At 43.0% G+C, this 53,018-nt stretch overlaps 1 protein-coding gene across 4 annotated transcripts; it reads left to right on the top strand.

Annotated features, from left to right (window-relative positions):
- The first annotated feature begins 22,532 nt into the window (after positions 1-22,532).
- steap4 (STEAP family member 4) lies at positions 22,533-45,358 on the top strand. 4 transcript variants are annotated; one of them, XM_052144150.1, is made up of 5 exons: positions 22,533-22,656; positions 36,597-37,054; positions 38,683-39,210; positions 43,456-43,620; positions 43,878-45,358. In XM_052144150.1, exons 2-5 carry the CDS (start codon positions 36,599-36,601, stop codon positions 44,151-44,153), a joined length of 1,425 nt encoding a protein of 474 aa, XP_052000110.1. In that variant the 5' UTR covers positions 22,533-22,656; positions 36,597-36,598; the 3' UTR covers positions 44,154-45,358. The 4 variants fall into 4 exon arrangements, with proteins under 4 accessions (XP_052000110.1, XP_052000111.1, XP_052000112.1 ...); XM_052144151.1 differs by lacking the exon at positions 22,533-22,656 and adding an exon at positions 22,663-22,894; XM_052144152.1 differs by lacking the exon at positions 22,533-22,656 and adding an exon at positions 35,738-35,903.
- Positions 45,359-53,018: the final 7,660 nt, after the last annotated feature.

Consider the following 53,018-nt stretch of genomic DNA (forward strand, 5'->3'; position numbering starts at 1 on the left):
ACTTCATAAGTAAACGTAAAATAAGTTAGCAGTTTGTGCTGAATCTGACGCTCCAATTAAGCCATCAACTTTCTCCAAAGGTCGGTTCCTACTAGGTCAGAGGAAGGGATCACAGTGTTAAAAAAAAACTTGAAGTGTGCAATTCAACTTGTGTGAGGGGAGGAGGAAGAAAAGAGAGAGTGACATATACATACAAAACAGAATGTGTGTGTGTGTGTGTGTGTGTGTGTGTGTGTTGGGGGGTAGAAAAAAAGGGAAATAATTACACTAATGGAGAGGAATTAAATCAGTAGCATTTAGCAGTGGAAGCTTAATAATTTAATTAAATAATGAATAATTCCTCTTTCATTATACCTCTTTCATTGTGGTGCAGCACTTAGTTGAGAAAAAAGTAAAATCTTTCTCTTCTTATACCATATACATAACAGAAAACAGGAAAATAGAGGTGCGCCTCCTTTCTTTACCTTTTCATGGCTCACTCCTTTGGGTTTTGTTTGTGCCAAATTCCGCCCACAGCCCAGTTAAACATTTTTAAATCAGAATATGTTGCAAAGTTTGTAAATTAGTGCATATTTTATGGTGTGAGCTGGAATGGTATTTTTAGTAGCTTCACACTGTTGGTTTCTGTATTTTACAATGGCATTGTTTTGGCTAGATTCCACCTCCTTCGTACTTGTCTGCTATTGTCTGTGTCTTACATTGTTCTATTATTGCTCTCCTCAACCACACACTTGTGCGAACAGACTCACATTTAGTCCCAGCAGGAACAGTCCAATGTTACTTTTGCCCACATCTGTGATACCTTGTAGGCATGAACAATTTTAAACACCTGACCTGCCTTTCTTTTCCTTTCAATTCAATTTAAAATAATTTCAATTCAGCAGCAGCAGATCATACACTAGGCTTTTAACTTCAAGGTCATGTAGAGTGAGGCCAGGGATGCTCTCTCTCTCTCTCTCTCTCTCTCTCTCTCTCTCTCTCTCTCTCTCTCTCTCTCTCATTACAGACTCTCAAACAGTTACAGTATATTACAGTAAGTTTGTGTCATATTTAAACTGTGTAGAATGAAGCTGTGTTTACTAACTCACTGTTCCCTATCTGTCACTCACTCGACGTTGTGTCGATGAAGTGACACTAGGGGTCACACTTGGGAGCCCGAGACACCTCTGATCTTTGATAAAAGGCCAATGGGAATTGGCGAGTGGTATTTGAATGCCACTCTCCCGGACATACAGGTATAAAGGAGCTGGCATACTGCTCATTCAGATTTTCTCTTCGAAGCCGAGCGGTTGATGTTCACACAGCTGAATTCCCACGGCTTCCATTCCATTCACCTCTACTGGATCCTTACAGCACATTACAGTGGCTTTCTCCCATTTCTGCACTGGTGCACTGCAGAAATCACCCCTGGACTCTTCAGCAGAAACCAGAATATATTCTAATAGAGTATTTTTTTTTTAAACTAAAAGAGTATATTCTAAAAGAGTGGCACACAACGGAACGTCTTTTTAAAGATGCCCTTCCGTTTGGGTGTTATTCCTGGGTGCGGTCATTATCTCTCGCCTTCAGACGGCCACGATCACGAATGTGTTGAGCTTTTGAGCGCAGCATCGGAGAGCAGTCTCATCCAGTCAGATGCGGAAACCTCTGCTCGGCTTCCCCCTTCGGGCGCAGTCGCTCAGTCACAGGCGGACGTGGGGATGATGGAAATGTTTTCCTGGGCAGCCGCAAGTGTCTGGCTAGAGTGGAACCCTCCACTCTCCCCTGAGCCCTCGCGACTCGGTGATTGGTTTCTGGGCTTGTGGCACTGCTCACAGCCACACCCCGCCCCAGTTTCTTTCTTCCCGGAGGTGCATAAGGAGCTGATAAGGTCGTGGGAGGCACCTTTCACTGACCGGTACCAATCATTCAGCTCCCCTGCTTGTCTGTGTCTTACATTGTTCTATTATTGCTCTCCTCAACCACACACTTGTGTGAACAGACTCACATTTAGTCCCAGCAGGAACAGTCCAATGTTACTTTTGCCCACATCACAACTCATCACAACTTGCCTGCCATCTCCTCCTCTGGAGTCAGCAGCACCTCATGTCGCTGTGAGACACTCACATCCCAGGCGACCTCAACACTACAGCAGACGAGCTGTCACGACAGGTTACCCACAAGGGAGAGTGGAGACTCCACCCTCAGGTGGTCCAACTGATCTGAAGTCGATTCGGGCAGGCACAGGTAGACCTGTTTGCCTCCCCAAAATCCTCCCACTGCTGCTTTGGTATGCGCTGACCGAGGCACAACTGGCACATAGCTGGCCCCCTGGACTGTGCAAATATGCATTTCCTCCAGTGAGCCTACTTGCACAGACCCGGTGCAATGTCAGGGAGGACGAGGAGCAGGTCATCCTAGTAGCACCCTACTGTCCCAGCCAGACTTGGTTCTTGGACCTAACACTCCTCGTGTCAGCCCCTCCCTGTTGAATTCCCCTGAGGAAGGACCTTCTTTCTCAGGGGCGGGGCACCATTTGGCACCCGCGATCAGACCTCTGCAACCTCCACGTCTGGCCCCTGGATGGGACGTGAAAGACCTAAGTGGCCTACCACCCGCCGTGGTAGACATGATCACTCAGGCTAGGGCCCCATCTATGAGGCACCTTACCAATGCGAAGACCCCCAGAGATAAGCAGTCGGGTCGGTGCTTTCCTTCCTGCAGGAGAGGTTGTAGGGATGGCCTTGAAGATGTATGTAGCTGCTATAGCTGCACACCACGACACAGTGGCCGGTAAGTCCTTAGGAAAGCACAACCTGATCATCAGATTCCTGAGAGGCGCAAAGAGGTTGAATCTATTCAGACCGCGCCTCGTTCCCTCATGGGACCTCTCTGTAGACCTGAAAGGCCTACGAGGGGCCCCCTTTGAGCCTTAGAGTCAGGTGAGCTTAAGGAACACGCTCTGAAGACTGGCCTCCTGACGGCGCTCACCTACAACAAGAGGGTAGGTGACCTGCAAGCATTCCCTGTCAGTGAAACATGCCTGGAGTTCGGTCTGGGCTACACTCACATGATCCTGAGACCCCAACCGGGCTATGTGCCCAAGGTTCCCATGACCCAATTCAGGGATCAGGATCGCTGCCGGCTCAGTACACATGCTATCTAAGCCCTGTACTGGGGTAGGTGCTCCGCATGTCCTCCGTAGGTAACCCCTTGCAATGTATGTCTTCCGCTGAAATGTTTCCCTGTTGCTAAACTGCATCTTCCTTGGGCAGAGGCCACTCTTCCCCAGTCACCATGTTTGTATAGTCTCCTCCCCATTGAGTAGGACCTACCATGGGACTTCTCCACATGACATACTTCCGGCTATGCTCATCAAGACCATGTGATGTATCTCCACTCAAAATGCCCCCCTCTCTGGGCAGGGTCTGGTCTCCGCAGTTTCCTCCCCTTGGGAGTGACATCCTGATTTTAAGGGCTCTCTCCACAATCACTGTAATGAGAAAAAGGTGTTCGAATTCATGCCAACCAGTTGTGTAAATAGAATCTTGTGGAATATTTTAAGTGTTGTATTAGTTTTCATTAGAATTCAATGAACATATTTTTTCAGACCTATCTGCGGGACAACAGAGCTGGGCCAAAACTGGTTAAAGCTGAAATAGTCTTTTGTATTTTTGTTTTGGTGTAGTTTTTAAATAAATTTTAATCTGCACCTAGAACACTCCTTTCACTTCTCTGTGAGAGCACATTAATTAATATTAATTGAAGAAAATGGAACACACAATATGACAGATGTAGTAAATTACCTGGTAAAAGACTCAATTACACAATAACAAAAAACAGACAAAAAAAGTCTAAATAAACGTTGTCTGCTACATATTTACCTGACACCTTGGGCCAGTTGCACCAGCTATACATACAGTGAGGAAAATAAGTATTTGAACACCCTGCTATTTTGCAAGTTCTCCCACTTGGAAATCATGGAGGGGTCTGAAATTGTCATCGTAGGTGCATGTCCACTGTGAGAGACATAATCTAAAAAAAAAATCCAGAAATCACAATATATGATTTTTTAACTATTTATTTGTATGATACAGCTGCAAATAAGTATTTGAACACCTGTCTATCAGCTAGAATTCTGACCCTCAAAGACCTGTTAGTCTGCCTTTAAAATGTCCACCTCCACTCCATTTATTATCCTAAATTAGATGCACCTGTTTGAGGTTGTTAGCTGCATAAAGACACCTGTCCACCCCATACAATCAGTAAGAATCCAACTACTAACATGGCCAAGACCAAAGAGCTGTCCAAAGACACTAGAGACAAAATTGTACACCTCCACAAGGCTGGAAAGGGCTACGGGAAATTGCCAAGCAGCTTGGTGAAAAAAGGTCCACTGTTGGAGCAATCATTAGAAAATGGAAGAAGCTAAACATGACTGTCAATCTCCCTCGGACTGGGGCTCCATGCAAGATCTCACCTCGTGGGGTCTCAATGATCCTAAGAAAGGTGAAAAATCAGCCCAGAACTACACGGGAGGAGCTGGTCAATGACCTGAAAAGAGCTGGGACCACCGTTTCCAAGGTTACTGTTGGTAATACACTAAGGCGTCATGGTTTGAAATCATGCATGGCACGGAAGGTTCCCCTGCTTAAACCAGCACATGTCAAGGCCCGTCTTAAGTTAGCCAATGACCATTTGGATGATCCAGAGGAGTCATGGGAGAAAGTCATGTGGTCAGATGAGACCAAAATAGAACTTTTGGTCATAATTCCACTAACCGTGTTTGGAGGAAGAAGAATGATGAGTACCATCCCAAGAACACCATCCCTACTGTGAAGCATGGGGGTGGTAGCATCATGCTTTGGGGGTGTTTTTCTGCACATGGGACAGGGCTGACTGCACTGTATTAAGGAGAAGGATGACCGGGGCCATGTATTGTGAGATTTTGGGGAACAACCTCCTTCCCTCAGTTAGAGCATTGAAGATGGGTCGAGGCTGGGTCTTCCAACATGACAATGACCCAAAGCACACAGCCAGGATAACCAAGGAGTGGCTCTGTAAGAAGCATATCAAGGTTCTGGCGTGGCCTAGCCAGTCTCTAGACCTAAACCCAATAGAGAATCTTTGGAGGGAGCTCAAACTCCGTGTTTCTCAGCGACAGCCCAGAAACCTGACTGATCTAGAGAAGATCTGTGTGGAGGAGTGGGCCAAAATCCCTCCTGCAGTGTGTGCAAACCTGGTGAAAAACTACAGGAAACGTTTGACCTCTGTAATTGCAAACAAAGGCTACTGTACCAAATATTAACATTGATTTTCTCAGGTGTTCAAATACTTATTTGCAGCTGTATCATACAAATAAATAGTTAAAAAATCATACATTGTGATTTCTGGATTTTTTTTTTTAGATTATGTCTCTCACAGTGGACATGCACCTACGATGACAATTTCAGACCCCTCCATGATTTCTAAGTGGGAGAACTTGCAAAATAGCAGGGTGTTCAAATACTTATTTTCCTCACTGTAAGTTACAACTTAGCCTTGTTGTGGTGTATATGGGCACAAAGTCACAATTTACACACTGCTAAATATTTGAGCATTGCACCTTTAAACTTAGGTAGGACGTAACCATAAACAAAATATTTACGTAAGCCTCCGACCAGGAGTAACGGTTGGAATAAATAAGCAGACTGATATTTTATGACATCAGTGACCTCATGTTTTGCATGACAGGCATCAATCATTTCAACATACATTATGATGTTGACATTTACACTAATTTTAATTTACGAGAGAGAAAAAAACTTTTAAGTGGCTCTTTAGCATGAAACTGATCTAATGGTGTAGTGTAGGGTTTCTTGGTTCAGGTTTGGGGAATGTACAATTAATATTAATGATTGTAATCAATGATTAATCATACGGGTTGAACCAGATAACACTACATTCTAAATTGCCCCAAAACAGGGGTTATATAGCCCAAAAGTCTGCTTCAGATATATATAGATAATTAAACACAACGAATTATAATTAATTAGGAATATACATCATATGCAGACAGGCTGTATTAATTTTCAGAACACCTTAATGGAATTAACCCGTACACTAACCAATCAGTTAGATCCACCGAACCACTTTGCTCGATACTCTTGATCAATTCTCCAGAAGGTTTATTCTTAGTATAAGCCTACTTAATCAAAGCACGTTAACTTACTTTGATAATATCAGCTCGTAGCTTTAGATCGCACATTAAAGAGGCTTTGCTTTATGACCAACAAACACAGACAATCAAGCGTATAATTGGGTTTAATACAAGGAACTAGGATATATCACAAACTTAACAAATGTAGAACACATTTAACAACAAACATTTAACATAGAACAAACAAAGTAAAACAGTCAGGAAAATAAAGAGATTACAGGGATAGCACACTTGTTACAACAGTTAAACCTTAAGAGCCAGCAAGGGAATTACACACTTTAACGCATTTGAATTTAGATGGAATAATACTTGCAAAATGGACCTTTGTGTCGCTGAACAAGACTGCGTGTGTGCGTGAATGTCCTCATTGCATCCGTGAGATGGAGGATTTCTCTTGGTGCTTCTTGAGCGTGGATCACTCGCGGGAAGTTCAAAGCATCTTAGGAGTAATGGTTGAAACTGAGAGAGAGTCCTTTCACCCGGAGGATATCGGACTGCTCCAAAAACGTAGAGTGTTGAGCTTTGTCCGAAGACAAGAAAAAGACTGAGATAAACGCCAAATAAAACAAAAGACATGTCTGACGAGAGTTTGAAGAGAAGTTGAAGAAAACTTGAAGAGGTTCAGAAGAGAAAGTAAGAGAGAAGTGTAAGAGAGACAAGAGAGCAAGATGACAAGAGAGTTAAGAGAAGAGAGGAAGAGAGTGATTCCACTCCAGATCCTGACTTTTAAGGTAGGGAGGTCACGCCTCCTTTGGGAGGAATGACCCAATGAGGCTCCTCAGTTTTGGCGCGAGAAGGTTCCCTTTGTCTTGTCAAGGCTGGTCATTTGCCTAATTTACAACAGGGTCCTGGATGTGGTTTGAATCACTCAAAAGATGGTCAAACATAGCAGAATACATTTTAATGTAACCTTATATATATATTCAGCTAGGGTGAGTCATAAGGTTTAATATGATACCAAGAAACTTGTATTTGGTACACTTAAAAGTGAATATATACTCTTAGATTCTTTATATAAGCCCTCAGAGTTTAACTACACAACTAAACAATCTTAACTAGTTTGATATAACAGCAGAAATACCCAAGCATACGGGAATAAAACATATTTCCTTAAAAATAAGCCATTTCTGGGTTTTAAATGAAAGGAACGTGTGTGTCTAAGAAAATCTCACATTCCTTTCTCATCTAAGGGGGTTGGGGGGGGGGGGGGGTGGGGAGAGTAATAGTGTGTGGGGGTTTTAGGAACCTAGCAAGAATGTATGCATTGCATTGAGAATTAATGAGTTCATGATTTTCCATTCATACTCTACAGTAGTTTACAGGATGAGTAACCCGATGTCAAGTTTCAACACATTCAAAATATACATAGGATTTTAAATTCAATAAATATCTATTTTTCCAGCATGTTGTATTAGTATTTATTTATCATCCCTTATTTTAGATACAGTTCCTATATAGGCAATTGTTATTTACACAGGGCAAATACCCTATTTATCAAATCTACTTTTATTACGTTTCGTATTTTAATGAGGATATAATTTATTATAGCTAACAGTTACGAGAGTAAACAAGGTTTGAATATCAACAGTAACAAGATCAAACTGAAATTCACAGCTTTTAACACTTCTGTACACAAATTTGAAGGCTGTTTATTGGATCAGTACAGGTAAACGTCATATTATGCGACTATGAATCAAATGCACTTTGCATTTACGCAAAGCTTACAACCTACTAGCTAGGTCTTGCTTTAAGAACAGGTGGTGCAACCAAATTAAGCCCTGACTTAGTTACAAAGTAACTAGTAAATACTAAGCCCTTAGTGTGAATTTTACATCCCAACTTACGTGAGACCTTACACACAGCTGGTGCAACCCTACCCTGGTGCATCACAACATGGTTTTTTGATGCGCTGGCATTTCCCACAGGAATAATATCAGTGACGAATAAACTTAACCCACCTAAAACAGAAGTCCCAATGCAAATTTAGACAACTTTACAGGTCAAACAACACACAGGTTAAATGGGATTATTAATGTACGTGCTTTAACAAAAATGTTAGCTAAATATTTTCTGCCTTTAAATTTCTTCCTCTAAACTCTTGCCTTATGTGTAATGTCTTCCACTGTAAGTGTCTTTGACTCTAACCCTGATTTTTTTTTTATTTATTTTTTTTTTAAGAATAGGGTGGACGAATGGAAATTATTTTGTATGATAATAAACATTATTACATATATACTGTACATGTACATTTGGGGCAACCCAACCAGGGCCCGACGGGTTTCAGGCCGGGTTCGAGTCAGTTTTTCAAGTAGGACTTCGGGTTCTGGACAGGTTTGTAATTAATGAAAAAATAAACATGCTTACCGAAGTTGTTTCACGCTCTCACTCACAGATGTGCAAATGGAAGAGTTAGGGGACGTTCACACAGAATATGTTTTTGCACGAGTCTGATCTGTTTCCCTATTGTTTAAACACATGCTAGACGAGTGTCTTTTTGATTTTTCTTCAGTGTCTCTCACAGGACCGGCATATTTTAAACACCATGTCAAATTAAAAAGAACTTCAAATTGTAAAAAATGCATGTTGAGACACCTGCGCTCTGTTTCATTCTTTGTATTCCTCAATCTCTCTACTCTAAACAGTAATAACCAATTAAATAACAAAATATAACAAAATAACCAATTAAATGTTTTAGAATGGTTTAAGTGCTAAAAGTATATAGGGTCATTAGAGACCCTAGGTATGTAAAAGTGTCAGATTTTATTTATTTATTTTTTATTTTGTTTGCACTTCCAGAAAAAAAAAAAATAATAATGTATGATTATTTCATATCAATTTAAGTTTACTATCACATGATATCTATTTCTTTCATTAATACAAGATAAATTACTACTATATTCATACAATTAAATAATATATCAGGTGGATTCGAATTATTAACAATGGTGAATTATTATTATTCCATATGTGTACACGTACATATAATGCTTGTAATTTATTACTCAAAGTGGCACTGCTGTTTCAGTGATTGGCTTGATTTACGTTTGACGTTGCTATTTGATGACGAAACAACATGGAAGTAAATTATAGCAAGTATAACACATGAACAGTATGATACGACTATTGTAATTTGGGTGTACTATTGAAATTCTGTAAGTTGTGCAACTATTTAGACTCAATAGCTGCCTAAGAAAATACTTATGTATAGCTTATGTGTTATATGTTGTTCAATATGTTTTTGACAGCCAGTTGCATCTCATGAAATTTTAGTGTAAAAGTAATTAATCTTTTTCTAGATTAGTTGTATTTTCTCTTCGATAAATTAAGTGTATCAAAATTTATTTTATTCTATTATTTTCTAATTGTCTTAAAAATATTTGGGCATTTTGTAGATCCATTTGTGATAGATATAAGTGCCGGATCTCTAAAGACTCGAATATGTAAGAGTGTTTCGTGAAATTCACATGCATTTAAGGGTCAATAAGGAAACTCTGACTCTATTACCCAACCCTTTAAACACAGCTCGAAAAACATAATAAGTTTACTGAACAGAAAACAATCCAAGTATTCCATACACGCCTATCTGTTATAAGATGTACTTTAGGAGCATCTCCCAGCACAGTGGCAAAATAAATGCTGAAAATTTGTGTTTGGAATTTCCTTACAGAAGAATACTATACTCTTTTCCAAATACAACGAGTGTGCTTCAAATTATATTGGTTCACACCACACTAGAGTGAGGGCAAACATCCAATGTTCATACAAAACAAACTGAGGAATTTATGAGGTGGAATTTCTCAGCAATTGAAGCCAAGAAGAACATATTCTGACCAAAATCTGTTCTGTTCTGATGTTGTATCCATTGCTGATGTCAAAAACTGTATCAACACAGAGGAAGCAATTCCAGCTCTTCAGATTAATTATGTAAGAAGATTAGTGTCAGTAATCAGTTCACACAACAAACACTGTATTTTTCGTATAGCTCTTTCAAAAACATGACAATGTGTGTGTGACTATACACACCCAGCCCCCAATCAGGCTAATCAGCTGAACAGAGGGATAAGTACAGCCAGATGTGGCAGTTCGGGAGAGAGAGAGCCACACGCAGCTGCCGTGTGTGCATTTGTGTTTGTCTTTTTGTTTAAATTAAATATTACTTTGACTGTTCAGCCGGCTCTTGGCTCCGCCTTGCCTGACCTTTACTTGTTACATTGGTGCCAAAATCCGGGAAGGAGTAGTCCTCGCCAATGCCATCCACCCAAAGAAGCAGCCGCGGCCGTCTGCCAGGGGACAGAGGAGTTACTGCCGGTCACCTGGACGCAGAGGAATGGCCACCATCCACGAGGGGAGGAGGGGCTTGCTGTCGGCCACCAGAACCTGGAGGGGCATTCCATTCGCCAGGGGTCAGAGGACTTGCTGCTCTCCGCCCGGGGAGGAGCGGCTGTTGTTATCCAGAGGGTGGAGGAGTGGCCGAGGACCAGGCAACAGCATGTCTGAGAACCGGCGAGCAATTTTTACTGTCGCTCTGCCTCACCCTTTACCTAGTGTGGAAATGAAATCCATGTTTATCAAGCTGTCAAAGAGTAACACCACCACACTTAATTCTCATTCTTCTTATGTACTGTATATGTCCCATAATTTTTGTGCCAATCCCATTGCAAGTAATTCCCCTCAACATGTTTAATCCTTATATACATTACAGCTTTTATGCACTGTTTAGCAAGCGAGGATAAAGAGTGCAGAACAGATTGACATTTGGATGATGTTATGTTTTGTACATAATGAACCATACAAATCCCAGATTGCAAAACAGGAGAGAGAGTGGGAAAACCCCAAGGGCAGAGAGAGGCCAAAGAGGTTTGGGGTAAAGGGACATGACCTTAAAAAATCCAGTTTTGAATTCTACATGAATCTGTGTGTTTGTATTTGGGGGCTTGGTTTACATTGTGGGACCAAATGTCCTCACAATGATAGTAAAACCTGGCAGCATTTCATCATAATTGTTCTCTTTAGGGTCACGACAACATCTCTCATGCTCTGGATGCCCAAATCTTTGCTTTATTTTTGAAACTGTCCCTGCTTGTGCTCCGAGGAACAGCATATCCTTTATCACTTGATATTGAAATATTATTGATATTGTGATTGTTGTTGTGTGTTTTGTTGCAGTGTAAATCATATAAAAGTGCCTTTTCAGAAGCATCGCTTGATGAGACTGATTGTGTTAATTGTGAATGCATGAAAAACCCTAAAGAAAAACCTTCTCTCACAGCTCAAACTCTTTCTGAAGGACAATGCAGTTAACACTCTCTCCCACCATACTCCTGCAGATCCCGAGGGACTGCATGAGGGATGCGTGTGAGGAATGGAAGTCAAGCGCTGAGAGATTGCAAAAGAATTGGCACTGGCGCAAGCCTTGCGTACCTCACAGTCTCCGTTACAGTAGTCTTTGCTCGTTGAATTTGCCTGTGACGATCTACGCCCCACAATCGGCTTGCACAGTGCAATCATGTTTGACAGTTGTGATGAAGACGCATCCGCTATATCACTCGCGGTGACTGAAGGTGAGGCCTGGGGCTGGTGGTATAAACATAGACATTAACTTAAGACGTTGTCTAACAATTATTCTGACTAGCTATAGATTCCATAGAAAACCTTTTGCATAAAACAAGCTCACAGTTGTCTTTAGTAAGACAGTCTAATTGCCATTGCATTTTGGGAAAAGTAAGACACAAAACATCTTAAATAAAATCTCAACACAGTTTTCCTTTGCTGGAAAATATTTGCGTATTAGAAGAATGCAGTGGAATGTTAACAAAAGTTAGCCTATGGGTCTGCAGTCTTACATTTTAGTCTTAAATTAGACCGATCTAAGTTTTCATGCAACTGACTTGTAAGACTAGTCTAAAACAGTTTTATGCAACCGGCCCCTGGTCTCTCTCTGCTGATGAGTTTATTGGTATTTCTGGTAGTTTTACTTGTTGTCCCTCTCGTCGACTGTCGGGATTGAGAAGATGTTCGCAACACTGTTACAGTTTGTTCTGTTGTTGGCTCTGTGCAGAAAGTTTGTGACGTTCCAATAGAGCTGTCAGACCTCGTTGCTGCTGCTCAATACACATGAATAAGCTGAAAAGTTATTTTCCAGTTTCCAATGTGAACTCAGTTTTTCCCCACAACTGCTTCCTGAAAATGGGAGGCGTTCAGACCTCGGTGGATACAGGCGAGCCCCTGTATACTCTGGCTCGCAACGCAGAGGCATGGCGGGCCATCCAGGCTTTGCCAGTTGGATACTGTGCACAGTCTAACAAGGCTACATCATGTATTTCAGTTCATTTTGTTGTGTCCTCTACCATGACGATGTGGGATGCGCTTATATTGCACACAGAGGTAAGAAGTCTCCTCGCCAAGGATGCAATATAGACAGTACAGATGTGCAAAGCACAGAAACTTTTACAGCCTGTACTTTTCTGGTCGCCAAGAAGGATGGTGTTTGAAGGAAGGCCCATTCTGGACTTAAGACACTTGAACCAGACTCTCGCTAGGTCTCCGTTCAATATGGTCACTCAGAGACAGATCTTGTCTCATGTTCATTCTCTTGACCGGTTTGTGTCGATCGACCTTGTCACAGACCTTTCTTGAGATTTGACTTTGAGGGACAGTGTACCACTTCAAAGTCCTGTGCTTTAGCTTGTCCCTAGCTCCCTGCAAGTTATTGAAATGTGTCAATGCAGCGCTCGCTCCGTTGAAACTGAGCGATGTCCCTTTTTTAATTACCTTCATGACTGGTTGCTTTTAGCATAGTCAGAGGTGCAAGCATGTGAGCACAGGGACCTGTTGCTCGCACATTTGGAGCATCTGGGTCAATTGGGTAAAGAGTTTGTTGGTACCCAATCAATACATTTTCTTCTTGGGGATGGAACTCAACTTGGTGACAATGTTTGCACTCGACCTTTGAATGCACTCAATCTATTCTCCAATATTTTTGGGTCAATCCTGCAGGGCTGTGGAATTTTGTGCGGATCTGCTCTTCCCTCAGGGAATCAGCCAGGGGAGTAAAGACTTCACCCTCAGATGGTTCTAAGGATTTGGGTGGTAATCGAGGAAGTTGAGGTGGACCTGGAGACCACGCACTGTTGCCTCTGGTACTTCATGACTCAATAATGGCTCAAAAATCGGCACTGAAATGCAAATATGTGTTCCCTCACCTTCATTTGAGTTGTGTAAAATCCAGGAGGACAGCGAAATCTTGCTGTTGGTTGCCCTCTCTTTCTTGCTCACTTACACACACATGTGTGTGTGTGCGCAGGACTTTTAACATGTCATTTGCACATTTGTATGGTGGAATTTAATAATCATTGAAGCACAACAACACAAGTATCACCCACAAGTGCTACAAGGGCTCGAAACTCGAATACCAGTGTCCAGCGGAGCGGTTGGCCTACTGCAGTCAGCAGCATCTAAACAGTTTTTAGAAACTTGTCAGTTAGACAATTGTGGATGAGTCAAACGGTGTGTCCTGAAAATGACCAAAATTCTGCTTTTCTCAATATCTTGGTTCCCCTTCTGTCGCTCTCTCCACGTTGTGTCGGAGAAGCGACACTAGGGGTCTCTCTTGAGTGCCGATATTCACCTCTGACCTATTGAAAAGGGCCAATGGGAGTTGGCAGTCAGTATTTGCATACCCCACCCCCGGACATACGGGTATTTAAGCAGGGCAAATACGGAAGTTTAGTCAGAAAAATTTCTTCGGAGCCGATGGTCTGTCTGCAGTTTGCTGCGAGTTACACACCACTCAAACGTTCCTGTTTTCCTCTGACGATCTGCATGCTGTTGGATCTTGACGACACACAACAGCGGCTTTCTCCTTCTCATTGCACGGCGTGCATTGTTGCCCCTGAGCGCTTCGACAGCGCAGACACATACACACACACACTGTGTATTAAAAGAGTTTTTACTAAAAGAGTAATTTCCTCTAAAAGAGCAAACACAGCGGCATTGAACGTCCTTTTAAGGACGCGTCTTTTTCAAGATAACTTTCCGCCCCTGTGTCATTCCTGGATGCGGTAGAGTGCTCTCCGCTTCAGACGGCCACAGGCGCTGTCTCGTGTGTTTGGGCCGTGATCACACCGAGGCGGCATTTGTGGATGGTTCATGTTCTCACCCCAGCTGCACCCCGCATTGCTCCTTCTTCCCACGGGATTGAGGACGGTGCAGTTGGCGCTGGGGCGGTTTGGGGGTGGCAGCGGGTGCAGTTTCGCCGGGTAACCCCCCTCGAACCTCCCGTTCCCCGACACGCTCGCTGGTCTCCGTCCACGCTCGCGGCGATAGCAGCTCGCCTCACGGCCTGGCTGTCTATCCTCCCGAGTCCGAAGCAGATGAGCTCGCCGCTGCATCGGAGAGTGCGGTGTCTGATGCCAAGGACTCCCCCTGGACTGCCGCCTTCTTCGGGCCAGCAGGCCCAGGCTGAGGCCGACGCTCAGATGTCCGACATGCTTGCCCAGGCCGCCTTGAGCGTGGGGTTGGATTGGAACCCTCCATCCTCCCCACAGCCTTCTCGGTTGGATGATTGGTTCCTGGGGGCAGCGTGCCGTTCGCGGTCTCGCATCCCCCCGGTCCCTTTCTTCCCGGAGGTGCATGATGAGCTGACGTCTACGTGGAGAGCCTCGCTCTCTGCTCGTCTAGGTGCCACCCGCTCCACTCTCTCCACCCTCGACGGCGGAGAGCGCCACGGGTACGACGTGATTCCCCAGGTCGATAGGGCAGTTGCGCACCATCTATGCCCCGGTAGCCCTACCTCCTGGCGGGGTCGCCCCGTACTCCCATCCAAGCCCTGTAGGACAACATCCTCGCTCAATGCAAAGGCCTACACTACGGCTGGACGTGCTGCCTCCACCCTGCATGCGATGGCCCTCCTGCAAGTCCACCAGGCCAAAGCTCTCAGAAACATGCACGAGGGTGGACCTGATCCTGATGTGCTGCAGGAACTGCGCTCAGCGACCGACCTCGCCCTGAGAGCGACGAAGGCCACAGCGCAGGCACTCGGACAGACGATGGCCACCCTAGTGGTCCAGGAACGCCATCTTTGGCTCAACCTGGTCGAGATGCGTGAGGCTGAAAATTTCCGCTACCTGGACGCACCTGTCTCCCAGATTGGCCTTTTCGGTGACACCGTCGAGGACTTCGCCCAACAGTTCTCCGTGGTGAAGAAGCAGATGAGGCCATTTCGCACATCATGCCCCGCCGCAGACCTGCCGCTATGGGCCCTGCCCCGTCTGCCCGCCGAGGGCGTCTCCCTGCGAGGAAACCAGCTCCTGCTCCGCCTCAACCCGGGCCCAGCTCTCAGCCCCAGCGTCGAGCACTCCGCAGGCGGCGCACGCCCCCTGTCTCACGAACCCCCTCCAGGACCCGGAAGGCTCCCAAGCATTCCTGAGACAGCCGACCCAGAGCCGAAGACGTTAGCTCCGGAGGTGGTAAGACCGCTCCGTCCCCCAGTGGAGGGCCGGGAGGAGAATCCTTTGTTTTTTCATTTGCCACACCCCCTGACGGGGGCTGTGGTACCCACATTCTCAATAAAAGAGCTATTTCCTTTGCCTCTGGGTCACCTGGCCCGCAAATTCCGTTTTCACGGCAATGTGCTTTCAGATCACAACAGTCCTGGTACACCGGACGCGGTGATCCCCGGTTCAGACGAGTCCAGAGGACACCAACATCAGACCTCCTCCTCAGTCAAGAACCCGCCCCCTGCCGGGCGCGCGGAGCAAGGTAAGTGCTTTGAGTCTATTCTCAGCACCTCAGCCTCAGGCCGCAACGAAGCCGCCCGACGCTGCATTACCTGTTCCGCCCCGCTGCGAGGCCCCGCCGGGTACGTCCAAAATACTCGTCCCTTTGGTGCCCCTAGTGCAGAGCTGGGAAGTGTAGCTTTCGCTTCCCAACGCATCACGCTGGCTGCACCGGACCATTCGACTCGGTTACGCAATTCAGTTTGCCCGGCTCCCGCCCCCCTTCAGGGGGCGTCCGCTTTTCCGCAGTACACGGCGAGCATGCCAGTTCCCTGCGCATGGAAATCGCGACCCTCTTAGCCAAGGGCGCGGTACAGCCCGTCCCTCCAACCGAAATGAGGAAGGGTTTCTACAGCCCTTACTTCATTGTACCCAAGAAAGGCGGCGGGTTACGACCAATCCTGGACTTGCGAGTTTTCAATTGGGCCTTTTTAAAACTCCCGTTCAAAATGCTCACGCAGAGAAATATTCTGGCTGGCGTTCAGCAACTAGATTGTTTTGCAGCGGTAGACCTGAAGGACGCGTACTTCCACGTCTCAATTCTGCCACGACACCGACCATTCTTACGGTTCGCATTCGACGGCCAGGCGTTTCAGTACAAAGTCCTCCAGCGACTCAAGTCGCTGCGTGCCACTCACATCCCCGGCAAGCTCAACGACGTAGCGGACGCGCTATCACGACAACGACTGCCCGGCGGGGAGTGGAGACTTCACCCCCAGTCGGTCCAGCTGATTTGGGAACGGTTTGGCAAGGCCCAGTTAGACCTGTTCGCCGCCCAGGAAACCTCCCACTGCCCGCTCTGGTACGCCCTAACAGAGGCTCCCCTCGGGACAGACGCGCTGGCACACAGCTGGCCCTCGGGGCTGCGTAAGTACACATTTCCCCCAGTGAGCCTTCTTGCACCGGTGCTGTGCAAGGTCAGGGAGGACGAGGAGCAAGTCACGTTGGTGGCCCCCTACTGGCCCACTCGGACTTGGTTCTCGGAACTCAGGCTCCTCGCGACAGCTCCTCCCTGGCGGATTCCCCTGAGAAAGAACCTCCTCTCTCAGGGACGGGGCACACTCTGGCACCCGCGCCCAGACCTCTGGAACCTCCACGTCTGGTCCCTGGATGGGACGCGGAAGAGCTAGCCGGCTTACCGGCGACCGTTGTGAATACAATCAACCAAGCCAGAGCCCCCTCTACCAGGCACCTTTACGCCCTAAAGTGGTGCTTGTTCGCAGATTGGTGTTCTTCCCGAGCCGAAGACCCGCAGAGATGCGCGATTAGGTCAGTGCTTCTGTTCCTACAGGAGAGGCTGGACAGGAGGCTGTCCCCGTCCACCCTCAAGGTGTATGTTGCCGCTATCGCCGCCCACCACGATCCTGAAGACGGCAAGTCTTTGGGTAAGCACGACCTGATCCTCAGGTTCCTGAGAGACGCCCGGAGGTTGAATCCCTCCCGGCCAGGCCTAGTTCCCTCCTGGGATCTCTCGGTAGTCTTGGCAGGACTCCAGAGACCTCCCTTCGAGCCGCTCGAATCAGTTGGACTCAGGGCCCTCTCTCTTAAGACGGCCCTGCTGATCGCGCTCGCCTCCATCAAGAGGGTCGGGGACCTGCAAGCGTTCTCTGTCAGCGACACTTGCCTGGAGTTCGGTCCGGCAGATACGTCTGTGATCCTAAGACCGCGACCGGGCTATGTGCCCAAGGTTCCTACCACACCATTCCGAGATCAGGTAGTGAACCTGCAAGCGCTGCCCCGGGAGGAGGCAGACCCAGCCCTTTCGTTGCTGTGTCCAGTGCGCATCCTGCGCATTTACCTGGACCGCACACAGAGCACCAGACGCTCTGAGCAGCTCTTTGTCTGCTTTGGGGGACGGCAGAAAGGGAATGCCATCTCCAAACAGAGGCTCGCCCACTGGGTTGTCGACGCCATCACACTGGCTTATCACACCCAGGCCGTGCCCCTACCCTTGCGGGTCCGAGCTCACTCAACAAGGGGTGTTAGCGTCCTCGTGGGCACTGGCCAAGGGCACCTCCCTAGCAGACATCTGTAGAGCCGCGGGTTGGGCAACACCCAACACCTTCGCGAGGTTTTACAACCTCCGCGTTGAGTCGGTTAGCGTCTTGTGTTTTGTCAGGTCCGAGCCCGTAGAACTTCGGTAACACGTGAGACCGACCGGCCGGGTGGATCGCTTGCGCTCAGCGCCCTTTTCCTGGCGTCAAGGTAAAGTAGTGTGCCTTCTTACCAGGGCGCCCCACTCGAGTCGGGCCCCTGGTCGATTCCTCCCCAGCCCTCCGGGTCCACGGTTCAGCGGAGGAACTCGCCGACCAAGCCACTCGCGGGTACCCTGATGGCTACCCTGTACTGGTATAGGTGCTCCACAGGTAAGGCCTCCTGCTCGGACTCCCCTGTGTGTAATTCCACGGTTCTGTCCCCTTACGAGCGGACCCCTGGGTCTCCCTTAGGCAGTTACAGCTGCCTCGGTCGCCGTGCTGTAGCAACTCCCCCCTTTCGAGGCTGGATCTACCACCGCACCATACTTTCCACACGAGCCCTAAGACGGCCGTGTGACGTGTCCACCACTTTTCCTCCCCAAGAAAAACGGCAGGTGTGGTCTCCGCAGGGTCTGGGTAAGACCCCCTTCCCTATATGCGTGTAAGGGTTTGGTGATTGCTCTATGCGAGAAACATAGAGAGAAAAGAGGCCCAGCCAGTCTGGCCCGTTCCCATGTTGGCAAACATCGCCTTGTTCCCCTCCCAGGGTAACTAGAAGGACTCCGATGTTCTTATGGGGCATTGGGGAAGGGTACGTGCAGCCAGGTACAGAAGATGCGCGGCACTGGATGAAATTCCTGCCCGCCTCTGTATCAGCGGTTCACGTACATGGTTCAGCACATGGCAAGATTGGAATGGGTCCCCTAGTGTCGCTTCTGCGACACAACGTGGAGAGAGCGACGGAAGGGGAACGTTTGGTTACGTATGTAACCTCCGTTCCCCGAGGGAGGGAACGACACGTTGTGTCTTTCCTCCGCCATGTCACTGAACCGAGCCACTGTTGTGGCCGGACCATTCGGCTCCTCAGAAAAATCCTGACTAAACTTCCGTATTTGCCCCGCTTAAATACCCGTATGTCCGGGGGCGGGGTATGCAAATACTGACTGCCAACTCCCATTGGCCCTTTTCAATAGGTCAGAGGTGAATATCGGTGCTCAAGAGAGACCCCTAGTGTCGCTTCTCCGACACAACGTGTCGTTCCCTCCCTCGGGGAACGGAGGTTACATACGTAACCAAACGTTTTTAATGTATTTATTGTGTGAAAAGAGTAGTATGTGTCATCTTTTTAAAAAAAAATTTTCCACCAAAACAGCATTAATTGTTTTTCAGAATAATTATTTTCCATTTTCCCAGGCAGTGTTGTCCTTCATTCACAACCTAATGGAAATACCTAAAAAAATATATATATATCTATACAGGCCTTTGGGTTAATTATTGTAATATATTATTTAAAAAAAAAATAAAATAAATATATATATATATATATATATATATATATATATATATATATATATATATATATATATATTATATACTGGAGGACAAATGTTTGGAATAAAGTACAGATTTTGCTCATATGGAAAGAAATTTGTACTTTTATTCACCAAAGTGGAAATCAACTGATCCCAATGTACAGTTAGGACATTAATAATGTGAAGAATTACTATTACAATTTGAATAAATATTTCAGAACTTTTTTAACTATTTCAAAGGTTCTCCACATGCAGCAACGACAACTTTGCAGATCCTTGGCATTCTAGCTGTCAGTTTGTCCAGATACTTAAGTGGCATTTCACCCCACGCTTCCTGTAGCACTTGCCAGAGATGTCTTGTCGGACACTTCTAATGCACTTTACAGTCTAGCTGATCCCACAAAATCTCAATGGGGTTAAGATCCATAACACTCTTTTCCAATTATCTGTTTTCCAATGTCTGTGTTTCTTTGCCCAGTCTAACCTTTTCTTTTTGTTTTTCTGCTTCAAAAGTGGCTTTTACTTTGCAATTCTTCCCATATGGCCTGCACCACTGAGTCTTCTCTTTACTGTTGTACATGAAACTGGTGCTGAGTGGGTAGAATTCTATGAAGCTGTCAGCTGAGGACTAGTGAGGCATCTATTTCTCAAACGAGAGTCTCTATTGTACTTATCCTCTTGTTTAGTTGTACATCTGGCCTTCCGCATCTCTTTCTGTCCTTGTTAGAGCCAGTTGTTCTTTGTCTATGAAGACAGTACAACTTTGTATGAAATCATTAGTTTGTTTGGCAATTTCAAGCATTGTTTAGTCTTCCTTGCTCAAAACAATGATTGACTAATGAGTTTCTAGAGAAAGCTGTTTCTTTTTCTGCCATTTTTGACCAAATATTAGTGTCACGACTCACTTCAATCCCGGTGGTGGAGGACGAATCTCAGAATCTCAGTCTCCACATCTGAGACAGTCAATCCACACATTTTATTACGTTGCTTGTTGAGCGCGTTACAGCGGAGTGTTTGCACCTGTGGAGGCTCACGCTATTCTCCGCGGCATCCACACACAACTCACCACGCTCCCCACTGCGAGCGAGAACCACATTATAGCAACCACAAGGAGATTAACCTAACGTCTACCCACCCTAGCAACCGGGCCAATTGGTTGCTTAGGAAGCCTGACTGGAGTCACTGAGCACGCCCTGGATTTGAACTTGCGATTCCAGCTGTGGTAGTCAGCATCTTTACTTGCTGAGCTACACAGGCCCCCAAGTCTGAGTCTTTAAACAATCGAGTCAGAGTTGATTCTGATTCCAAAAGGAGTCCATAACAGGCCGAGTCGAGTCCGAATGAATCTGTTCATGACTCTGAATTCAAATTGTAACCGAAACATCAATATTTTAAGCTTATTTTAACTTTCACAACTAAGAAAACACAATTGTCAATATAAATGTAACAAAACACCTCTATATTTTGATTCGTTTCCTGCTGAACAAACTTCAAAGTGGTTTCCGAATGAAAGTAAAGGCTTCAGGTCCTTCAACAGACTTCATATTGCACTCTGTTGACATTTCAGTTATTTGTACCTTTTCCTCTCAACTTAAAAGAAAGTGAAAGCTACATTAGTCATTAAAACCAGAGTTATTATTGTTTCAGATTTTTATTTAGGTTTTTATTTCTACTTCATTTTCAATTTGTCCTTTCAATTTAGTTAACTTTGATCTAAAATGATCTGTATCTAAATAAATAATATATACAGAGATTTATTTTTTGACTCTATCTGCCGACTATCTGCTGGTTTGGGAAAATAATGAGTCAACTCAGTAGTAGTTAGCACTCACTGAGAAGTTACATCTCATGACTCTCTTGACTGCAAATGCTTCATCCAATAACATTGGTGATGCCCACTGCTCATATTAGGGCCATTTAATACAGACATGATTGTTAATTCGAGTAAAACATGGGGCAGTTCTTCGCACTGCTTGTCCACCAAAAACCCTGATGCTTCCGCGTGTTATCATTTAAAAAAAAAATAAGATGTATCATAAAAATTTATTTAGTACTACCTTGAAGAAGCCATTTGACAACAGATACTCACAGACTGTATATTCTACCAGGCAAAATTGTAACAAAATTTAAACATATTATCTGGTTCAAAAGTTTCTATTCCCTTGGTTCTAAAAGGATTAGTTCACCCAAAAATTTAAATTCAGTCATTATTAACTCGTGTTGTTATAACTCCATATGATTTTCTTTAATTTCTTAAAACAAAGGGAGAAATTATGAAGAAAAAAAATTCAATGTCACAAAATGGCAGTTAATGGTGACCACTTCGTCAAGTTTCAAAAGAAAACAAAAGTATAATTCAGAAGTCTGACAAATTATTGTATGCGACTCATGTCTTGTTCTGAAGGAAAACGATAAGGTTTGGTGAGAAACAAACTGAAATCTGATGTATTATTAAGTGAAACACTTCACCGACCATTGATCTCCTGTGAGCTCCACAGATCTCCATACTGACACATAGCGGCATGGAGGCTGCATCATGTCAAAGTAATCGTTTTTATTTACCGATAATAGGGGGAGTGCTAAGATAAGAAGTATTCTGCTGGTCATGTGATCTCAACATGGCCTGCCTCCATAAGGAAGCCCAGCTCCATTTAAAACAAAACATTTGTGTCTTACAATACTGGATCTTATATGGGTTTACATGATTTAAACATATTTTTCAAAGTACTATTAATTACTTTAGGGATTCAACTTTTTAAAGAAGAAAAAATTACAGAGTGTGCTTTTAAAAATACCTCTTTCTACACTGTTACTAAATGTACTAACAAAACAAATAAGAAATAAAATGTTACCCTTTTTAATTTGTGTTAACATTGATAGATTAAAAATGGTACAGTGTTTGTTTTGAAATACTTGGCAAGACTGCCACAGTTATTCCACTGTTGTGCAATGAATTTCCAAGAAGGACTTGGCCAAAATGTTCCTTTCAACAGACATTTGTGGAGTTTCCCACATTTTACAATCTGTTTTCAACCTCCCTCTTCTCAAATCTAAACCCCTATTGAGCTGTGGGCAGGACTAAATAAATACCTCTTGCACATGTGTGCATTCACACACACTCATTCATGTTGGAAACTGATACACAGAAACACCAGTGGATGAAAGAGAAATTGCATCAGAACTAAAGGAGAAGAGTAAGTACTGGTTTTAAAGATCACACTGCATTGCTAAACTGCTGTTGTGGAAATAATCACAGTTTTTGACATAGAAAACTTGAAAATTCTGAAATAAAATCACATTCGAAGAGAGACATTTTTACTGTTAAGAGGATCCGATTCTTCAAAAGGAGATCTGTGGATTTTACCGAGGACTTGTGCACACATTAACAATAAACTAAACATTCCTGAAAACAAATTCATTGCAGCTGTACCTGTGAGTATTCTATTAATCTTAAACAGATTTCAAAATGCCTTTGATACATTACAAACATTCTGATACTGGATTATTTTGACAATGTTTTAGGTCTTTTCTTGCTCTCAGTGTTTTCTTTTTTATTATTATTATTTATTTACTTATTTGCAATATATCAATCTATGCACTTTTAGAGTGAAACTTAAACCATGAATTAAATGGTGCAGCCAAATCTACTGTGTGAAGACCATAATTAAATTTGATTACACCATCACCTCCTGTGATGGCCCAAAAAACAAGCATTTAAATCACTGAAGCAGAAATGTAATCATCTACAGCCACAGAGCTCGTACCGAATCTGGAAACAAGACAAAAACAAAGTGTATGTGCCTCACCCTTTACCTAGTGTGGAAATGAAATCCATGTTTATCAAGCTGTCAAAGAGTAACACCACCACACTTAATTCTCATTCTTCTTATGTACTGTATATGTCCCATAATTTTTGTGCCAATCCCATTGCAAGTAATTCCCCTCAACGTGTTTAATCCTTATATACATTACAGATTTTATGCACTGTTTAGCAAGAGAGGATAAAGAATGCAGAACAGATTGACATTTGGATGATGTTATGTTTTGTACATAATGAACCATACAAATCCCAGATTGCAAAACAGGAGAGAGAGTGGGAAAACCCCAAGGGCAGAGAGAGGCCAAAGAGGTTTGGGGTAAAGGGACATGACCTTAAAAAATCCAGTTTTGAATTCTACATGAATCTGTGTGTTTGTATTTGGGGGCTTGGTTTACATTGTGGGACCAAATGTCCTCACAATGATAGTAAAACCTGGCAGCATTTCATCATAATTGTTCTCTTTAGGGTCACGACAACATCTCATGCTCTGGATGCCCAAATCTTTGCTTTATTGTTGAAACTGTCCCTGCTTGTGCTCCGAGGAACAGCATATCCTTTATCACTTGATATTGAAATGTTATTGATATTGTGATTGTTGTTGTGTGTTTTGTTGCAGTGTAAATCATATAAAAGTGCCTTTTACTTAAAAGCATATTTTTCAAGATGGCGTTTTGCAAATGTTTTCCACCTTGTGAGCGTCATATCCCTCTGTCTGATGGGCATGAGCCCTGCGTTATATGCCTAGTCCAAGCCTATGCAGAAGCATCGCTTGATGAGACTGATTGTGTTAATTGTGAATGCATGAAAAACCCTAAAGAAAAACCTTCTCTCACGGCTCAGCCTCTTTCTGAAGGACAATGCAGTTAACACTCTCTCCCACCATACTCCTGCAGATCCCGAGGGACCGCATGAGGGATGCGTGTGAGGAATGGAAGTCAAGCGCTGAGAGATTGCAAAAGAATTGGCACTGGCGCAAGCCTTGCGTACCTCACAGTCTCCGTTACAGTAGTCTTTGCTCGTTGAATTTGCCTGTGACGATCTACGCCCCACAATCGGCTTGCACAGTGCAATCATGTTTGACAGTTGTGATGAAGACGCATCCGCTATATCACTCGCAGTGACTGAAGGTGAGGCCTGGGGCCGGTGGTATAAACATAGACATTAACTTAAGACGTTGTCTAACAACAGGGGCAGTGGTGGCTCAGCGGTTAAGGCTCTGGGTTACTGATCAGAAGGTTGTGGGTTCAAGCCCCAACACCACCAAGACATCACTGTTGGGCCCTTGAGCAAGGCCCTTGAACCTATCTGCTCCAGGGGCGCCGTATCATGGCTGACCCTGCACTCTGACCCCAGCTTAGCTGGGATATGTGAAAAATAAATAATTTCACCATGTATATGCAGAAATGTATGTATAATGTGTGACAATTGGTCAAATTAAATTAAATTAATTAACAATTTTCTGACTAGCTATAGATTCCATAGAAAACCTTTTGCATAAAACAAGCTAACAGTTGTCTTTAGTAAGACAGTCTAATTGCCATTGCATTTTGGGAAAAGTAAGACACAAAACATCTTAAATAAAATCTCAACACAGTTTTCCTTTGCTGGAAAATATTTGCGTATTAGAAGAATGCAGTGCTTCAAAATCGATTGTAATGAACACATTAAGTGATTTTAAGTTTTGTTGCAGTTGTAGAAGTCAAATGTTCTTCAAAGTCTCAATTCAAGCCCCTTCTATCCCACAAGCTCAGCTGACAGTTCATTTCATGGCAACATGGAATGTTAACAAAAGTTAGCCTATGGGTCTGCAGTCTTACATTTTAGTCTTAAATTAGACCGATCTAAGTTTTCATGCAACTGACTTGTAAGACTAGTCTAAAACAGTTTTATGCAACCGGCCCCTGGTCTCTCTCTGCTGATGAGTTTATTGGTATTTCTGGTAGTTTTACTTGTTGTCCCTCTCGTCGACTGTCGGGATTGAGAAGATGTTCGCAACACTGTTACAGTTTGTTCTGTTGTTGGCTCTGTGCAGAAAGTTTGTGACGTTCCAATAGAGCTGTCAGACCTCGTTGCTGCTGCTCAATACACATGAATAAGCTGAAAAGTTATTTTCCAGTTTCCAATGTGAACTCAGATTTTCCCCACAACTGCTTCCTGAAAATGGGAGGCGTTCAGACCTCGGTGGATACAGGCGAGCCCCTGTATACTCTGGCTCGCAACGCAGAGGCATGGCGGGCCATCCAGGCTTTGCCAGTTGGATACTGTGCACAGTCTAACAAGGCTACATCATGTATTTCAGTTCATTTTGTTGTGTCCTCTACCATGACGATGTGGGATGCGTCTATATTGCACACAGAGGTAAGAAGTCTCCTCGCCAAGGATGCAATATAGACAGTACAGATGTGCAAAGCACAGAAACTTTTACAGCCTGTACTTTTCTGGTCGCCAAGAAGGATGGTGTTTGAAGGAAGGCCCATTCTGGACTTAAGACACTTGAACCAGACTCTCGCTAGGTCTCCGTTCAATATGGTCACTCAGAGACAGATCTTGTCTCATGTTCATTCTCTGGACCGGTTTGTGTCGATCGACCTCGTCACAGACCTTTCTTGAGATTTGACTTTGAGGGACAGTGTACCACTTCAAAGTCCTGTGCTTTAGCTTGTCCCTAGCTCCTTGCAAGTTATTGAAATGTGTCAATGCAGCGCTCGCTCCGTTGAAACTGAGCGATGTCCCCTTTTTAATTACCTTCATGACTGGTTGCTTTTAGCATAGTCAGAGGTGCAAGCATGTGAGCACAGGGACCTGTTGCTCGCACATTTGGAGCATCTGGGTCAATTGGGTAAAGAGTTTGTTGGTACCCAATCAATCCATTTTCTTCTTGGGGATGGAACTCAACTTGGTGACAATTTTGGCACTCGACCTTTGAATGCACTCAATCTATTCTCCAATATTTTTGGGTCAATCCTGCAGGGCTGTGGAATTTTGTGCGGATCTGCTCTTCCCTCAGGGAATCAGCCAGGGGAGTAAAGACTTCACCCTCAGATGGTTCTAAGGATTTGGGTGGTAATCGAGGAAGTTGAGGTGGACCTGGAGACCACGCACTGTTGCCTCTGGTACTTCATGACTCAATAATGGCTCAAAAATCGGCACTGAAATGCAAGTATGTGTTCCCTCCCCTTCATTTGAGTTGTGTAAAATCCAGGAGGACAGCGAAATCTTGCTGTTGGTTGCCCTCTCTTTCTTACTCACTTACACACACATGTGTGTGTGTGTGTGCGCAGGACTTTCAGCATGTCATTTTTTTTTTTTTTTTTTTTTTTTTACCTGTGCACTTGTAGCACTTTGAGATATGTTCCTTCATGTGTAAAGTGCATTACAAATAAAATTTATTATTATTATTATTATTATTATTATTTGCACATATTTGCCAATTTGTGGAATTTAATAATCATTGAAGCACAACAACAAAAGTATCACCCACAAGTGCTACAAGGGCTCGAAACTCGAATACCAGTGTCCAGCGGAGCGGTTGGCCTACTGCAGTCAGCAGCATCTAAACAGTTTTTAGAAACTTGTCAGTTAGACAACTGTGGATGTGTCAAACGGTGTGTCCTGAAAATGACCAAAATTCTGCTTTTCTCAATATCTTGGTTCCCCTTCTGTCGCTCTCTCCACATTGTGTCGGAGAAGCGACACTAGTGGTCTCTCTTGAGCGCCGATATTCACCTCTGACCTATTGAAAAGGGCCAATGGGAGTTGGCAGTCAGTATTTGCATACCCCGCCCCCGGACATACGGGTATTTAAGCGGGGCAAATACGGAAGTTTAGTCAGAAAAATTTCTTCGGAGCCGATGGTCTGTCTGCAGTTTGCTGCGAGTTACACACCACTCAAACGTTCCTGTTTTCCTCTGACGATCTGCATGCTGTTGGATCTTGACGGCACACAACAGCGGCTTTCTCCTTCTCATTGCACGGAGTGCATTGTTGCCCCTGAGCGCTTCGACAGCGCAGACACATATACACACACACACACTGTGTATTAAAAGAGTTTTTACTAAAAGAGTAATTTCCTCTAAAAGAGCAAACACAGCGGCGTTGAACGTCCTTTTAAGGACGCGTCTTTTTCAAGATACCTTTCCGCCCCTGTGTCGTTCCTGGATGCGGTAGAGTGCTCTCCGCTTCAGCCGGCCACAGGCGCTGTCTCGTGTGTTTGGGCCGCGATCACACCGAGGCGGAGTTTGTGGATGGTTCATGTTCTCACTGCGAGAACATGACCATGACCACGTTGCGGTCGCGGCTTGCTTTCAACAGAAAGCAAGCCACCCCAGCTGCACCCCCGCATTGCTCCTTCTTCCCACGGGATTGAGGACGGTGTGGTTGGCGCTGGGGGCGATTTGGGGGCGGCAGCGGGTGCAGTTTCGCTGGGTAACCCCCCTTGAACCTCCCGTTCCCCGACACGCTCGCTGGTCTCCGTCCATGCTCGCGGCGATAGCAGCTCGCCTCACGGCCTGGCTGTCTATCCTCCCGAGTCCGAAGCAGATGAGCTCACCGCTGCATCGGAGAGTGCGGTGTCTGATGCCAAGGACTCCCCTGGACTGCCGCCTTCGGGCCAGCAGGCCCAGGCTGAGGCCGACGCTCAGATGTCCGACAAGCTTGCCCGGGCCGCCTTGAGCGTGGGGTTGGATTGGAACCCTCCATCCTCCCCACAGCCTTCTCGGTTGGATGATTGGTTCCTGGGGGCAGCGCGCCGTTCACGGCCTCGCATCCCCCCGGTCCCTTTCTTCCCGGAGGTGCATGATGAGCTGACGTCTACGTGGAGAGCTCCGCTCTCTGCTCGTCTAGGTGCCACCCGCTCCACTCTCTCCACCCTCGACGGCGGAGAGCGCCATGGGTACGACGCGATTCCCCAGGTCGATAGGGCAGTTGCGCACCATCTATGCCCCGGTAGCCCTACCTCCTGGCGGGGTCGCCCCGTACTCCCATCCAAGCCCTGTAGGACAACATCCTCGCTCAACGCGAAGGCCTACACTACGGCTGGACGCGCTATCTCCGCCCTGCATGCGATGGCCTGCAAGTCCATCAGGCCAAAGCTCTCAGAAACATGCACGAGGGTGGACCTGATCCTGATGTGCTGCAGGAACTGCGCTCAGCGACCGACCTCGCCCTGAGAGCGACGAAGGCCACAGTGCAGGCACTCGGACAGACGATGGCCACCCTAGTGGTCCAGGAACGCCATCTTTAGCTCAACATGGTCGAGATGCGTGAGGCTGACAAGAACCGCTACCTGGACGCACCTGTCTCCCAGATTGGCCTTTTCGGTGACACCGTCGAGGACTTTGCCCAACAGTTCTCCGCGGTGAAGAAGCAGATGGAGGCCATTTCGCACATCATGCCCCGCCGCAGACCTGCCGCTATGGGCCCTGCCCCGTCTGCCCGCCGAGGGCGTCCCCCTGCGAGGAAACCAGCTCCTGCTCCACCTCAACCCGGGCCAGCTCTCAGCCCCAGCGTCGAGCACTCCGCAGGCGGCGCGACGCCCCTGTCTCACTGAACCCCCTCCAGGACCCGGAAGGCTCCCAAGCATTCCTGAGACAGCCGACCCAGAGCCGAAGACGTTAGCTCCGAGGTGGTAAGACCGCTCCGTCCCCCAGTGGAGGGCCGGGAGGAGAATCCTTTGTTTTTTCATTTGCCACACCCCTGACGGGGCTGTGGTACCCACATTCTCAATAAAAGAGCTATTTCCTTTGCCTCTGGGTCACCTGGCCCGCAAATGCCGTTTTCACGGCAATGTGCTTTCAGATCACAACAGTCCGGTACACGGACGCGGTGATCCCGCCTTCCGCCTGCCCACGACTGTCCCCGGCCGCCGGTTCAGATGAGTCCAGAGGACGCCAACATCAGACCTCCTCCTCAGTCAAGAACACGCCCCTGCGGGCGCTGAGCAAGGTAAGTGCTTTGAGTCTATTCTCAGCACCTCAGCCTCAGGCCGCAACGAAGCCGCCCGACGCTGCATTACCTGTTCCGCCCGCTGCGAGGCCCCGCCCGGTACGTCCAAAATACTCGTCCCTTTGGTGCCCCTAGTGCAGAGCTGGGAAGCGTAGCTTTCGCTTCCCAACGCATCACGCTGGCTGCACGGACCATTCGACTTCGGTTACGCAATTCAGTTTGCCCGGCTCCGCCCCCTTCAGGAGCGTCCGCTTTCCGCAGTACACGGCGAGCATGCCAGTTCCCTGCGCACGGAAATTGCGACCCTCTTAGCCAAGGGCGCGGTAGAGCCCGTCCCTCCAACCGAAATGAGGAAGGGTTTCTACAGCCCTTACTTCATTGTACCCAAGAAAGGCGGCGGCTTACGACCAATCCTGGACTTGTGAGTTTTCAATCGAGCCTTGTTAAAACTCCCGTTCAAAATGCTCACGCAGAGAAATATTCTGTCTGGCGTTCACCAACTAGATTGTTTCGCAGCGGTAGACCTGAAGGACGCGTACTTCCACGTCTCAATTCTGCCACGACACCGACCATTCTTACGGTTCGCATTCGACGGCCAGGCATTTCAGTACAAAGTCCTCCAGCGACTCAAGTCGCTGCGTGCCACTCACATCCCCGGCAAGCTCAATGTCGTAGCGGACGCGCTATCACGACAACGACTGCCCGGCGGGGAGTGGAGGCTTCACCCCCAGTCGGTCCAGCTGATTTGGGAACGGTTTGGCAAGGCCCAGTTAGACCTGTTCGCCGCCCAGGAAACCTCCCACTGCCCGCTCTGGTACGCCCTAACAGAGGCTCCCCTCGGGACAGACGCGCTGCACACAGCTGGCCCTCGGGGCTGCACAAGTACGCATTTCCCCTAGTGAGCCTTCTTGCACCGGTGCTGTGCAAGGTCAGGGAGGACAAGGAGCAAGTCACGTTGGTGGCCCCCTACTGGCCCACTCGGACTTGGTTCTCAGAACTCAGGCTCCTCGCGACAGCTCCTCCCTGGCGGATTCCCCTGAGAAAGGACCTCCTCTCTCAGGGACGGGGCACGCTCTGGCACCCGCGCCCAGACCTCTGGAACCTCCACGTCTGGTCCCTGGACGGGATGCCGGAAGAGCTAGCCGGCTTACCGGCGACCGTTGTAAAACAATCAACCAAGCCAGAGCCCCCTCTACCAGGCACCTTTACACCCTAAAGTGGCGCTTCTTCGCAGATTGGTGTTCTTCCGAGCCGAAGACCCCGCAGAGATGCGCGATTAGGTCAGTGCTTCTGTTCCTACAGGAGAGGCTGGACAGGAGGCTGTCCCCGTCCACCCTCAAGGTGTATGTTGCCGCTATCGCCGCCCACCACGATCCTGAAGATGGCAAGTCTTTGGGTAAGCACGACCTGATCCTCAGGTTCCTGAGAGACGCCCGGAGGTTGAGTCCCTCCTGGCCAGGCCTAGTTCCCTCCTGGGATCTCTCGTTAGTCTTGGCAGGACTCCAGAGACCTCCCTTCGAGCCGCTCGAATCAGTTGGACTCAGGGCCCTCTCTCTTAAGACGGCCCTGCTGATCGCGCTCACCTCCATCAAGAGGGTCGGGGACCTGCAAGCGTTCTCTGTCAACGACACTTGCCTGGAGTTCGGTCCGGCAGATACGTCTGTGATCCTAAGACCGCGACCGGGCTATGTGCCCAAGGTTCCTACCACACCATTCCGAGATCAGGTAGTGAACCTGCAAGCGCTGCCCCGGGAGGAGGCAGACCCAGCCCTTTCGTTGCTGTGTCCAGTGCGCGTCCTGTGCATTTACCTGGACTGCACACAGAGCACCAGACGTTCTGAGCAGCTCTTTGTCTGATTTGGGGGACGGCAGAAAGGGAATGCTGTCTCCAAACAGAGGCTCGCCCACTGGGTTGTCGACGCCATCACACTGGCTTATCACACCCAGGCCGTGCCCCTACCCTTGCGGGTCCGAGCTCACTCAACAAGGGGTGTTGCGTCCTCGTGGGCACTGGCCAAGGGCACCTCCCTAGCAGACATCTGTAGAGCCGCAGGTTGGGCAACACCCAACACCTTCGCGAGGTTTTACAACCTCCGCGTTGAGTCGGTTGCGTCTCGTGTTTTGTCAGGTCCGAGCCGTAGAACTCGGTAACACGTAGACCGACCGGCCGGGTGGATCGCTTGCGCTCAGCGCCCTTTTCCTGGCGTCAAGGTAAAGTAGTGCGCCTTCTTACCAGGGCGCCCCACTCCGAGTCGGGCCCCTGGTCGATTCCTCCCCAGCCCTCCGGGTCCGCGGTTCAGCGGAGGAACTCGCCGACCCAAGCCACTCGCGGGTACCCTGATGGCTACCTTGTACTGGTATAGGTGCTCCACAGGTAAGGCCTCCTGCTCGGACTCCCCTGTGTGTAATTCCACGGTTCTGTCCCTTACTGAGCGGACCCCGTGTCTCCCTTAGGCAGTTACAGCTGCCTCGGTCGCCGTGCTGTAGCAACTCCCCCCTTTCGAGGCTGGATCTACCACCGCACCATACTTTCCACACGAGCCCTAAGACGGCCGTGTGACGTGTCTACCACTTTTCCTCTCCAAGAAAAATGGCAGGTGTGGTCTCTGCAGGGTCTGGGTAAGACCCCCTTCCCTATATGCGTGTAAGGGCCCGGCCGTGATTGCTCTATGCGAGAAACATAGAGAGAAAAGAGGCCCAGCCAGGCTGGCCCGTTCCCATGTTGGCAAACATCACCTTGTTCCCCTCCCAGGGTAACTAGAAGGACTCCGATGTTCTTATGGGGCATTGGGGAAGGGTACGTGCAGCCAGGTACAGACGATGTGCGGCACTGGATGAAATCCCTGCCCGCCTCTGTATCGGCGGTTCACGTACATGGTTCAGCACATGGCAAGATTGGAATGGGTCCCCTAGTGTCGCTTCTCCGACACAACGTGGAGAGAGCGACAGAAGGGGAACGTTTGGTTACGTATGTAACCTCCGTTCCCCGAGGGAGGAACGACACGTTGTGTCTTTCCTCCGCCATGTCACTGAACCGAGCCACTGTTGTGGCCGGACCATTCGGCTCCTCAGAAAAATCCTGACTAAACTTCCGTATTTGCCCCGCTTAAATACCCGTATGTCCGGGGGCGGGGTATGCAAATACTGACTGCCAACTCCCATTGGCTCTTTTCAATAGGTCAGAGGTGAATATCCGCGCTCAAGAGAGACCCCTAGTGTCGCTTCTCCGACACAACGTGTCGTTCCCTCCCTCGGGGAACGGAGGTTACATACGTAACCAAATGTTTTTAATGTATTTATTGTATGAAAAGAGTAGTATGTGTCATCTTTTTAAAAAAAAAAATTTCCACCAAAACAGCATTAATTGTTTTTCAGAATAATTATTTTCCATTTTCCCAGGCAGTGTTGTCCTTCATTCACAACCTAATGGAAATACCTAAAAAAAAATATATATATATATATATATCTATACAGGCCTTTAGGTTAATTATTGTAATATATTATTTAAAAAAAAAAATAAAAAAAATAAAAATATATATATATATATATATATATATATTATATACTGGAGGACAAAAGTTTGGAATAAAGTACAGATTTTGCTCATATGGAAAGAAATTTGTACTTTTATTCACCAAAGTGGAAATCAACTGATCCCAATGTATAGTTAGGACATTAATAATGTGAAGAATTACTATTACAATTTGAATAAATATTTCAGAACTTTTTTAACTATTTCAAAGGTTCTCCACATGCAGCAACGACAACTTTGCAGATCCTTGGCATTCTAGCTGTCAGTTTGTCCAGATACTTAAGTGGCATTTCACCCCACGCTTCCTGTAGCACTTGCCAGAGATGTCTTGTCGGACACTTCTAATGCACTTTACAGTCTAGCTGATCCCACAAAATCTCAATGGGGTTAAGATCCATAACACTCTTTTCCAATTATCTGTTTTCCAATGTCTGTGTTTCTTTGCCCAGTCTAACCTCTTCTTTTTGTTTTTCTGTTTCAAAAGTGGCTTTTACTTTGCAATTCTTCCCATATGGCCTGCACCACTGAGTCTTCTCTTTACTGTTGTACATGAAACTGGTGTTGAGTGGGTAGAATTCTATGAAGCTGTCAGCTGAGGACTAGTGAGGCATCTATTTCTCAAACGAGAGTCTCTATTGTACTTATCCTCTTGTTTAGTTGTACATCTGGCCTTCCGCATCTCTTTCTGTCCTTGTTAGAGCCAGTTGTTCTTTGTCTATGAAGACAGTACAACTTTGTATGAAATCAATAGTTTGTTTGGCAATTTCAAGCATTGTTTAGTCTTCCTTGCTCAAAACAATGATTGACTAATGAGTTTCTAGAGAAAGCTGTTTCTTTTTCTGCCATTTTTTACCAAATATTAGTGTTGGGTTCTAGAACACCTTTTTTTCTCCCCATTTCTCCCCAATTTGGCATGGCCAATTCCCAATGCGCTCTAGGTCCTCGTGGTGGCATAACGACTCACTTCAATCCCGGTGGTGGAGGACGAATCTCAGAATTTCAGTCTCCACATCTGAGACAGTCAATCCACACATTTTATTACGTGGCTTGTTGAGCGCGTTACAGCGGAGTGTTTGCACCTGTGGAGGCTCACGCTATTCTCCGCGGCATCCACACACAACTCACCATGCTCCCCACTGCGAGCGAGAACCACATTATAGCGACCACAAGGAGATTAACCTAACGTCTACCCACCCTAGCAACCGGGCCAATTGGTTGCTTAGGAAGCCTGACTGGAGTCACTGAGCACGCCCTGGATTTGAACTTGCGATTCCAGCTGTGGTAGTCAGCATCTTTACTTGCTGAGCTACACAGGCCCCCAAGTCTGAGTCTTTAAACAATCGAGTCAGAGTTGATTCTGATTCCAAAAGGAGTCCATAACAGGCCGAGTCGAGTCCGAATGAATCTGTTCATGACTCTGAATTCAAATTGTAACCGAAACATCAATATTTTAAGCTTATTTTAACTTTCACAACTAAGAAAACACAATTGTCAATATAAATGTAACAAAACACCTTTATATTTTGATTAGTTTCCTGCTGAACAAACTTCAAAGTGGTTTCCGAATGAAAGTAAAGGCTTCAGGTCCTTCAACAGACTTCATATTGCACTCTATTTTATTTCTACTTCATTTTCAATTTGTCCTTTCAATTTAGTTAACTTTGATCTAAAATGATCTGTATCTAAATAAATAATATATACAGAGATTTATTTTTTGACTCTATCTGCCGACTATCTGCTGGTTTGGGAAAATAATGAGTCAACTCAGTAGTAGTTAGCACTCACTGAGAAGTTACATCTCATGACTCTCTTGACTGCAAATGCTACATCCAGTAACACTGGTGATGCCCACTGCTCATATTAGGGCCATTTAATACAGACATGATTGTTAATTCGAGTAAAACATGGGGCAGTTCTTCGCACTGCTTGTCCACCAAAAACCCTGATGCTTCCGCGTGTTATCATTTTAAAAAAAATAAGATGTATCATAAAAATTTATTTAGTACTACCTTGAAGAAGCCATTTGACAACAGATACTCACAGACTGTATATTCTACTAGGCAAAATTGTAACAAAATTTAAACATATTATCTGGTTCAAAAGTTTCTATTCCCTTGGTTCTAAAAGGATTAGTTCACCCAAAAATTTAAATTCAGTCATTATTAACTCGTGTTGTTATAACTCCATATGATTTTTTTTAATTTCTTAAAACAAAGGGAGAAATTATGAAGAAAAAAAATTCAGTGTCACAAAATGGCAGTTAATGGTGACCACTTTGTCAAGCTTCAAAAGAAAACAAAAGTATAATTCAGAAGTCTGACAAATTATTGTATGCGACTCATGTCTTGTTCTGAAGGAAAACGATAAGGTTTGGTGAGAAACAAACTGAAATCTGATGTATTATTAAGTGAAACACTTCACCGACCATTGATCTCCTGTGATCTCCACAGATCTCCATACTGACACATAGCGGCATGGAGGCTGCATCATGTCAAAGTAATCGTTTTTATTTACCGATAATAGGGGGAGTGCTAAGATAAGAAGTATTCTGCTGGTCATGTGATCTCAACATGGCCTGCCTCCATAAGGAAGCCCAGCTCCATTTAAAACATAACATTTGTGTCTTACAATACTGGATCTTATATGGGTTTACATGATTTAAACATATTTTTCAAAGTACTATTAATTACTTTAGGGATTCAACTTTTTAATGAAGAAAAAATTACAGAGTGTGCTTTTAAAAATACCTCTTTCTACACTGTTACTAAATGTACTAACAAAACAAATAAGAAATAAAATGTTACCCTTTTTAATTTGTGTTAACATTGATAGATTAAAAATGGTACAGTGTTTGTTTTGAAATACTTGGCAAGACTGCCACAGTTATTCCACTGTTGTGCAATGAATTTCCAGGAAGGACTTGGCCAAAATGTTCCTTTCAACAGACATTTGTGGAGTTTCCCACATTTTACAATCTGTTTTCAACCTCCCTCTTCTCAAATCTAAACCGCTATTGAGCTGTGGGCAGGACTAAATAAATACCTCTTGCACATGTGTGCATTCACACACACTCATTCATGTTGGAAACTGATACACAGAAACACCAGTGGATGAACGAGAAATTGCATCAGAACTAAAGAAGAAGAGTAAGTACTGGTTTTAAAGATCACACTGCATTGCTAAACTGCTGTTGTGGAAATAATCACAGTTTTTGACATAGAAAACTTGAAAATTCTGAAATAAAATCACATTCGAAGAGAGACATTTTTACTGTTAAGAGGATCCGATTCTTCAAAAGGAGATCTGTGGATTTTACCGAGGACTTGTGCACACATTAACAATAAACTAAACATTCCTGAAAACAAATTCATTGCAGCTGTACCTGTGAGTATTCTATTAATCTTAAACAGATTTCAAAATGCCTTTGATACATTACAAACATTCTGATACTGGATTATTTTGACAATGTTTTAGGTCTTTTCTTGCCCTCAGTGTTTTCTTTTTTATTATTATTATTTATTTACTTATTTGCAATATATCAATCTATGCACTTTTAGAGTGAAACTTAAACCATGAATTAAATGGTGCAGCCAAATCTACTGTGTGAAGACCATAATTAAATTTGATTACACCATCACCTCCTGTGATGGCCCAAAAAACAAGCATTTAAATCACTGTAGCAGAAATGTAATAATCATCTACAGCCACAGAGCTCGTACCGAATCTGGAAACAAGACAAAAACAAAGTGTATGTGTTATGCACTTTGTATTAGTCATTACTTCATAGCTACATTTATTTCCCTAATGGTTTATGGTGTCTTCTCTCTTTTTATTTTTAGAAATGAAGTCAGACTCAATTGCAATGATGGACCATCCTGGAAAAATACAGAATAAACAAGATACAGTGTGTATATTTGGGACAGGTGACTTTGGACGCTCATTGGGGCTTTGTTTGCTTCAGTCGGGGTACAATGTTGTATATGGATCCCGAGACCCTAAAAACTCTTCATTGCTGCCCAAGGGATCAAAGGTCATGTCTCATGCTGCAGCAGCTCACGAGGCACATGTGATTTTCGTGGCTGTACAGAGGGAGCACTATGGATTTTTGAATTCCCTGGCTTCTGATCTTGAGGGAAAGGTGCTGGTAGACATCAGCAATAATGTCAAGAGGGGGTTGTACCCAGAATCTAATGCAGAGTACCTGAGCAGGCTGATTCCAGGGGCAACTGTGGTCAAAGCCTTCAACACCATCTCAGCCTGGGCACTGCAGTCTGGGGGACTAGATGCCAACAGACAGGTAAACACACACGTTTGTTTAGCTTTCTCTAAATTAGGAAATACTTAAGAATTTACTTTGTATTTACATAAAGTTAATTATAATTGCTATAAAATAACCCTAACCTAAACTTTAATCTTTCTATTAAGAGAATTTTTTTGTGTTTTAAGAATTGCAAAAATGTATTGTTTTTCCAAATGAGGACTTTCCTGAACAAAGGAAGGTTTTTTCAAATTTAGCTCACTTTTCTGAAACTTTTTGTCCCTGAACTGTAGCTGAGTACACACACACACACACACACACACACACACACACACACACACACACACACACACACACACACAAACACTTTAAACAGAACTCAAAACCAAATGCACACATAATCAATCAGTTGGTGAGACAGAATGCTAACAGATAGGTAAAAAGACATGCATGCAACATTTTTATTTAGGTATTCTGCAGTAAAATCCAAATTAAATATTTTATTTAAAAAAAAGGCTCCAAGAGCTGTAAATTAGTGAGAAAGAATAATTAAGCCAGAGAGAAACCAGGTAAATTCTCATGTATCAATCCTAAAATGTTGCATAATGTTGTGAATCATTCAAGCAGCCAGGGCAAAGAACAGAAATGAACAGAGAATTGTTTAAAATGTAATGAATCCAGTTAGTGTTAACAGGACTGCCTCCCATTACAGCCCTGAACAGACATATAGGCCTATGTGTTTGTATGATCTTGTGTATTTACACTACATAAAAAAAGAAGACAAATCAAACATGTCAAAAAGCATACCACAGTGCTCCATTTTTACTTAAATTCAACTGAAAGGCAGCTAAATGTAAGCTAACACACACAATTAAACAAAAAGGATAACATATAGCTCAACACGGTACAAAACAGGCATAAATATGCACATAAATGTGTTTACAGTAAATGTCTTTGTCCATGTCTTCCAGTATTCCATTAAAGCTATTGTCTGTGAAACTCTTCCTAAGTAGAGCCTTTTTGGAGGGAATCTCATAATCTCATCAGCAGGTGGTGGTTGAAAAACTGGCCAGATGGAATCTGAGCTCCTGCAAACTATTATTATTGCTGCATATGTTCTCTGTCACCTGTTTGTGCTTGTGTATAAATAAGTGCATCTGAATAAAAATGAATTGTCAAACGCAGCCAAGCAGTCTATTTGTTATTATTTCTTGTTTTGATTATAATTTTTTGTTTTTGTCTAAAGGCCAATTTTTTTTATGTTCAGGCTTATACAGCATATTGCTGTGAAGAAATGTTATTACCAGAGGATGTTTTACTGCATTTCAAATCATTTAAAGGAGTCTTTTATACTTTTGAATGTATTGTAGGTCAATAAAATATGGAAACTTGTTAGAATAAGCCTAAAAAAGAAGCTTAAATCAGCCATTTTCTGGCTGGTCTGGTTTACTGGTTTTAGGGGGTTTGGGGCACTTGGTAAACCAACTGAGGACCAGCTGAGTTAAAGCAGCATAAGGCTAAAGCTTTTTTTTTTTGGCCAAACAAACTACTTTATGGTAGCTTGTTGCAAGAGTAGTATTTGTTACTTCAACTGAATGTAACTCATTTTGTTTTCTATAATGACACCCTATGTTGCTTTCTGTCTTTTTTTTTGGTCATTTGTGTAGGTACTTATATGTGGAGACCGGGCAGATGCTAAACAGCTAGTGGTAGACATCGCTCAGAGTCTTGGTTTCACTGCCCTGGACAGAGGCTCCCTCAGAGCAGCTGCTGAGCTTGAAGACGTGCCTCTGCAACTCTTTCCTCTCTGGAGACTTCCTCTCTACATCGCCACTGGTCTATCCGCTTTTATCTTCTTCTATGTGCTCACAAGATCTGTTATCTATGAGCGTGTGACCAATGGAAAAGACATCGCTTTTCGCATCATGATCTCATTAGCCAATAAGGTCTTTCCCATTGTTTCCTTGGTGATGTTGTCCCTCTGTTACCTGCCGGGTGCATTGGCTGGATTGCTGCAGCTTTATAATGGCACAAAATACCGTCGCTTCCCTAACTGGCTGGATCGCTGGATGCTGTGCAGGAAGCAACTGGGACTGGTAGCTCTGGCCTTCGGTTTTCTGCATGTTCTCTACACCTTAGTTATTCCCATCAGATACTATGTGCGCTACAGGATAAATGCCTACGTTCTAACACTGGTGAGTTGTATTCTTTTAAATACCTAAGGCTGACTTATTCTAAAATTGGCCCCCAGTTTATTTACCATAAAGTAGCCCCTTAAGATTCCAATAGTCCTTACTACAGTATATTCCATTTGTATAAAATGATGCACCATACACTGTGCACTTACAGTACACTATGCACTAAGCCATCTAGTGTAGTGGTTCCCAAACTGGGTCCCGCCATAACTGGCTAGGGGTGCTGCAGAATCTCTGTTTAGTTCAATATTTGAATACCCACTGATTTTTAAAGTACCAGCAGTAGCGAGTGTTGACTCAATTCGGTACCCGCACACAGTTTGACTAGCCGGCTGTTTTCAAACACTCACATGCGTATGTCTGCGTGTGCTCTATAGAGTGCTCATTGTAAACAGACCTTATCAAAGTCTTTCTAGCTAGTCAGTCCACTGGTGGCCATCTTTGGAAAGCTCAAGGGAAGCGATTTCCAGTCATGAAAGTGCAGCTCCTATCAACTTGAATGGGGAAAGAGAAATCTAAATATAGTTGGTCTAGATTATGATTAAGAACACATTTCAAATCAGCAGTAAAATCTGACAAAACTGGTATCATAAATTGTGCTTCAGATTATGTTAAAAAACACAATTTTTCCAGCTTTTATAGTGAATGAGCATAGTACTCTCAAGTTAATTGACAGGTGATGTCTATATCTAAAAGGTGATTGGCTCTCGAATTAATTAATTAATTAATGTTACATTTAAATAGCTCTTTTCTGACACTACTCAAAGCGCTTTACATTGTGAACGGGGACTCTCCTCAACCACCACCAGTGTGCAGCATCCACCTGGATGATGCGATTGCATGCAATGTGTGCCAGTACTCTCACCACACACCAGCTATTGGTGGAGAGGAGAGAGTAGAGTGATATAGCCAATTTATAGATGGGGATTATTAGGAGGCCATCATTGACAAGGGCCTATGGGGGGAATTTGGCCAGGACACAAGCATAGGCGTAGGGTGAACGAACTGCAGAGTAAGGCTCTGAAATCTAAGTTTAACTCCTGGATTCAAGACAAAATGTTTTATTAAATGGCATCTACTACCACTCTATATAAAGATTTTTTTATTTTATTATTATTGTTGTTTACACAGATGCCAGTAGGCTACTCATAGTAATAATTATTTTAGCGACTCTGTATTAGGCTACAGCAAGTAAATATGCATGATTTATTTTATTGGCATAACAGTAAATTAAATACTATGTAGTAAGCACTCTTTGCTAACACAGAAAAATAAATAAATAAATAAAAACTGAACCATTTGGACCTGCATACGCTGTTAGAATGAATGAATGAATGTTACATTTATATAGCGCTTTTCTGACACTACACAAAGCACTTTACAACCACCAGTGTGCAGCATCCACCTTGATGATGCGACAGCAGCCATAGTGAGCCAGTATACTCACCACACACCAGCTATTGGTGGAGAGGAGAGAGTGGAGTGATTGAGCCAATTCATGAAAGGAAAAAAAAAAAGTGGTCCCGTACCTACAGTATAGGCTTATGACATGCAGTTGATTTAAAATTTTGGAAATTAAAATAAAATCCAGTGGAGAGAGTCTTCTTTACAAGCTCAATGAACGATGATGAAAATATTTTTAGTCTTCTCCATGCTTGACCATTTTGAGTTTGATTGGATGCTTAGGCTATTGATTTAAATGTGAATGGATTAGAGCTCTGCAACCCCACCCGGGCCCAACGGGACCCGAGAAACCGACAGGTTTCGGGCCGGGTTCGGGTCAGTTTTTCAAATAGGACTTTGGTTCGGGTTTGTATGAATGAAAAAATAAACAGGCTTACCAATCTTGTTTCACGCGCAAGCTCTCACTCACAGACACGCGCGAATGATCAAGATACGGGCCACACCGAACGTGTTTTTGCACACGTCTGTTCTTTTTGCACATTGTTTTTCTCTGTAAACACATGCTGGATGATAATCTTTGACATTTACGCCGCATCTCAATTTTCTCCATCGTCTCGCACAGGACCGGCACATTTTAAACACCATGTCAAGTAAAAAAAAATATATTTTCAAAATGCATGTTGAGACGAGCTCTGTTTCATTCTTTGTACTGAGTCAGATTGTTTTTAGAACAGTTGTCACAAAGTTTGTCAACAATCTGAACAAGTCTAGACTGCAAGGAGGGGATTGTTGCAGTGTTTCATATTATACCAGATTGTTCTGCACCAAGTGAAGTTTCAGCAAATAAACAGTAAGGCAGTTCTTTTTTCCCCTTCTGCTCTAGTGAACTAAGGGGCTGCTGTGCCTTATTAATACTGTGTATGTTAACTGTTTCAGTACTATTACAAATGTTGCCTATATGCTTACATAAAATACAGCCTATTGCAACAGTACTTGCTTGGAGAAGAAATTAGATAGTGAGCGATTTTGGGGTCGGGTTCGGGCTTAAAATCTAAAGGTATCGTTCAATTTACACCGTCTCAATCCCCAGTTGGCCTTGTTTGGTACACGGGTAATCGGCCGGCCAAAGGCCATTAACCATTGGCCCCGAGAAAGCCCTGAGGAGGCAGCATGAAGCCCCTGAAGTGACGGATGGTGGGAACACAATTGGCCCTGGCACATATTAGCACACCCTCATCAAAAATCAAAGATGGCACTGCTGTGAATAAGCTGGGTGCATGAACAGTCAAATGCGCTTCTTGGTCAAAAATGCCCCTCTTAACATGATATTAATGTAAACAAAACCCATAATGTATTACAAGAGTGTAAGTAGACAGGACAAAAGTCTTATATCTCAAAAATCCAATTTATGTGATGTGTAAATGCAGCCTAATAGACCTTAATATTAATCAAACAACAATATTGACAAGAAAAGGAGAAAAGCACACACTGTCCTTGGCTTAGCCAGATAACTTAAAATTGTAACGACATATCTGCTTCTCAGTTAAACTCTGATTGCATTGAATCAGTATTAATATACTGTATGTCTAATAATCACACAGTAAAATTTTTAATTATTATTATTTTATTTTATATTTTTATGCAACAGATAACTTTTTTAATGTTTAATTGCTGCTGTTACTGGAAAACCTAAAAGCCCTATTTAATCTGTTCTCTATTTTATTACTGCCTCTTGAATAATTTCTTTAGAAGCTGAAGCAATGGTTACATAAACACTTTTTTTTATTGATAATATTAATATTAAACTTTTTAAATAAAGGAGCATATTTTTTAATTTATTTCATTTTCAGTGGTTGGTGTGCCGTGGTGAAAAAACACTTTAAAGGGATGCCATAGTTTAAAAAAGTTTGGGAACCACTGATCTAGTGAAGAACAATGATACATCTTGCCAGATAATAAGCCTTGTTTAGCTGCTTAATGCAGCTGCAAGTGTTTGCAACAAAACTAAATTTCCCATCATTACATGTGGCCACACAAGAATTATATAATAGGTAGATAAAGCATTATTTTCACAAGTAATGCATGGCTTTGCTCTTTACTTTGTTGCATTGGTGCTAAAAAAAACTTCCTGCCTTCGCAAGTAAGTGAAAATAAGAGAAAGAAATATGAAATTGCAAAGGGGTCCGTTCATTCCAAGCACATCACATCGTATTTATGATTTCCGACCTCGTAAGTATGACTTCCTACGAGGACTTGAATGCACCTATAGTTCTCTCTGTTGCATTATAAGTATGAACACACTATTAACACTACACAATGGCATTGAAAAGAGCAGAAATATGCAATTTAAGACACATCTTCAAGGTGCTGTAAGCGATTGTCCTACTCCCCGAAGATAATTTATTTTGTTGTAAGATATCTCACCAGTCTTTTTGACAGCTCTATACTCTGTAAACAGCAAACAAAAATGTGCCTGTGGACCACAAACAATGACGCTTTTGAACTGTTAATAATTTTGCACATTCTCAAGTGTTGTAGTTGCAGTGAATTATTGAGACTTTCTGACATTTTTAAGCCATGCTGTTCAAACAGTTGTCAGTTGAGTACACTTTTTTTGCTGCTGTTGTTTTTAACAACTGTTTCTGCACAATTTCGGTCTCAATAATGCTCATTTGGTATCTTTGGAGTGCAGGGTTTTGGAAAGAGAGGGCGTGGCTAATCCAACGGCTCAGTGTCATGGAAGTAGAACAGCTAAAATCGCTTACAGCACCTTTAAGTCTAAGACAACTGACTAAAACAATAGTTGTTTACACTGGTTACTTAGTCAAATCTGTTTTCCAGGTTAAAGATAATAAAACCTACGAGTTTGACAACACAGCAGCCTGGCGTTATGACTCCTACTATTCCATGGGAATCCTTGGATTTAGCCTGTTTCTCCTGTTAGGAATTACATCCCTTCCATCTGTTAGCAACTCTCTGAATTGGAGGGAGTTCCGTTTTGTACAGGTAATTACATTCACAGTCTGTAAATCTATCGAATCCTAAGTGGCATTAGGATAGATATAACAAATTAATTTAGAAATAATATGACATTATACAATATACTGTATGTGGACTATGTTGGATACTTTCTGTATTGTTTTTTTTTTTTCATCTGTAGGTTTATAAACCTTAAACTTTTGATCATGAAAATGATCATGAAGTGATTATACACTGATAATGATGTTTGTTAAACTCTCTAAACATTCCTGTCCTCTATACAGTCTAAACTGGGCTACATCACATTGCTGCTCTGTACCGTGCACACATTCCTGTATGGCTGGGATAGATTTCTGAAGACTACATCATATAAATGGTGGATGCCTCCTGCGTACATGCTGTCTCTGGTGGTCCCATGTGTGGTTTTGATCCTGAAGTTAATCCTGATCACTCCATGTGTAGACCGCAAGGTCACCCGTATCCGTCAAGGCTGGGAGAGACAGAGCAAGATTTTAGTAAATTGCAGAGACACAAAGACCAGCCATCCACTCATAGCATAGTCCAAAACCAATAAAATTATCTTTCACCTTTATTAAAACTGAGTGTTGGACTTGCCCTAAACATTATTGCTCCTGAAATTGAGGCTGTCTTTGAATGTTGCCTGTTTAATGAAACAGTTCCCGATCATGGTTAAAAGTCCAGCTTTGGTCTATAGATATCTATACTGGTCCAGGCTAGTTTATGCTGGTTTGGTGCTTGTCCAGCTGGTGGATAAGGATATCCATGCTGTTCACTAGAAAGAAATCAGGCTTTATGGTGAAGTAGTTTGACTACGAGGCCTTTCACAATGCAAGCGTCCTTGCACTTAAAAATCTATACACAGCTATACACTTTTAAATTGAAAGTGTCCAAAAAATGCGGAATTCCTGCAAGAAAAACTGAAAACACAGCGAGACACTGTGCAAGGGTCGCTGTGTATCTAGCACATGTTTACATAGGAAAACAATTGAAAAACTGTGAGAACGGACACAAAAACACATTCGGTGTGAATGACCCCTCATGAAGTCTTCCCGGTTAAGCACACCTTTCTGGTGAACAGCAGTTTTAAATAACAGTTAACCAACCGTGGGACAGACAGTTTACACTTGGGCAATAAGTAAATGCATACATATTTTACGATCATAGTTTCACAGTGCTTTACAACATAACCAATCCATATCATCTGTGTTCATGTCAGAAATCTTCTATCTTTTTTAAAGAATACAAAGCTAGCAAAGGTGGACATTTTCGAGGTGCGCTTTTATTAAATTGTGCTTTTCTGTATTGTAAGTACTTTCACTTGTCTTTTTTACTACTTGCTCCTCTGAGCAATTTCACCTCAAGAGCCTCCCAGTGGGCTTTTCTCTTTAGATATTATTGATCTGAAACTTATCAGCAACTTCCTTCTTGATCTGTTTCTGGGTCTGGGCTTTCCTGTCTGCAGGAAGCTCATCTTTCTCTCTCTTGTGAAGTATAAAGGACCTGTCAATCACTTTGGCATTCAAGTACCTCCATTGGTGGATGGGCTTTTCTGTATAGTGCTTTTATGAAGAATTGCAGGTTGCAGAGTGTATCTCAAACCAAAATAGCAAAGCACATTTTGTGCCGGATGTTACTGTGCAATGCCTGTGTGTACACTATTGAGAAAACTTACAACTTTCCTTTTTCTAAACACAAAGCATTGTGAAATTGTTTTTTTTTTCTCTCAATAAAGACTGGATATTCAACAAAATTTTGAAGTTACTTTTGTGATATTATTTGACTTAATAACAAATGTATTTGAAGAAAGAGATACATTATTGATTTATTGTCATGGTAGTTTAATCTACTGTATGTTTTAATCTCGACTCAAAAAACATTTAATATATGTATCCATGCTCTGACATCTAAAACAGATTCAGTGTTTAATTATTAATGAAATTCCATTATCATTACCATATTAAATATCAGTTGAATAATTAATGCAAAAATCATTAACCCATCATGAGGGTCTTTATCAAACACTTTTTTTCAAGGTTATTGACCTAGAAGGATAACCATAAATAGATGTGCCAAAGATAATTTTGCTAATGCTCTTAATTCGATCTGTGTGGCTAATGTAAGATACAAACAACGTTCTTGTACTTTCAGTGCTGGGATTAACATAGGTATTTACGTAAATAAATATACATACAGTACATTTTGGGAAAAAATAAATATTACTTATATAAATTATTAGGAAACAGTTGGCCTGCACATTTTATATGACCATATTTTTGTGCCTGTCTCCAATGTATTCATAGACTGAACTGACTGAAGACTTGCTCTTTTTATATTCCTCTCTTAGTATATGTGGGTGTTACTAGTGGCAAATAAACTAAAGAGTTACCAGTGGCTATAAAAAGACAAATGAAAATACAAATAAAATTGTAAACACAAATATGCACAAACTCAAAAGATTATTAAATTAGCAGAGACTAGCACAAAAAGGTAATGTTTCACAAAAGGCCAAAAAACAACATGCAATCTCATGTTGTTGCAGTCACAACTGTTGAACAACTGTTGATTCCTTGCAGGGATGAAATTTATATTTTAGGCAATAATAATTGTGATTGCAATTAGTATTGTAGCAATAGGTAACAATCTTTGCAGGTTGTGTTTTTGATTTCATCTTCTTTTGAAAAGCTGATGTACCTGTATATGAGTGATGTTTGAAGTATTTGCTGTGTTTTTTACCTGTTCAATGCAAAATTCCCTACAGTTTATTGTGCTACCCACAGTGTGTATGGAAGTTAAACCATTTGGCCTGTTTGTACAAGTACAAACGGACCAAAGCCCAGGATTCCAAGTGAGATGAATGAGACCACACCACAGGCCATCTGCAGATCTAATGCAGAGGTTTTGTTCTCTTTAACACTCTTTAACAGTGAAAAAACATGTATTTTCATGATTATTCATTTGTTACATTTAACAACAATTATTGTAAGGCAGAATCATTTTATGCAATCAAAGCCTGGATTACTTTGATTCTTATGTTACCACTTAAAATATCTAAATGAACCCCTATACATGACGATATTAAACCCTATACATGTCTAAAAACTTTAATCATCTAAATTAATTCAAGAAATGTACCTGAGCAACCAGCCTTATATTTTCCTCATGTGTTTAGGGTATCTGGCATTGTCCTTGGCCAATGTCCTTGAAGTCCCCAAGATCATAGTGTGTCCCATTTGTCATTGTAGGTTTCAGAAGCATACTCACAACAACCTCACATTATAAAGTTGCAGGACTCCAGACAATGTACCAGAGGGAAGGCATCACCAAGAAGAGAACAGAAGCTCTACTGGCCATCACGATGTGATATGAGATGAGAAGCTTTTCCACCATCAGATCATTTTGTATAGTTCTGGGCCCACTGAAATAGTTACAGATTCTTTTTCCATTGTGGTGCTGCAAAATCAGTGACCAATGTGAGTTGCCACATCAGTACAGGCATTCCATTAAAATGGTTCTTTACCCTGTGTACGGTTAGCTATAGTAACTGTGCTGAACATTCAGGGCCGAGAACAGTTGTATCATACCAAATTGTGCTCAAGTGGAAATGCTACTCGAACCGTTAATTACTGTGCTCAGAACCTTTTGGCCTGATGGTGGAAAAGGGCTAAGAGTAAATTTACCATCAAACATTTTGATTTATTTTGAGTGGGGTCAACAGGGTGGCTGATTTTTTGTTTGCTACAGACACTTCCCTTTCATGCAAAATAATAGTCTTATTGAATTATTTAGTCTTGAGAAAAAGGCAAACGAGTGTCTCTTTGAATGAAACTGTGTGCCAAATAGAAGCCTTTTGGGACTGCGATCAAAGCAGCATACACACCAAGCACAGATGATGTGGCCTCACCACAGACATCTCTCCAATGATTTAAAATATTGTCATAGAGGGAAATGATGAAAGGCTGTTAGGGTTACAACTCAGAGGTGCCTCAGTACTGAAGATTCTGTATGTGTATGTGTATGTGTGTCTCTATTTCCTGTGTATATTTTCTAAAAAAATCAGCTCTCTGTAGCAGAATGGAGCTGACCCATTTCATAGATACTATAAAAACAACTAGAATACAGCATCCCCCAACAACTTTCCAGTTCACTCTCTATTGCACTTGCACACTCATCCATGTTACTACTTCACAGAAAATAGATGAGTCTAATATATTCTGGATTCCATGATGCAGACCTGTCTGTGTTTCTTGTGAAGGGTTCTCAAAACATTTTACCTCTTCATTTTAATGTTTCTTACTCTTTGCAGATTCACTGCAAGTCAAAATATTGCTTTTCTATGTTGAAAGATGTTATTTTGATTTGCTAATCAAACCTATCAGAAAATTGAGTTGAATTAAATAGGCCAGTGGAAAAATATAAAAGTGTTTTAACTGTTTTCATTTTGCCCAAATGATTGCATAGCTATGAGCAAAGAGCAGGGGTATACACATCAACTGGGACATCAGAATCCATTCTTGAGTTGCATTTAATCTTTTCCATTGCTTCTGAATAATGCACACACTCACATGCTTTTGATTATGTAATGGATGTCTATTCAAAAATCCTACTTTGGAATCTCCAACAAGTTTCTGCAAGCCATTTCTAAATGCCAGCATCTGTCTGCCTGACCACTGTGCATTCATGTGGTTGTGAGGGTGCAGTCTGTTTAACTGTAGGTTTGTTTACCTGTCTATTATCATCTGGTCCCACAAACTGCAGTGCCCAGGCTGAAATGGTGTTGAAGGATTTGACCACAGTTGCCCCTGGAAGCAACACTGGATTCTGGATCCATGCCCCTATTGAGACTCTGGAACCATAAACGACTCCATATACTGACTGAATTAAATGCAACCCAAGAGAGCAACAATAGTCCTCAGTCCCAAAGATACAAACTTTGTCCTTTTGACAAGGAACCTCTCACAGATCTACCTTTATTACAGACTCCATCTGCATCGCAATGGTCTGTAAAATATGTAAATAAATAAATACCAAAATAATTTAACAATTCAATAAAATGTAAATATATACATTTTTCTGAGATGCAATTATGCTCACTACAATTGTACAGAGTGGTTACCTTAGTTATTGTAGCCTTTCTGTCAGCTTGAACCAGTCCTGCCATTCTCTATTGCTCTCTCTTATCAACGAGGTGTTTCTGTTCGCAGAACTGCGACTCACAGGATGTTTTTTTTTTCATGTTCCTGCGTCAATTTCTTTCTTGCGTCATGTTTTGAGAGTCTATATACTTACTGAAATGTACTCATCTGATGTATGGCAATATATTTACCCAACAATTCACCACAATAATAAATCCCAGTTAATCAGAGGTATTAAGTGCAGGGCAGGCCTGTACCTGCTTATGAAAGCCTCATACTGTATGTACTGTATATACAGAGTTGAACATGCTTAGATAATTTTTTTATGTTATTTAGTGGGTTTATTGAAACCTGATTGTGATTTATAGTATATATAGTATATACACTCACTAAGCACTTTATTTGGAACACCTGTACACCTACTTATTTATGTGATTATATGTTATGTAGCAGCAGTGCAACGCATTAAAGCATGCAGATGTGGGTCAGGAGCTTCAATGAATGTTCACATCAACAATCAGAATGGGAAGAAAATGTGATCTCAGTGATTCTGATTGTGGCATGATTGTTGGTGCCAGACAGGCTGGTTTGAGTATCTCTGTAACTGCTGATCTCCTGGCATTTTTCAGGAGTCTCTAGATTCCTTAACAAAAAACATCAAGTGAGCGGACGTTCTGTGGAGGGAAAAGCCTTGTTGATGAGAGAGGTCAACGGAGAATGACCAGACTGGTTCAAACTGACAGAAAGGCTACGGTAACTCAGATGGCCACACAATTGTAGTAAGCAGATTATCTGAACCCTGAGGCAGATGGGCTAGAACAGCAGAACACCTTGTCGGGCACCTTATTAGGACCATATTGTTCCTAATAAAGTGCTCAATGATTTTAAATCGAATTATCAGACACAGTAAGCCATCTGGGTCAGATAAGGCCAGAGTATCATATTTGTTGGTCTGGGGGCGAGGGGGGGGCTTTGAGAGGGGAACCCGGCCCCGAATGCAGCTGGAGATGGATGGTGTGTTTGTGACAATAAACACCACAATTCCAGCACGAGTTTCATTTTAACATAATTGATTTCTTGCAATGATATCAAATAATAATATAATAAAATCCAGTCAAAGAGCATGTCTTGCGAGCGCACAGCAGACAACATCAAAGAGATTTTATCCCCAGCGAACCCGCGTTACCACGGCAACACAACACCTAGATCTCATTACCAAATCTTCATATTTAACAGAGCCTCTTTTCTGCCTTTTTGCTCAGAAACAAAACTCCCAATGCATTATTAAGGACTCATCTATAATAAATAGGACCAAGTGCTGCTATATGACAGTTTTTCATAAGAGACAGCCAGTGGCTTCACACCACTATATCCCTTCAATGCAGTGGCGTGAACAGACCTTTTTATTATTATTATTATTTATTTATTTTTAAAGAGTAGCATTTATATATAGTATACTTAACTAATTCTTTGCTTTTTGATTATTTAAGCATTTTTCTTTTAAACATCATTTTTCCCATTATTTCCTTTTTGTCAAATAATAGCCTATTCTGTTTTATTCCAAAACAAAAAGAAAAAAAAAAAAAAGCACCATATTTTACACTTTTTTTCCAGATATGCTCTGTGATATTCCCCTGTTTTTGGCATGTGTCATAGTAAAACCATGGTATTTTTTGAAGTATCTTGGAGTATGACAATATCATGAAATATGAATATCATTCAGTACATTTGGTATTACCCTGGTAACAGCACAGATTCTTCTTCTTTTTGATATCACTGCTGCTTCCATTCTGACCTTGTCACTATGGCTTTGAATGGGTAGTTCACGTTCAAAAATGGTAATACCATGGAATTTTTCTGAAAGTGATTAGTCTATTAGTTTAAACAAAAACCAAACTGGCTTTGCCTGAATCAGACACCTCCTTCAGTTAATGGCAGTAGGCAATTCTGTAAAAAGACGTATTAAATTTATATCACTGAAAACGATGTGACCATTCCCATTATAATTAATAAAGCTGTCTACACTGCATATGATGTCGGAAACGCGGTAGCAATCGAGTATTAATCTGTTGATGAACTTACAACACAATACATAGAGTGGACATTTTAGCTGACCTGTGTTGTTTGCATTCATAGTTCCACGTTGGTATGTATGTGAACACACAGCCAAAACGCTAACTAAAATGAGTTATAAGTAAATCAAAAATGAGTTAAAAGTATATAAACATGTTGAAATGTATTATTTATAATGAATGTTTCCCACATAGCAGGCAGAAAATAAATAAGACAATTTTTGTATGCGTGCTCTTTAGTCGCTTAAATAATGATACATAAACATGTTTTTGCAAACTTTTGACGTTCCGTGCTAAAAAAAAAAAAAAAAAAAAAAAAAAAAAAGAATTGTCAAAATAATTAGTAACCACTCGCCTCAATAACACAAAATGGGTGTCGTTTTAAAGACTTTACAATGCATACAGGCAATATAACCAACTCTTATCAGGTGCTTACCAGGTGTGTTTTTTTAATTTGCTGACAAATTAGAAGTGTTCCATTTCAATAACTTATGAAATATGATTATATACTCTACATACATTAACTGTCAAACATATGGTCAAATCATTGTGCCGATCAGAAAGTTCGCGAGTAGAAAACATAACATAATGTTTCACTCACATATCAAATTAATACCAAGTATGGCCCGGAAAAAAGTAGTTACTCACTTCAAGGGTTTTGCACTTCGGAGTAAGTAAGGCATAGGAAGGATCACTTGCGATTAGTATCTGTCCCCGATCTGCTGTAGTGAGCTGTTAAAGGCACATCCGCTGAATTTTCTTTAGAAGACCTGCAATTTAGCTACAAAGAAACCTCAAAATAACACTTTTTTTTACTGTTATTGTGAGATTATTATGAGATTTTAATTTTGTTTTATTTAACTATTTTAAATAAATTATTACAATTTCTACTTTTTTCTGGAGAACCAGAAAGGCACCTTTAGATTTGAGAATGGGCTCGCGCAACTGCTGCCCCCGTTCTGTGTAGGCCCTACGTCATAACTTCAATGTTCCCCGATCAGCCTTCTATAATGCTCTGGGCCAAAGCCCTTCTAGTTTATGGGAGTGGCTCTATACAAAACCTAATTGAATGTAAAGTTTTATAGTATCATCCCTGTGTGAAGAAAAAGAGTGTGTTAAAGAGACGATGTTAAGGAGAGGTTACACCATGACAAATGTTCCTGCTATGCACTAACAGGACAAAACAGTTTGTTCCTTCTGGAAATCAAACTGGCAGCGTGTGAAAAGGAAAAATGTAACTAAATATAACTACAGTAAAGGCAAAAGTGCATAAATTAGTCTACACTGCACACCAATGACAGGCAAGAGGAACGTCCATCAATCTACCTATACCTGCCTACCCTCTATCTAACTCACTATCTAGCCTTCCATCCACCTATAAAGTTCTATAAATGCTTCATAAACCTGTACGTAATACATTTAGATTTTACTGAATACATAGTAAGTTACCTTATTTATTTATATATATTGTAATTATTTGTTTTTAGGGTAACTGCTGAGAATCCAATATACTATCCAAGATAGTTCTTCTCAGATACTCCCTACAAACACATCTATTCAATTATCCACACAGTCACAGCCCAATATAGACAGTAAGAGACCAGCTGGCATGAGCTGATATATTTTATGTCTGAAATTTCAGACAGCCACACATCTTTTCAAACACAGTAAAAGTGGGAGCCCAGTGGAGGGTCTTAAGAGATTTTATTCTTCTGTTTAATATCCAGTCTAAGGACAGCACAACAGGAAACTAAAATATAGGTTCTGCCGTGATCAGAGATCTTCTAACAAAACATACTTTCATATACACAAATTGCAAATCTGTGTATCAAAGCTTCTGATGCTCTTGCATGCTGTGTTAACAACCTCCCAAAAATGGGGGAGCAAGTACCAAAGCTTCAGAGTAAAACATATTACATCTTAAATGGGGGAATTTGAGATGAATGAAATATCTAAGTGTAGACTAAAAGGAGGAATGGATGCTTACCCTCTTTCCAGTTAACTGGATTGTGAAGTTAGATAGGATAGTGTGCATAGTGTAAATTCACTTGACTCAAAAAGCTGAGGGTGTACATTAGAATGGGCATGACACTTCTGATAGCATTGGTCAAGTAACTTGATGCAAATAGCTCTGGTCAAATGCAAATAGCATTGGTCAAGTAACTTGATGTAAATAGCTCAGTAAGGTTTACTATCTTCA

Source organism: Xyrauchen texanus, chromosome 15 (assembly GCF_025860055.1).
Source record: "Xyrauchen texanus isolate HMW12.3.18 chromosome 15, RBS_HiC_50CHRs, whole genome shotgun sequence".
In the NCBI taxonomy this organism is placed as follows: Eukaryota; Metazoa; Chordata; class Actinopteri; order Cypriniformes; family Catostomidae; genus Xyrauchen; species Xyrauchen texanus.

What these genes read in the sequence shown, in the direction of transcription:
- steap4 (XM_052144150.1), top strand. Translation starts at nt 36,599, where the DNA reads ATGAAGTCAGACTCAATTGCAATGATGGACCATCCTGGAAAAATACAG. An exon ending in GACTAGATGCCAACAGACAG is followed by an intron (nt 37,055 to 38,682) that starts GTAAACACACAC and finishes TCATTTGTGTAG; the next exon opens with GTACTTATATGTGGAGACCG. An exon ending in GGGAGTTCCGTTTTGTACAG is followed by an intron (nt 43,621 to 43,877) that starts GTAATTACATTC and finishes TCCTCTATACAG; the next exon opens with TCTAAACTGGGCTACATCAC.